Source organism: Perca flavescens, chromosome 11 (genome assembly GCF_004354835.1).
Source record: "Perca flavescens isolate YP-PL-M2 chromosome 11, PFLA_1.0, whole genome shotgun sequence".
Classification (NCBI taxonomy): Eukaryota; Metazoa; Chordata; class Actinopteri; order Perciformes; family Percidae; genus Perca; species Perca flavescens.
Genome location: NC_041341.1, coordinates 36,599,694 through 36,671,782, shown reverse-complemented (window position 1 = coordinate 36,671,782; position 72,089 = coordinate 36,599,694).

The window sequence follows — 72,089 nt, the reverse complement described above, 5'->3', positions numbered from 1 at the left end:
ACGCCGCATGAAACTGCTGTGACATCATCTTCAAGGCAACGCTCACTGAATCCTGTCATCGGCAACCAAACAGAGGAACGTCTGCACTTGGTCAATTGTACGCTGTAGTGTACGAGTAAGTCAATATCAACGACGTTCTGCTTCCGGGATTACTCCTGTGCCGCCAGAAATTCCGCTGGATGTCACCCTTTTCGGCCGGATGTCCGTTACCTTTCCTCTTTCTTTGTGTAGTAAATTTAAACTCCGGTGGATTTGTAAAGACTATGGTTAACTGCTCCTCAGATCACTGCAGGGTAAATCCAGACAGCTAGCTAGACTATTTGTCCAATCTGAGTTTTCTGTTGCACGACTAAAACTACTTTTGAACGTACACATGTTCCACCAAAACAAGTTCCTTCCAGAGGCTATTTTGCAGAGATACCGCGGCTCTGCTCGGCGCTTAGAGATTGTGATTGTGTGGTAGCTGTCTGGCAAAGCGAGACTATGTACAGTGTAATGTACAGCGCAGTTTTGCAGGATGTCATGTTTTAAAATCTGGCTCAAGTGAATAAAAACATTGTGTGTTGACGGTAGCTTGGCTATTTAAAAATGGAAGGTGAAGATTCATTCTGACCAATCAGAGGTCAGCAGTCTTTTAACTCCGCCTTCCAGTATCTGCTCAGCTCACTTGGACCTTGACCGAGTTGGTACCAAAAAAGAGTACCAGGTACTTTTAGTAACTTTTGAAAACTAAAATAGAGCGAGTGAGCTGTACCATGCAGTGGAAATGTGGCATAAGAGGTACGGAAACAGATAAAGAACTAAAATAAATAATAAGAGACTAAAGAAATAAGAGATGGCATTTTTTAATGTCATCTCTTATTGTAATGCAATTTTGTGTATAACTTTTTTTTTTAAAGCTATACACAAAATTGCATTACAATAAACTAGACTGTGAAGTGAATTGTTCAAACAATATTTGTGCAAAAGAAGTCTGGTAGTGCAATTAATGTGAGAACTACGTACTGTTGTATACACTGTGTTGTATACTGTGTCTGTATCGTATAAGAATATATGCAGAAGTTGATTTCTAAGTACAATATACATAATATGATAATGTTATATATTATTTTCTGTATTTAGTAACCTCAATAACAAAGTTTCGTTTCATTTTCTGTTTAGTTTCACTTTGGCCCCTTCTCTCTCTCACTCTCTCTTTCCAAGACAAGGCTGTGATTTGTGGTTTAGAAAGATCAGAAAGAGAGAGAGATCAGGGCCATATTTTCTGGAAAATAATCTTTGAATTTGCATCCTGTATACTTTCCCTAAACTGTTGGCGTGTTTACAACCTGTCTGACCATCTGGCTGTTTCTTTTTTCCAATCAGTGAATTTAGTGATGTGCAGTATTACCAGATCTAAAAAAAAAATATTTTGGTAAGTGCAATGTTAACATAGTTAATAGAAATGATAGGCAAAATTATGAAACTAAGACCCACATGCTAATAAGTTTGAATAATAGATTCTAAAACCCATTGCATCAAACTGCAGATTAGGAGAAACATGTACACATGTAATCATTGTTTACATACTATATTTTTAGAAAATTAGACATACAGTAATCTAAAGATATCTGTCTGTGTGTGTAAGTCAATGATTATGTGACTGTGATATTTACAGCATGCACATTTCATATCCCTTATGCAGTCCATTTTCCTCTCCTCCTGAAATATGATTTCTCATTTTAAGTGAAAAGTATAGTGTCTTCCTACAGTATACTTTAAGGGCCTCCCTAATGCTCTATAAAAGAGTCTGCAGCAGCCCATACAGGTTGTAACCTAATGATCAAGTTACTCTGGTTGCCTGCTAGCTAGGTAATGGTCTGGAACATTTTATGTCTTCACGTAAGTCACTCGGACGTGCGCTGTATATTAAATGTAAGCGGTGCCAATGAATAGCCACATCATGAACGTTGTGCAATGGTTCTGTTATTCTGCAGAAAAAAAGGAGATGGATAAAAGGTTATGATGCAAGAGAGGAGTAAAAACAGGCAGACTGTATCCTTTTTGTCTTTTCTCTAAGAGTTGCCATGAATAGCTGCAGTCTGCATCAATCATGAGGCCTAAACATCCATCTTGGAGCTCACACTTGGATCTATGACAGCTTGAGTGTGTGTGCCGTCCGCCTATGCATGTACTGGCAGTTGTTATGTATTATATGTATATGTGTTCACCCAGGTGTGTACAGAGCCATGTGCTGTACATCCAAGTACTCAAAGTCGACATTTTCCGGACTGGCACATCTGTCGTCGCCCTCGAAAAAGATGACATCGTCCTGTCACGCAGACTGCCGACTCTCCTCTGATAGTTAATACCTCATTGAAAGCCATTTGCTACCCTGTCCATAATTGTGGCTAATAATCCAATCACACTCTCGGTATCAGTGTGCCAAGCATCATTAAGATAAAATGAGGACATCAAGGAAGGAAAGAAGGCAGACTAATGACATTCACAAGAAAGTGGGCGTTTGGTCCAAGCTGGAGGTCCAGAGTATGACTTTTCATTTGATATTATTGAGATTTAATGACTATAAAATAGACACTAACACTTATTACTTAGACGCAGTGGACAACTTTCATTCTATGTCCTGAAAATAATGGTATTAGCTCTTATAGATCATTGTTTTGGATAGCTGACACTCGGACAATAAAGTGAGGAGTCTACCATCATGCCATGTAGAACAAATCAGAATATAATTCCTCATGGTCTCATATTGTAAAAAGCAGCTACAGTGTTGTGACAGTTATTCCCCGGCTGCGATGACGGTGCAGATATGCCAAGAGTGTAATCTTGCATTGCCAGAACTATCTCCACAGCGCTGTGGAGTAAAGTCTTGCTCCTCCACACATTCATGCTTGGATAGGAGAAAAAGACGCTCTAGGTTGTTTGCATTGATTTAAACCAATCACAATCATCTTGGGCGGCGTTAAGCTCCGGATGCAGCGACGGTGGCTCTGCAAAATAGGAACTTGTTTTGGTGGAACATTAGCACCCCGCAAAAGAAAATGCTAAATACATTAAATTAAGTTAACTGTTCACACAATATAGTAACGTGAACTATTTAAATTAGCTGGATACATGGTTAAACCTCATTAGCTCTTACCAGTGTATCTCCCTGTGTACTTCGTCCACAGCAATCCCACCAAGCAGTCCCAAAACGTCCCAGTTAGAGAGGAAAGGCCGTGTGAACACATGAGAGTGTTGGTAGACATCTCTTTGAGTAATCTGATGTCATTATGCAGCTGCAGCAGCCTGAGTAAAAGCTAAAAACATGCAAGGAGAAAAGAGTTGGCCTTGGAGAGTTTGTTTTGGCGGAGCTCATTCAAATGAACAAATATGAGACCATTACAAAGCTGCTTGGCACCTTGGTATTTTTGCTGCTGGTTGATATATGCATCCCTCCCTCCAAAGCAAACAGAGCATTTCAATTAGGACGGTGACAGTTGACCATGTTGCTATAGAGAAGACTTTGATGTGCGCCTTACAACATGTTCGGCAACTGTGTCAAAACACAGGCTGTCCCGACACCCCATAATATTCTTGACGACAGCGGAACAAATGTGCTTGGGATAAATTGAAGGCCAATTCACCACATGTATTTTTTTTTAAATTTCTGAGGCCCACTTGGGAAACTTGAACATCCTCCAGCTGGATTAGTATGGGCGCAACGCATCACCTTAAAAACAAATGGAGCCCAGCCCGAATACTAATTTGTCTTCCACGGGTGAAGGCAACAAAATAATGGTGCTTTATAGAATGCAGCAATGTTTGAATTCATGTTTTTTAGTGATTGGGTATCCAAGTCTTGCTTGGAGGAGAACATTTCAACTGTTTGCTTGTCAGTCTGGGGTGTGGAGCACACACAGCTTATCTGAATTACTCATGAGGTGGACGAGCAAGCAGAAGGTGACCCATTTCACTGTTCTAGTTCTGTGGCCTCCAAATTTCTTCTCACTCGTCACTAGGTGCGTTTCCATTGTTATTATGTGCATTTTTTTTAATTTCCATCCAGCTTCTGTAATCGTATTACTATTTAATCTAGTAATCTAGTTATTATTGCTTTTGAATTAGTAAACTAGACACAAACATTTTGGTATGCTTATTTGCTTTCTTGCCACGAGTTAGATGAGAAGATCGATAACATGCTCACATCTGTACACTAACGATATGATCATTATAACATAATTATAACTATGAAGCTAGAGCCAGCAGGTAATTAGCTTTGCATGAATGTAAATGGACTGCATCTATATAGCACTTTTCTAGTCTTAACAACTGCTCAAAGCTCTTAACATAGTACAGGTACTATTCACCTAGTATGGATCAACAACAGTTAATTTACTGCATAACAGTTGCTCCAGTGTATGTCCCTGGATTTGCAAAACTTTGTTCATTTCGGGAAACAACAGCCTTCGAGCTAGCAAGGTACACGCTGAACATGAATTTTAAACGTGCAACAAGACAGGCCTGCTTGGTTTTTTCGAGGAATGATTATAAAGATTTACAAAGAATAGGCTTAGGGCATTTCCTCTCTAACTGGGACGTTGTCGGAGCAATTGGTGGGATCGCTTTGGACCAAGTACACACGGAGATACACTGGTAAGATCTAATGAGGTTTAACCATGTATCAGCTAATTTATATAGTTCACGTTACTGTATTTTGTAAAGAGTTCACTTCATTTAATATTGTATGTGGTGTTTTCTTTTGCTGGGTGCAAATGTTCTACCACTGCTCATCAGGTAAACATTCACCCACGGATGGTGCAGTATCGGGAGCAATTCAGAGTTCACTTGGACATGAGTCAATGGGACTGCGGGGCAAGGGGATTGAACCTCTCACCTTCCGATTGGTAGACAACCGCTCTACCACCTGAGCCACAGCCGCCCCAACTGGAAAGAGGTTTAAACACTCAGTCTGGCTCAGTTTAGGAAGATGCCGGGCCAAGAATATGATACAGTATGAAACTCTCTGGAGAACTATAACTTCTCCTTTTAACATTTCTTAGTGTATGGATTAAACAAACAAAATACAACATGGCAATTAGTAAAATGTAGAGATGCCGGTTAGGCAGATTTTGTTTACCTTTGGACAGAGCCATGTTAGTCTTTATGCTTTAATGCCAATAAACGGATTAAAGTGTGTGTGTGTGTGTGTGTGTGTTTGGATTACAGGAAGATACTCTGCTGCATTAACTGACAGTCGATGCAAATACAATATTTAATGCAACTTTTCAGAGCAGTTGAACAAGTTGGCCGTAGGTGATGCTGAACTATCACCTTTAAATTATAGACTTATATGTGTATTACATGTGTTCTTATTTTTTGGGCTTTAATTGATAGGACAGTTGTAGACAGGAAAGGGGGGAGAGAGAGGGGGATGACATGCTGCAAAGAGCCGCGAGTTGGAATCGAACCCAGGCCGCTGCAGTAAGGACTGAGCCTTGGTTCATTGGGCGCATGCTCAACCAGGTGAGCAGGGAAACGTTAGACCATGATGCAGAGATATAACTGTTGTCCACTCTGGTATGATCCATGGCACACATAAAAGCACTCTTTTCTATTTCTATGGAACAATTTAATTGTTTTTTACACAACTCTCAAAAGGGAAAGCTGAAATAAAATATAAATAACGTCAAATAAAAAAGTCATAGTACCCTTCCCTAGTCAATAAAAAATGACTATTAACTCTCCTTTTCCGACCCCTCCCTCACTACTAATTTGAATACCAACCCTAAAGAGTGTGAGGCATAGTACAGAGAAAAGGAGGAAAGGGGGGAGAGTCAGTTGATAGTAAGAATAATTTTTTTTACAGAAGTTTGCACAGGCCAGAAGAAAAGCACTGGGTTAATACACTTTAATGTCACAAGAATAAAATATGAATTAGCAGCCAATCATATGACACATGTGTGTGCTTACCAGTACCTTCCAGCTGTGCTTGAAAGTTATTCTGACTTCAGGCAATTTCACCATGTAAGGAAACACTTTCAAAAAGCCCCCAAAACCAGGACACATTATTTAATAATTCATCCTATTACATTATTCATCAGCGGTAGATTTTCTTGAATGGATACTGTTGTCTTGTACTTTAACTACTGCTGTTCTCAAGTGATTTCATGTGGCACGCAAATCATTTTAGAGGAGAGCTAATGACCTAGGAGGGTGGGATGGAACTTTTTTTTTTTCTGAACTCTATCCAGGCTGAGATCCCAGCTGGTTCCCCTTCATCATCCCATAATCATAATTTTTATGGATGCTTTCTTTTAGGACTGGCTAATATCTACTTGGATGTGTCTTACATTATGATCACCCATCATCCAGTTTTTATCCCTTCTCCATTAGGGTAAATGTTTTATATGTCCTTGTCACTGCCAGTACATCTAAGGGACTGTCACTGCGGGCATTCTCAACTCACATCATTGTGTTTTTGAAAGGAAAGAGACAATGCGCTGTCTTGTACCGTCAGTCACAGTCATCAGAGGGTCGTGTTAAGTGCAGAGAATGACTTTTTTCTTATTCATCATCTGTCCAGGGGATGGGCCCCAACATCTCTCTTGTTGTGGTAACAGCTCTGTCTCGTGCAAGCTTGTGCAGACATTTTAGTTTAGGTCAATGAATTTTAAGTAGACTTAATTCTAGGATGCTTGCATTATGTAAAGTTCAAAGTAATCTGCAGTTGGAATACTTGTATATTCCCTTAAACTGAGACACACACAGACCCATTTTTGTCCTTTTTAGGGGGGGCAGGAGATCTTTATGAGGAGATAGCAGGTCAACAGAGGGTGCCACATAGAAGATTAATCTGAGATGCAGCTTAAGTTTTTCTAGTCATAAATCTGTAATAAACATTGTGTTTTTTGCCTATTCAATTTAGGGCTTAGACATTATGATTGAAGTATATGATGGTCATTCCCATGCTCAATTAGGTCAAATAAGTTTTTTCTGGTGTTGATACCATTTGTTAGACAGATTTTTCATTTTTTACCACTCAAGAATTTCTAAAAACGGTAAAAAAAAATCCTTCTGAAATACCACATAATGACACCAAGACCTTGGGATACACCATAGCAAAATCCATGCTGTGATTTGGTATCAAACCCTTTTGACAGATTTCTGCAAGAATTGCGTTTTTCAACGATTGGATGGCGAGCACTTCTGTTCTGGAAACTGCTCAGAAACTCCCTTCTCGTCAATGTACCTAGCAAAGCCATACATCCTCTGAATGTCCTCTGCCTCTAGTTTGTGAGTTTGTAAGTTTCATCAGACTGAATTTATCCTAGAGGTCACAACAGGTCATGTTATACAGGGCCACATGTTTTAAAAAATGGTCTCACTACAATTAAATGGCTGTTAGACTAGCGTCATCAAACATGAATACAATTGAGCTAATTTAATCCACAAGAGTCTCAGCTTTCCAGTCATACCATTTATGCAAGTCCAAGACTGTTTTATGGACCACAGTACGCTGAAATATTCAAATACATGTGAAGGGTCAAATGTTGTGTTGACCATCCGAATTGTGCTGCCTCTGCTGTTGCTGGGAATAAAATGTTATTGGTGTCCATTTCTGTGATTGGTGGTCCAGCTATAAATTTGTAAAGGGACAAATTGTTTTAACCTTTATTTATTAAGGGAAGGTTCACTGAGAGGCAGCCTCTCTTTTGCAAGAGCGCCCTGATCACATTCACAAAGTTCCACATTCATACCTGGAAGCTGCCCGGTACAACCACAGTCTGATCTGCTGGCCACTGAGCAGCTCCACTGGAGCAGTTGGGGTTAAGGGCCTTGCTCAAGGGCACCTCAGTGGTGGTAATGAGGGACTTTTCTTTCACTTTCCCCACCCAGAGGGATTCAATTCAAATTGACCAATCATATCTTCACTCTAAATGAGCATGCTTTGTTATCGCCAACTCTATGACAAGTGATGCCTGATGTGGGGGACACGCAACAGCCTAGCTAGCTAGTTGGTTGGTTCACGATGAAAGCCGCAAGTAATGTTACCGCTGGCGAGGAGGACCATATCTATGAAGAAGACATTGTGGCAAAGTTATTATACACGTCGTTTTCGAAAAGTTTAACGAAAAGAGTTAATCGGCAAAGTAAGACCTACACCAGAGCTTAATTTGGTGCAGAAAACCAAGGCTTTTGAGAGCCATTTCAACTCCAGCAACTACACATGAACTTCGTTTTCAAGTAGTGCAATCATCATAGGGTAGGCTTGGTTATTTATAATCTAACAGGCCGCCGTGCCAACTGATTTTATTCTGGCGGCCGCTGCCATTATGTTAAGTTATTTAAGATAATGGAAGCGTTGGCCAGAACATGATTGAAGTGTAAAAATACAAACATGACCGATAGCAGAGACTGAGTTTTTTATTTTTTACCACACAAAACTATATATTGAACACACAAGCAGATAACAGCCATCACAATTACAATTTCTCAAGATTGTTAACCAATTAAGAGCACTAGCCCCAAATTGCTCTTGTGAAAATTGATAATTATTAAATACGGCACGTATACAGTTTGTGTAATTTATTATCACTGTGTGCATAGAAAGCTGAATGCTGAAAGGTAACATCTGTGCTCAGCAGATTTATAAGTAAACAAGAAGAAAATCACAACAGAGGAAGACTGTATTTTAGCCCCCATTCTACACCTCCTTGGATAGACTTTCTCCGACCTGACAGACAAGAAGTATACTTATTTGGACGATTTGGCTGATGATAACAGTGTGTACAGACCGAGCAGTTCTATGGATGCTGTTAGGCATCTTGTCCTTAATGGCAATTCCCACAACCTCACTTTATGTCCAGATCCAACCTGTTTTTCTGAGTTGTAAATTACCAGCTGCCACCTGTAATATACGGCAATTTGCTCCCACATTATTGTAGGCCACCACAAGGTCAGTAGCACTGCCTGGGGTACCACTTACTATTCTTCTCTGAGCTCCTATCACACTGTGAATTATGCTGTGACTACTGCACATTATTGTGTCTGATGCTGTTATTCTGCTTTCAAGAAACAATGCAATTCAATTGGTCAATTGAACTGTAACATGTGCTGATGATTCAGTGGATGCCATATAGTCTTTAGAGGACTGGGTCTCTTGTGACATCGGTACTTAACTGAATGGGATGCACAGTAACAATTACTCTGACAATGCTTTATTTAGTCTGTACAGCACATTCAACACGTGGAACAGCTGGTGTGTGTTGTACTTCAGGGTGGTGCGACTTCATGAGGCCTTCTCAGATGTGTCCATTTAGGGTGCCTTACACTTCCTGAGAATATCATCATCTCAATGTCCACTGCAAACAAAAGATTCCCCTTATACCTTCAGAACTTGCCTAAGAATCTTCACATTTTTAGGTTTTCTTCAGTATTAAAGTAAACCAGTGATAGAAGTGGAACAACTGATAGCTAATTCAGCCTACTTTTAATCGTACCAATTTGACAAAATGTAAACAAAAATTAGAGCACGCTTGTGCCTAAAATAATAGTAAGAGAAAGAATTGTGGTAGGAGTAATACAATCTATTATTTACTCATTTTTTTAATGTTTTGACATCACTAAGGCTCAGAATGACACTCTATCCCCGCTCTAGACTATACCAGGTTGTAGGCAGAAGTAAACAAGCTGCCATTACTGTGGTGACATCTCACCTGCAAACTACATCAATAAGACTGGAATTTATGCAAAGGATTTTATTTTCTCATCGCTTTTGAAATGTGTCCGGGAGATCTCGTAGATCCTGCTATGTATTGACATGTAATTCAAAAATATTTTCATCATCATGGGATGAATCATGCAAGTTCAAGAAGCTGAACTGTACCTTGTACAATTTCATGTAAGAAATAAAAACTATTGATTGATTATTTAATTGAATAACAGGGTAACACTATTTGAAGGGATTGTGCATAACACTGACATGACACCGTTATAACCATGACATGACATCTGTCATGAACATAAAGAAGTCTTTAAGAATGTTTATGATGGTTGTCATGAAGTGTCATTAACTAAATTATGACACTTTTAATGCAAAGCTGGCATTGTTTGAGATGTTTTTGTTATGAACCCTTGACATTAACCTAACATAACATACAACATAACCTGTCATAAATATGTCATGGCAGGCCTGATTATCCAAACTTGAAGAAACTATTTAGCTTCCATGTGTTAGCATTACATTCAATTGTCATAGGTGGTTGGATTTGACATTGGCTGTAATGAGACCATTATTATTGTGCCATGAATAGCTTTCCTTGATCTCAAGTAGAGTGAGTCAATTTGGAATTGTCATAAAGATGTCATAAAGTTTGATTACACTGTCAAGTGATTTTACAACGGTGTTATGAATAATTCAGTTGACCTCAACCCCTTGACTTGTCATTAAAATGTCATTTTTGTACATTCTTTCCTTTGTACTCTTTCCTTTCCTTTATTTCTTGAATAGTTGTTCTTGTATTCTATCATATTTATTATTTCTTGTATATTCTGTATGTGTGCTGTATTTTGTTGTTGTAGCACTGAGATTTCCCAATTTGGGATCAATAATCTATCTAATCTAATCTAAATAAATAAGAAATAAATAAACACATGGTTTAGCTCGACCGGTACAGGATTTTGATAGTTCAAAAAATCCATTAATGATAAATCAGCCAAAGTAATTCATGATAGTGATATATCTGTAATAAACTGATATCGAATGATATTTTGCCCTAGCCAGCTAGTCAGTCTAATTTTATGCTTTAGCTTTTTCTAGGTGGGCACAGGAAATTGGATTTGTAATGTTGAAACCTAATATGTTGTAGTTTTGGTGCTGGTGCCTTTTAACACCATGCAGTCAAAGAGCCAGGGCGTACTTGTTTATCCCAGACCAGTCATATTCACTATCAACAGATTAGCAGGAATAAGGTAAGCCTGTTAGCATTTTGTCCTGTTAGTGTGAGTATATGTGGTAACACAAACCGGTCCCCGTTCTCTCGATTTGTCGACAGGCTGGAACAGGAGTGTCTATGATGAAGTGGAGTAAGCTTCTATGTGACCTGTCAGGAATGGGGTCCGGTCCAAATGGAGAAAAGGATCCTGTTTGATGTGTCCGCCGTAGGGGCATGACGCCTGACGGCCTGGGCCATAACTAGAACTCTTGTTTGTGTTTGTCAGGTTTTGATTCACCACCCAAGGAGAAATGACCCTGTGGGCGAGCTCCGGTTTCACAGGCAGAATTTAAACAACTTCTGCCTGAGAGATCTAGACACCCTCGCTGCAGTAGTGGCCAATTAGGATCAAGTGTCGGCCCGTTGACATGTGAAGGATGGAATGTGTGAGAGTTTGGTTAAACAAGGATAGGGAGGTAGTGTTGCTGATGACAGGCTTTGTCTCAGACACAGAAGAAGGATTTAAAACACATGGCCGGCCACTCTTCCACCAGAAGGAAAGCTTCACTTCCAGGCTGATTGGATAATGTCAGGCTTTCTCAGTCTTTCTGTTCTGTCTTATTTGTTCTTTCATTCTCCTTGCTTTTCATCCTCCTTTTTAATTTGTTGATTCACAGGCTGACACGCAGTGTTTTAATGTAACTCTGTACATTTACTCATGTACTAGTACACATTTGAGCTGCTTGTGCTTCACTTGAGTCTTTTCTTTTCATGCCACTTTCTATTCTACTCAGTTACATTTCAGAGAGAAATATTGTACTTTTTACTCCACTACATTCATCTGACAGCTTTAGTTACTAGTTACTTTACATATTAAAATTTGTGCACACAAAATACATGTAGTCTATAAAATATGGTGTTTTATTTAAACTAGCTAACAATATATAGACCTACAAGCAGCTGCAATGATTAGACCATTGAACACTTAGTTGTTTGACAGAACTGTTTGGATCGTTTCCAGTTTCTAATATGTGAGGATGTTCCTGCATTGAGTACTTTTACTTTGTACATTTTCCTGATGATACTTACATACTTTTACTTAAGTAACATTTTCAATGCAGGACTTTTACTTTAACAGTGTATTTCTACAGTGTGTTATTAGTACTTTTACTTATGTTAAAGATCTGAATACTTCTTCCACCTGCATATTGTACTGATGGGATGCTATTTTGGATAATGTCTCAGATTGTCTTTGACACAAGAAATTAACTTCACATTGACCCTGAACAAATATAGTTTGTCTCCACCAGCCAAACTCTTTATGATACCCAGACTGCATATGCTTTCTAATTGATGTATGTATTTGTACACCTTGGGGGGAAAAAAACCTGCCAGATCCCATCTTAAACCCCTGGACATGTTCCCAATCAGGCCCACGGTAACAAACACACTCTCATGAACGGGTTCATACGATATCTTACAAAAATGTATGCACACTGATACGTGTGATATCTTACAGAAATAGGTAACACATTCTCACTCCCATTGCATTGAAAAGCAATTTTGTCGTTTATTATTGACGCAAAAAGTCTCCTTTACCATCTTATTTAGAGGCACTTGATCGGGACTCTTGGCGTCTCTTTTTGGCGCCCTGGGTCGACACGTACGTTTAACTGACATGCGGCACAACAACCATCCAACCTCCCTACGCAGATTTTCGGACTTTCATACTACTCTCTACCGTTGTCGCTCTTAATACTACGTCAGTGGTCGAGCTACTACTCTGCCCGGCGCGTTCCATACAGAAACTAAATGCTGATTTTTGGGTCTGTATCTGATGCTGAGAGACACTGACCAAGCGCCAGTAGTTGACGAGTTGGGAGTGAGAACGGGTTGAAATAGGTGCCTGCTGGCTGGTCACATGACGCCGGCTACATTGTTCCATAAGATGTAGCCAAATCAGCACTTGGTAATTGAGTTTACAGGCCACATGAGGAATAGGGACTGTTGTGGAGGGCCGGACTAATAGGCTAAACTCAATTCTGCTCAATATTAATTTTATGTCAGGCGGCACATTCTCAAACGTCTCTTTTTTCTCTGGGTATATTAGCGCAGCAGAGTACATCAAACAATCTTTAATCAGAAAATGGCTTACTGTTTTTGCCGATTTTATGGGATATCACGAAGCTGGTCTTGTTGCTTTTGCAAAGCTTCAGAAGTCCATGCCGCTCTGCACCAGTCAAGTTGTATCTCTCTGCGTGTTTAGTATTGTAGTGGCAATTCAAATCATAATCCTTTAACGCAGCAATCTGTTCTCCGCAAACTAAGCACACGGCTTTCCCTTTGACTTACTTAGAAGTCCACGTTTGGTTAAAAACTCGGCACTCTGTATCGACCTTTCTTTCTTTCCCATGAACTGACATTTTTGAGGAATAACAGCTCATTCACGTCCATGCTACGTCTCCAGCTCAGTTCGCGGCTCGCCGACACATCCGTGGGTCCGACACATTGCAGTTCTTCAACTTCTTTTTAATTGCGACTTGCAACCAGAGAAAAAGAAGCTGCATACGTTTGCACAAAAAAAGATTGTCCAGGTCTGGTTTCTTCCTATGGGTCTGGTGAAGTTGTTCCGGGCGCGATTTTTTTTCTTCCTTTCGGTTTTCGTTAGTCAAAGTTTTATTTTTTACTCAGTAATGGATAGGATTTGTAATGTAGCGAAATACAATGCTTCACTCAAAACATAATCAAGTACATTTTAAAATACAGATTTTAAAAACTACTTGAAAAACACAAAATACACAACAAAACTACTCAATACAGTAACGTGAGTAAATGTATTTCGTTACTTTCCACCTCTGATAAATACACGTAATACATACGAATTACAGTGCATTCATTTTACAAACTTTTTGTATGAATGGTAAATGAGAACAGCCCATGCTAACATACCAGTCCCTGTAGGCTTCATGTCTCGTCTGTTTACATCAAAACATCATCAGAACTTCTGAAGCAGCCATCTTGAGCGCATCAACAAACGACCCTTCAAAAATGCAGATTTGAATGGGCATGCCCATTCCGCGCATATTAATCTTGCGATTGGCGCTTCGTTAATGGCGGCGTTTCATTATGTGGAGAACAACCCGCTGATGCTCTCGCTGGCCTCTCCTTCTTTGTCCCGGCATGTTTTTCCTCTGCGCTCACATTGGCAGCTGTATCTTTTAATGAGATCAGACTTCATTAAAGAGGGGCCCCTCACAACCTTCCCCAGGTCTTTTAACGCAAACGCTTCAATTAGCCGGAGCGGATGGCAGCATATGGGAGTTGGTAGGTGCAGAAAGGAGAAGAGACGGAGAAAAGAAGGGAGGAGGTGATCTAATGAAGCTGGAGTGCTTTGAAAAGTTTGTGTTGAAGAAATCTTTATTTTCATGTGTAAAACTGTTGTATAAGCAGAGTACATGTGCATTGCTAGTGTATCACTTCTTAAAAAACAATACAATAATAATAAAACTGTTATTATTATAGATCTATCTGTGTGTGTGTGTGTGTGTGTGTGTGTGTGTGTGTGTGTGTGTGTGTGTGTGTGTGTGATATGCAGACATGGCTTAGGGCTGCAAGTCCCCTCTTGGCAATTTCTTTAAAAAACATTAAAAAAAACTATTTTCAGTAATATTATAAAAAAAAGATCTTAAAAGTAAATGTTCTTCTATTTTTTTATTTTTTAATTGACCAGAGATAGAGGTCCACATTTGGTCAGTGTAGCCTGATAGTCCACTGTTGGTAATATAGACGTGTGTGTGTGTGTGTGTGTGTGTGTGTGTGTGTGTGTGTGTGTGTGTGTGTGCAGAAATTTACAGTAAAGCTCCCAAACAGAGTCAGTAGTCATGGGGAGGCAATTTTTGCTCTTTTGGCACATATATGAATGTTCTATGTCTGAAAGGTTGTCATGGCAACAACATGGGGAAAACGTCTGCCGTTTCACTATGGTGATAGATTTCATGAAGCTTCTGATATGTTCTGTGCATCTGTGCAAAGTAAACACAGTATGAAGCTCACACGCACAAATGTATCCTTTGTATTCAGATATGCAGTCTACTGTATAGCTTGATGCTCATAGCTCACACCTGCGACTTCGGGAAAATCAGTCCCAGAGCAGCGTGGGGAAGTCTGAATGTGTCTAGCTGTGGTTTGAAGTACATGATGACAAACACATCCACAAGGTGCTGCATTTTGAGTGACGTCAACAAAGAGCCATAGCTTGGAGATGAGTCTGAGGGAAATTTAGAAAGCCTGTGTTGCTCGTTTGAAAGAGGAGAGACAGCAGTTGATTTTGGCCCAAGGGACATTGTCCAAACACTGTTAGATCAGGGTTTGTCCATTTGAAGCTTTGCTGTTTGAACAAAACTGTGTTCCGTTTTTAATCCTTTTAATCTTTTCAAAGCTGTGGCTTTCCAAAATGACTTGGCAGCTTTTCTTCTTACAGTAGGGCCCACTTCAACATGACATTACTGGTGTAACTTGAAGGGAAACAATGCTGGATTTCAGTGTTTACAGTGGAGCTGCAACGATTAATCAAGTTGTCAACTGTTACATTAATTGCCAAATATTCTGGTAATCAATTGATTGGTTTGAGTCATTTGAAAAAAAGATTCTCTGCTTTTAGGTTGTGGAATGTGAATATGTTCTAGTTTCTTCTCTCCTCTGTGACCGTATATGGAATATCTTTGAGTTGTGGACAAAACAAGACATTTGATGACGTCATCTTGGGCTTTGGAAAAAACACATTATTTGACATTTTAGAGACCAAACAGATTAATGAATAATACAAATAAATGTTAGTGACAGCCCTAAGCTTAATTAAATAGGCTGCCAAATTGAGGGGGTGTGTTTGGTAAATTATACGGAGAGTGAGGCATGTCACGTGTGTGTACAGCAGTGCAGCTCGAGTTGACTGCCTCTACAAACTAGCTTGCAGGCGTCACACCATCTCCTGGGTGAAAGTCTTGTGTTTTCCCAGGGCCAGGAAATCCACTCCCCCACATGAATGAGCTTTGTTTAGGACGCAACCTCGTCCCAACGTGGATCAGAGCGCTCTCATACGACGACCGTCGAATGTGGCTCTTACAGCAATAAATATGTGGGAAACAGATTACAGTACATTACTTTTAGTTGCAATAAGTACGAATGGTTAATGGGAACTGGCTAATGCAATATGAACATTTGACTGGCCATTCCACATTTTACAGATCTGTGCGAAGCCAACATAACAACTGGAAATAATGCTTGGACACACAGGGAGAGACAGTTTAGAGAGAGAGAGAGAGAGAGAGAGAGAGAGAGAGAGAGAGAGAGAGAGAGAGAGAGAGAGGAGAGAAAGCAACTTTAGTCAGGCTTCAGTAATAGTTCAGAAAATGGAAACACTTTTCTGACGAGGTAAAGAATATTGAGGTAAATTAAAAGATGCACATAAGGTCACTTTATAGGAGCTGTCCATTCAGCACCACAGCAATACAAGACAAAAGAGCAGCAGCAACAGTTACTTTTCCTCAGTGTCCTCCAGATTGAGTTTGTAGTTTTCCTCGCTATTAATGGCTCACAGCAGGTCTCGTCCAGCGTGATATGATCTAAGTTGACAATTAAATACATATTAAGTTGGCCTATTAGAATTGTCTTTATATATATATAAAATCCCCTGACAGTAATTTACATTAGGCTGAGTGAACATTCCCTCTAACTTGCAGCATAATGCCAATGGGTTTTTAAAGCTTACTTTGTTGTATTCAATTTCAATTTAATTCTATTTATAGTGACATATTATAACTCAGGACACTTCACAGATAGAGTATGTATGTACCACACTCTAAATTTACAGAGACCTAACAATTCCCCCCCAGAGCAAAGCATTTGGTGAGACAGAGCTGAGGAAAAACTGCCTTTTGTCTGACAGATTAACTTTGCCATCAAATTAAAAAGCATGTGTGTCTTCAATCAAATCAAATGTACTGTTCTCTATCAAAGTGTCTGACTGATGGTGAACATAACCCCCTCTGGACACTGGGAGATTGTTAAGGAGGATGATTTTTATTGAAAGATCCTCTCCCATTTGTCTTTCCAAATCACAGATTCCAAGAAGCCTACATTTAATTTATTATTGAAGGAAACAGACATATCTAGAAAATATTGTTTTACTGCTGCATGTTGCCCAATGGGATAAGAATGAGGGGGTCTTGCAGGCATGCCCCCCCACGGGGAAAATTATGGCCATAATAGGCCAAATTTGGTGGCCTCTGTCACATGCTAATGCCACTATTCCATCATATACACCAATCTTAGTCATTGCATATTTTAATGATTTTGCCTGCTCTCTGAGGCACATGTAGCTTGCGGCCATAAACTGTAGCCTATATCTGAATGAGTCCATCAATCAACTGCAACCCTAGTAACGTGGTCTCTCGCCTACTTATGGCATCTTTGGTCAACTCGGAAAAACAAGCTCTATGCTCAGACGTGTTGTAAGTGCAGGGGGACAGAGGGCACTGACATGGAAAGTGTGGGGGACATGTCCCGTACCCTGTGTCCACTACGCCCCTCTGTCATTGGCAGTTGTATAGTGTGCAGCGCACAATCCAAAGTGTTAGGTATTAATGGAAAATGTTCAGTTATGACTTGAAAACAGTCTGCCTTAATTTAACTTAAATAAGTTAGTTAGGGCGTCAGAACTAATGTTGCTTGTTGTTAAACTGACATAAGGATCACTGATAGTGACTCGCCCCAGTGGTTTTTAATTAGCTTTTATTAGTTTTAGCTCATTGTCTTTTGCACTTATTAGTATTAATTCAAATTCCTAATAAGAATGGAGTGGACATAGCAAAGTGTTACATAGTGCAGGTAAGATTGTAGAAGCATGTTGACACTTTTCTCTCATTGATGGATGTGGAGCCACAGCAGATGTCCACAATGTCCACATCCTGCTGTGTTGCATTCCAGCTCAGAACCAAGTCCACTTGAAACAGTTCAGAAGTGTCCTTTCTTCAGCAGACACATTTAGAATTTATTGCTGCTCATTTCGATTTTGTATCAGATGTTTTTTGGTAGTTGTTTATTTACTTTTAAAAAGAAATTCCTGCATTTAAGGCCTTTATTCGTGGGTGAGAGAGGGGGAATGACACGCAGCAAAGGCCCGCAGGCCGGAACCGAACCAGCGGCTGCTGCATCAAGGACTGAGCCTCTGCATATAGGCGCGTGTCCATATATGTGTACAGTATAAGTAGCTGCTGGGTCAAATTTATTGGATGCAAAAGCACATAACAAAACACGTAACAACGGATTCTGATTCTAAAGTGAAAAGTGCCGTGGGTGAGATGCTCCGGACACAGAGCCTGTCACACACACACACACACACACACACACACACATACCAGAACATCTCCTTTAGCTGGAATGAAGTGTAACAGTAGCTAAGTGACAGATTTGACAGTGTAAGGTCATCATTGATTGTCAGGGGCTCACTGCGTCTCCATCATGTATCATCTTCATATCTGCAGGAAACAGACACCTTTAAGCACCCATTAAGTAGGATTTTGACTCCAGAGAGAAAATATTCTAAAACCCTCATATCGAAGTGATAAGTCAGTAACTGAATACCTTTCCATTTGACTGACACCAACAAGCTAAATTCACAGAAATTCAACCAATATATCGATTAGATGTGTTTATCTCGTGTAACACATTCACTCCTCTCATGATCAAGTAACACCGTTTCCTTAAAACATTTGGATGCATGACACACAACTAATTTTGCATATTCCTCTCTGATGCCTCTCTGACTTGATTGCATCACATATACATATTTGTATTAATAATTTACAGATTGTATGAGGGAAGGTATGAATCTTTCTTCCCTAAACTTTGCTTAGATTAAACAGAAATATAAACATCAGTACATCATGTGTTTACATCATGTTTTAGCAGATATACAGGTCCACTGCTATGCTATGCTATGCTATTCTATTCATTGAATGGGTCAAGTCACAGTAAAATAAATTTCTCATTTCATCTCATGTAGGATCATTCCGTTCTATTTATTGACGTACTCTGTGCTTTGTTTTTCTGTATGCCTTGTCTTTTTACTTGCTTTAATTTTTTATATGTATATAGTTTGTGTGTATTATGTATCCCTGTTTGTTTGTTGCATTGATTTTATTTTGTAGAGTAATTAGCATTTTCTTATTTTTCTATTTGTATTAGGGGAGGACTCTGAATAAGCCTTTGAGGCTTCCTTATTCTCCTGCACTGAAATAGTTTTTCTTAAATGTATGTACTTTGTATCTGTGTGCAAATAAACTCAAATAAACTAAAAGACAGAGGTCATATCATAAGTTGTGCTTAGTAAAAACTCTTGTCCTCTCCTCTGTAACTGTCCATTTTTTTCAGTCCTACAGCCAACACAGTATTCTGCACTTCCTGTCCCCTTGTGTGGCTCGGCACTCAAAGCCTATTCCATTACCATCACCAAGTCCAATTTATCCTTGAGTGAGATCAGGAGCAGAGCAGTCCTACTATCGCACGTGAGGAGCTCATCCTTGCATTTCTCCAACTGGTCCCTATCAAATATTAATATTTCTGTGAGTGCAGAGTAAATGTGGATTATAAAAAGAAAAGGGCAGCGGGACTTATGAAATGTGCTGGAGAGGAGGGCTCCGAGGAATACGCACACTAAACCAAACACCTCCAGGTCAGCACAAATATCTTGGTGGAAAATGAGAATTTCATTTGGGGCGTTTTTATGAAGCTCTACTTGTCCAAACTATATGTATATATATATATATATATATATATATATATATATATATATATATATATATATAAACACATCTTTCTCAAAACATCATGGGAAATGCGCAGTAGTAAATAAAGCTGACATCTGCCAGTTGAGAGTCAAAGATCAGCACTCAAGCTGAACTTGACTTTTTCTTCTTCTCGTTTTTATTGGTTTCTTGTCGTCATGACTATTTCATCTTCTTTAATGGGATGTCCAAGGTTGCGAGTGGTCAGTGAACACAGCCAACAAGTAAACATTTGGATAGAAAGCACAAAGTCACATTCATAAAACTTTAAGTGTCCCATTTAGAGTTTGCAATGGAACAAACAAATAAGAAAATGCAGCTCCATCAGTTTCTGGAAAAAAACAACTCAGCAGCAAACTTTGGGAAATGAGGGAGAGAGGAAAACATCAGGCGGATACACAGTGTCAGCGAAGCGCACAAAAGCATCCCGGAGTGATGGATGACAACTGGTGGACGGAAATCGATCCTGCTCAGAGAAATAATACAGAAATAACGAAAAATGAAGCTTAGCGTAAATTCAGCCAGGAAGATAATTTAATGTTACCCACTCTTTTTCATTCACCTCAAGCTTTGGATATACTCGGGATGCACGCAGACTTTTATGCTCAACGCATTGTTTGTTGCAGTATTCTCTGAAACACCAGGGGGCGTACAGACAAAATAATCTGTGAATAAGCAAGAAGTAGTAGAAGAAGAAGAAGAGAGCAGAGCTAGAGGAAAGCATGCTGCCTGGCAACTGTAGTAAGCACATTCATGATAAACACTGACGTACCGCCAAACATTGCATTTGTCTACTCTAATCATTAACATGACTCATTTATCTCCAAATCCAAATGACTGTCTGCTTGAAGCGTTGTTTTTAGCTTTGAAAAAATCTCTCTGGTTTTTCCACACTCTCCATCAGAATGCTTCTTCTTCTCCCAGTGTGGTGTCTCTCTCTGACCACACATTGAAGGCTGTTTGACTCCCTGTGGTCTGTACATGAAGAATCACACAGATGTTTGTAAAGGTTTATAGATGACGCATTTGCACAGGATAAGCGAAGCCTGCTTTAACTCAAATTTACTGACATGTAGCTATATCCCGAGAGTTGTCTACGAGCCAATGTCATGATTGCCGTTTTTTAAAATTTTTTATATATTTGATGATGTCATGATGGGGCACAGCCGGCAAAGACTTTTTCCCGTGTATTATTTTTTATTGTGCCTACATCAATAAATAATTGTTTACTCAAATTGAGCTCTCTCGTGATTAAAACTGAGAACCGTTGAAAGATAAATATGGTCATAAGATCCAAATGACTCGTACCTTTGTGTAAGCTTTTGAATCCCTATTACAACCAACCTTGATGCCTTCCCCGTGGGCTGCGGCGTTCGATTTCCCCCATGTCCACCTTGTGCACGAGGAGATAAGCGCAGTCCGCTCTTTTAACAAACGCAGCTCGAGCTGTTTCCACGTGGCTATCTGTGAGGCAGGTGTGCGGGGAAAGCTTTGACTCTGTAAGCCATATTCAAACACAGAGGGATTACATCTATTCTTCCAGCGCCAGAGAAAGCATCCCACTGAGCTCGGGGGCTTATTTAACACAGGTTCGACACATCTGTACGCAGCGGTACGGACAGAGATAAGCCAGGGGGTGGGGTGGGGGGATACTGAGCCGATCAGATATGGAAATGGGTGCGACGTGCTTAAGCAATACAGTGAAGAGACGAAGTGTGGCTGTGATTGGCAGGACGGTGGGAAGACGTGCGCTGTACAGGCGGGAGATAAAAGGAGAATGAAGCGACAGTAAAAAAGAAACACTGCTTGTGTATATAGCTGTGTATTCTTCTTGATTAACTCAGGGCATATAGACACATGAGACATTTTCACCTAGCAGTCGCTAGTTATCAGCTTAAAACCAAGATTCCATCAAAATGTATTAAAGAGGATATGTGCAGTAAGTCACTCAATGAAAACGCAAAGGTCGTTCTTTTAGCAGAATTATTCTGCATGTTTTTGTGAGAGTCACAAAAAGCTGGTGCCTTATATATTTTGTGTGTGTGTGAGATGAAAAAAACATGGCCCCACCACTATCCTGAAAAAAATAAATTGACAGTGTGCCCATATTATGAGAAAAATCACTTTTTCTGGGATTTTGGGTGTTATTTTGTGTCTCTGGTGCTTCCACACGCATACAAACTTTGGAAAAAAAAACTTCCATGGTGTTCTGAGTGAGATACGGTTTCTGAATGTCTTCTGCCTTCAGTCTCCGGGTGAGCTGGTCAAAATCTCCATGGCTTTCTATGTTACTAGCCAAAACGAGGTGGCTAACCGTAGCATGCTAGAGCTAGCATGCTAGCTCATTCTCAATGGCAAAACACTGCTACAACACACACTAGTTCACCATAATCTACAAAAGAACTACTTCCATGTCCCTGTTCTGCAGGTATTCCACGCAAAGTTGGAAGTGTGCCCTCGTTTAGAAGAAGTCTCCCGGCTAATTCTGCCTTGTACTGACTGAAGTTGGAAAAACAGCTAGCTAGCAGTTGTGATCCTTACCTAGCTACTGAGCATGTGCGCCTCCCAACAAAGATGGGATAGAAGTGTGATGCCTCACTCTGTAGCTAAAACAGAGACCTGAACACAGGGTGAGAAGAGGATCTGCAGCAATGTGCAATACAACAAAAATATGGTATTTTTTGAAAATTAAACCATGTAAAACTATTCTAGTACAACCTCAAAATACAATTATGAACCTGAACTGGGCATAATATGGGCACTTTAACAAAACTATTAGTGGACAGCTTGGGGTTCAGTGTTTTGCCTGGCATTGAATGATAGCGACTGATGAGGTGACTACTGTACCTTCAAGCCCCACTTTCACCAGCGTTATTCGCATGAATGTTTTAAGGGAACTTCAGATTACTCAGTTGATAAATGGATGGAAACATAGCTACTGTTACTGAGTCTGCTAAACCTGTCTGCTGATTTCTGACAGCAGGAGTTTTCTACCCGCAAGTTATTGTAAACAAACATTGTGAATGGGGTCTATGGCAACTTTAGAGCCTTTGATTATGTGCTCATTAGCAAATGCTACCATGCTAACACACATAACTAGGTGGTAAACATTACTTAAGAATTACATACTGTACCTAACTGCCATGAAGAGCATGTTAGCACAGCCACTACCACGCTGACCCACCTCGCCTTTATCCATCTAATATACATTTTCTTTACAATGAGACTCCGAGTTGCCAGCATGCAGACTCTTGCTTGTTTGTACCTGTAGAGAAAAAAACTTAACTCTATGAATTCAAGCCAAGCTGACTATTTGAGATTCAGCTTTTCCTCTTGTGTTTACCTCTCAGCTTTTTATTCATTACGGCCGCTGAGCTAACGATTACACCCTGACCTTTCTATTCACCAGTCGTTCAGTGCACTCTCAAGTCTGTGATTCACGGCGCCTTCATCTTCTCAAAAGGTGGAGCTAAGGCAGTCCAGAGAGTATATCTGTGTACATTCACGAAAAAGCATTTAACAGTGCGAAAGAGACAAACTGAGGGAAGAAAAAAAACAAAACAAATCCCAGCCGGCGAAACAGGAGCACCCAGAGGCATGAATCATTCCAGCTGACAGGGAGACAAAGGTCTGAAACATGTAATAACTCAACTCTTACTGTGAATCTGTCACTGCAGTTTGAATGTTGAATTTGATGTCAGTGTGTGTGTGTGTGTGTGTGTGTGTGTGTGTGTGTGTGTGTGTGTGTGTGTGTGTGTGTGTGTGTGTGTGTGTGCGCAGAGAGAGGGAGATGCTAAATTCTCCCACTTAGATGAAGGGCACCTCTGTGAATAGAATGATGGGTAGATTCGGCCCCTGTGGGAGGGAGGGGTATTTGTCAGCGATGACGTCCTGGTCAAAATAATTCCAAAAAGATGCATGCTGGAGGAGACAGGAGGGAGAGGGACAGAGAGGCAGGGCGAGAAAGTATACGAGACAAAGACAAAAAGAGGGAGCGAGAGAGCACACAAGGAGAAGAGGAACTGAGACAGGGAAAACAAAAACTTGGAGAGAGATTCTTACCTCAGGTTACTACCATCACGCTGTGCTGCTGCAGAGGTGCCCTGTTGTATTAACTGCATTATGGTATCAAGGAGAATATTCTATGCTCTGCCGATTGAGTGTTTACGTGTGTGTGTGTGTGTGTGTGTGTGTGTGTGTGTGTGTGTGTGTGTGTGTGAAAGAGAGAGTGTGTGTTCCTCGTCTGCAAATGTGCTTCAGGTTCAAACAGAATTCCCCTGTGGGAAAACAAATGTCTCCTAATCTCTATATGGATTCGTACACGAGTGCATGTGCTTGAGGGCGTCCTTGCACATGTCAGCACAAACTCCAGTATGTTAAAACACACACACACACACACACACACACACACACACACACACACACACACACACACACACACACACAACCCTTGACTCTGTTGGTGGAAGAAATATCCCCAAGGCCTGCACCAGTCAGGGAAGGCTGAATTCCTGATTGTGTCACTGATACAACACACTGTGACCCAGAGAGCAGAGAGCAACACCTGCACAGACGGCTCAGATTTGCAGGCCTGATTTGAGAGTCTGTATGTGTGTGTGTGTGTGTGTGTGTGTGTGTGTGTGTGTGTGTGTGTGTGTGTGTGTGTGTGTGTGTGTGTGTTTGTGTGTAGGAGGGTAGGAGGGCAAGGTACTTCATTTACACCTCTGGGTGTGCAATTCGGAGGTCGAGGGTGCAATAAAAGAAGAAGAGGGATTTTTTTATTCATGGAAGAAGATGGATGTGTCTAAAAAAAATTATGTCAATAATAATAATAATAATATTATTAATAACTTCATTTGTATAGCACCTTAAAAACAATAGTGTACAAAGTGCTTTGACAGAAGAAGAAAAAAGCACATACAAATCAATATACACAGCATTGTAATAGTGAAAATAAAAGATGGGGCACCTTTAATGGACAGGAAAACGACAATTGAATAAATAAAATAAAATGAACAGATGATTCATTCAAAAGACATTACATGAAAACCAAGTCAATGAAAATGTTTTTTAAGAATTGATTTAAAAGAAGTCACTGATTCAGCGAGCCTTATTTCCTCAGGCAGCCGAGGCGAGGCGCCCTGATGGAGACGATCACCTCTGGTTTTGACCCTCGACTCTGGAGCGGTCACAAGGGCCCCGCCCGAGGATCTAAGGCTGCGAACAGGCTCGTATGGAGTCAGCATGTCTGTGATACAGTCGGGGGCTAGACCCTGACAAGCTTTAAAAGTGATCAGTAAAATCTTAAAATCAATTCTAAGTCGGACAGGGAGCCAGTGAAGTGAAGCTAGGATTGGGTAATGTGATGTCGTCTGTTAAAAACAGTCCATCCATCCATCCATTGTCTGCTGCCTCTCCACAGCAGTGGAAGTAGCCCAGACACTGTTCTCCCTAGCTACTTCCTCCTGCTCCTCCAGGGAGATTCTGAGGCGCTCCAGGGGCAGATAGGCTATATAATACCTCCAGTGTGTTCTGGCTCTGCCCTAGGGTCTCTTCCCAGTTGGACGTACCTGAAATACCTTTAAAGAGAGGGAAACAGGGGGCATCCTGATCAGATTCCCAAACCGCCTTAACTGGCTCCTTTCAATGCAAATGAGCAGAGGGTCTCCCTCCAGGTGTCTTACCTCCTTATGTTGTCTTTAAACAGGCTTTTCTCATGAACAATTCTTACAAAAAACTATGTAAATTAATGCACTGTAATTTGAAAACATTTCACATATTTTTTTGCTGTATGCACCACAGTGCATACAAACCCAACCATCCCGTTCTTCTCTTCCTTAACCCAACCGTCCCGTTGTTGTCCCACGTGTCATGGAAACCTAAGCTCACCCACGACCTTTTCCTTAACTTAAGGGGCCGTGTTCATTTCACGGAATTCTGTGAGATCAAGTTGGTAATGTCCACTGAAACGATCGACAGCCTACGGTGCTCTGTACCCGGCTCACAGTCACTTTTTATCGGGTAAACTCTCAATGTGTGTAAGAGTGTGTAAAATGTAATGTAAGAGTAAAAATGTACATTGATATCAACATGGTGTAAGGCCTTTTCCTTAGAAAGTATGTGTACATACAATTGCATTATTTCTACACTCACTTTGCTTGTTTAATCAGAACACAAGTGTGAAATTGGGGACCTTTCTATTGTTCTATCCCCCTTTCCCTTTATCTTTCTCAATTTTTCTCCCCATCTCTTTCTCATTTTTTTTCTCTTTCCCCCTCTATCAGTTTTGTCTGTATTTGATATGGTCCTGTCATTAATTTATTCTTTATACTTTCTCCTCGGTAACGTTTTGTTTTTCAGTGAGACCCGGGACCAGATACAGAGAAATACGCTATCAACTTTTTTTCTTGAAATCTATAATGCTGTGGCCAAGCGTGGTTCTGTGTAATAAATATTATCTCGTGAAACACGAGAGAACAAAAGAAAAGCCTGATTTGCACTCCCACAGTGTGTCCACTGTAAATGGACATGGACACCTGCCTTTCTTCAGACCTGTCAAAGAAAAAAATAACAGCAGAGTGGCTATTTGTGAGACTAGTGGAGCTGATGCAGGGGTGACGGCTGGACTGCTGAGTGGGCCACAGCATTCAGATGGAACTGCCAATCAAGCCAGAGGGGACAGCCAATGGAGGTTAGCCTGAACATATAGAATCCAGATATAAGGCCACTTAAATGGCTTATTTGTGTGACATCCTGTTGTGTTCTTTAACTCCCCAACGTAGCGCAAGTACACTTAATGTTTTCCGTCAGATCGTTTCTAGATCTTTCCGACCACACTTGAAGGCAGCTTCATTTCACAAAGGAAGAGAGAGAAAAAAAAACAGAGGGACTGTGCTTTGTTGCTGCAGAAAACTGTCAGCTGTTGTTGAATCTGTGTTTTTTTGCCGCAGGCTAACACACCCGAATCTCCAACTCAACAGTCGGTGGTCGAGTTGCATTGTGGGTAATGCAGGCACCAGGTGTTGACAAGGAAGAATGCATGGAATAAGAAAAGGCCATGCCACTGGTTCGGCTGCATCTAGCTGAATTAGTGCAGTATGCAGTAAGTTTTGAAACCAGGTTTTCAGGGGCTTTAAAATGTGTCTGTGTCTGTGTGAAAGGCAGGACGCATAAAGATATGCCGGTATGTCAAGTTGAGTTCAGAAGAGAGAGAATGGGCGTGTCTTTGCACAGTGGCTTCAGACCTGCTACGGATGGGCCCCGACTGATCAAAGAACACCAGAGAAAGAAGCTGTGACTGCCCTTGCTTCTCGAACACTACAGTGAGGTACAGCATCTGCAAAGAAAATGGATTTTTGACACAGACGGGCCGAACTAGGCATGGGCCGGTTACCGGTTTCAAGGTATAGGCCTACAGCGGTTTTAAAAAGTCACAATTTCAAAACCACTTACATTTTGCGTCATAAAGTTCCTGCAGTATGAGCTGTTTTTTATGAGTGGCCAATGACAGAAACTGCAGTTTAGAAATCCCTGTCCCTGCCAGTGTGCAGTGTGTTTATTAAAATACATTGTGTTCAATGGAATAAAGTTATTTTTTACACAGACATTTCAAAGTTAAACATTTCAAAGCTGTAACTGAAATACCGTGAAACCCTGATATATTTTTGCTGAAGGTTGTCATACCATGCCTAGGCCGAACACTCATATGCAAACACATTCAAGCGTGAGCACATACAGTATGTGCACACACAAAATGATGTCTCCTTTCAGTCTTTCCTCGGCATGTCGAGAAACACCAGCACTGGCACTTCTGCTGTAATAAGCGATTTAGGTTCCATAACCACTAAACCAAATCTAAACACAGGCTTGCCAAAAGTGGAGTGAAGGCTCAATTTATTTTATTATAAATTATACGTGTCCAGCGATTACTGTTTGTGATAAATTATTTTGCTGTTCAGCCAAAGGCCTCCTGAGCTCAGGTTGCATTTAATAATTTCACTCTGTCTGTCAGCAGAGCAGCATCTTTTTTTTCCCCCTGACACACACAAGAAAAGCATCATAAATATTCTCTGTTTATGACTCCACAGCTAAATGCCTTTTTTGTTTTGGTCAGGTGCTTACTTGTATTATGTCTGCCTGTAAATGGCAACCATCTCTTATAAGGGTCATCACAGGTTTCATATGTGATAATCTATCCTCGCCTCTTTTCTGTAAGTTAATAGAAGCCAACAATGAAGTTTTTCACAACCTCAAACTGTCAAAGCATCAATATCTATCCCAAAAAAACAAATAGAACCACTTGAGCAAAAGAAAAAAAAGGTCAGGAGGAACATCTGTTTAACGTTTGCACCTTCTCTGACATCAGTCACTGTCAGGGGATTCAAACAATGATACCACTGTCAAAGAGAGAGACAGATAGGATGAAAGGCATGCATTCTGTCTGTCTGTCTGTCAGACACAAGACAACAAGGAAAAGGCAAAGTGAAAAAGAGGAAGTGATGGAAGAAGTATTTAGATAATTTACTTAAATGTCCCATGGCATGAACATTTCACTTTATGAGGTTTTTGACATTAATATGCGTTCCCCCAGCCTGCCTATGGTCCCCCAGTGGCTAGAAGTGGTGATAGGTGTAAACCGAGCCCTGGGGATCCTGCTCTGCCTTTGAGAAAATGAAAGCTCATAATGGCCAATCTGGAATCTTCCCTTTATGACATCATAAGGGGAAAGGTTACCTCCCCTTTCTCTGCTTTGCCCGCTGCCCACAGCTGCCCAGAGAATTTCGCTTGCCCATGAGGAAATAGAGATACAACCGTGGCCGCAAGCTGCTCAAGGCCACACCCCCAACCTCCACCTTGCCCCCCCCTCTCTCCTCCTCAATAGAGACACAGAAATGGCACATCCTAAGGAAAGCTCATTGTGGGACTGGCTCTAGTGGCTGTAATTCTGCACCAAGGCTGAATTTCGGAAAAGAGACTTCAGATACAGTATTAGGGGACCACTAAGGTCTATATAAAAGAGACTTCAGATACAGTATTAGGGGACCACTAAGGTCTATATAAAAGAGACTTCAGATACAGTATTAGGGACCACTAAGGTCTATATAAAAGAGACTTCAGATACAGTATTAGGGACCACTAAGGTCTATATAAAAGAGACTTCAGATACAGTATTAGGGACCACTAAGGTCTATATAAAAGAGACTTCAGATACAGTATTAGGGACCACTAAGGTCTATATAAAAGAGACTTCAGATACAGTATTAGGGGACCACTAAGGTCTATATAAAAGAGACTTCAGATACAGTATTAGGGACCACTAAGGTCTATATAAAAGAGACTTCAGATACAGTATTAGGGGACCACTAAGGTCTATATAAAAGAGACTTCAGATACAGTATTAGGGGACCACTAAGGTCTATATAAAAGAGAGTTCAGATACAGTATTAGGGGACCACTAAGGTCTATATAAAAGAGAGTTCAGATACAGTATTAGGGGACCACTAAGGTCTATATAAAAGAGACTTCAGATACAGTATTAGGGACCACTAAGGTCTATATAAAAGAGACTTCAGATACAGTATTAGGGGACCATTAAGGTCTATATAAAAGAGACTTCAGATACAGTATTAGGGGACCACTAAGGCCTATATAAAAGAGACTTCAGATACAGTATTAGGGGACCACTAAGGCCTATATAAAAGAGACTTCAGATACAGTATTAGGGGACCACTAAGGCCTATATAAAAGAGACTTCAGATACAGTATTAGGGGACCACTAAGGCCTATATAAAAGAGACTTCAGATACAGTATTAGGGGACCACTAATGTCTATATAAAAGAGACTTCAGATACAGTATTAGGGACCACTAAGGTCTATATAAAAGAGACTTCAGATACAGTATTAGGGGACCACTAAGGTCTATATAAAAGAGAGTTCAGATACAGTATTAGGGGACCACTAAGGTCTATATAAAAGAGACTTCAGATACAGTATTAGGGGACAACTAAGGTCTATATAAAAGAGACTTCAGATACAGTATTAGGGGACCACTAAGGCCTATATAAAAGAGACTTCAGATACAGTATTAGGGGACCACTAAGGCCTATATCAAAGCATCCAAAAAGCAGCATGTCATAGGACCTTTAAGTAAAAGGACTAATACCACACTGTAAAAACGGGAAACAATCCAAAGAGTTCTGTCAATCAACTAAGTGTTTAATGTGTAAAACCATTATAGCTGCTTGTAGGCCTATATCTTGTTTGGTAGTTTAATTATAATTGAACATCAGATTTTATAAACTACATGTGTTTTGTTTGCAACAATCTTAATTTGTTAAGTAACTAAAGCTGTACCAGATGAATGAAGTGGAGTAAAAAGTACAACATTTCTCTCTGAAATGTAGCGGAGTAGAAGTAGAAAGTGGCATGAAAAGAAAACAATCAAGTAGTACCTCAACATTTGTACTTAAGTACAGTACTTGAGTAAATGTACTTAGTTACAGGGAAGTTTTTCCTCGCCACTGTCGCACTAAATGCTTGCTCTTGGGGTAATTACTGGAATTGTTGGGTCTTTGTAAATTACAGAATGTGGTCTTGACCTACTCTATCTGTAAAGTGTCTTGAAATAACTCTTGTTATGATTTGATACTATAAATAAAATTGAATTGAATTGAATTACATTCCACCACTGAGGAAGACAGATAACTGGTTACCATCAGTCTCAGTCTTAATGCTGAGCATCCCTTGCGGCTGTTTATCTGCTGCTGTTTACACGGAGACTTAGGTTTTAGAGACACACCACTGACACTCTATCTCAAGGTGAGTCATTAAGATTCCAGTAAAGCTGAGAGCAGCAGATGTGCATAGAAAATCTACAAATACAACCACAGTCAAATTATACACGCTGCTTAGAGAGGAAGATTTGTAAATGACTTGTAAATGTTTGCCAGGTTAAGAAGCCTGCCCTTCTTTGGGGATTGAGTTGTGCTCAGCTCAGTGGTGGAATGTAACTATATACATTTACTCAAGGATTGTACTTAAGTACAAACTTGAGGTACTGTAAGTGTACTTTAGTTGACTCATTTCTTTTAATGCCACTTTCTACTTCTACTCTGCTACATTTCAGAGAGAAATATTGAACTTTTTACTCCACTACATTCATCTGTTACAGCTTTAGTTACTAGTTACTTTACAAAATTAAGACTTTCCCACACAAAACACATGTAGTTTATAAAATCTGATGTTTTATTATAAATGAAACTAGCCAACAATATAACGGCCTACAAGTCCAGCTGAAATGATTAGACCATTAAACACACAACTGTTTGGAGCCTTTACACTTTCTATAATGGGAGGTTGTTCTGCATTGAGTACTTTTATTTTTCATACTTCAAGTACATTTCCTGACTGACTTGCGTACTTTCACTTAAGTGACATTTTCAATGCAGGACTTTTACTTGTAAAAGAGTATTTTTACACTGTGGTATTAGTACTTTTACTTAAGTAAAGGATCAGAATAATTCTTTCACTACTGGCTCAGCTACTGTTATGCTTCAACAATTCACTTAAAGACCCTGATAACCTATTTCCTCAGTTAACTAGTGATGGGATTCTACATGAAAACACCTCTTTATGCCAAAGTTTTGTCAAACAGTTTGGGTTATCACCTGAGACATTTCTTTATTTCTTTGTTCTATGGTGCTTTTCCAACCCGTTCTCACTCCCAACTTGTAAAATACTGACACTTGGTCAATGTCTCTCAGCGTCAGATAGCGGCGCAGCTCGACCACAGCGCTGTAACAGTAGTGAGTAGTTTGAAAGGCAGAAAAACGTACCTTTTATAAACCCACCTACGATCTTTCCCTGAACCTAACTGTCCCAAACCAAATACAGGTCATTTTGTAAAACACCCGTAAACTCTGAGGAAAAAAAAAATATTTTATCACATTAGATTCCTGATTCAGCATGATTTCTAATCTTCTTCATCAGCACAGTATTGTCATGGTTTGCTTGACAATGGCATCTCCCCGTCTGGCAGTATATACAAACAGCCCCACAGCTGTCATCAGATTCAAATATTGCCAAATTCTGATTGGTACACTGAAGTATGTGACATCATGTTTTCCGACTGAGCCCCATCCACTTCAAACCACTGAGAAACCAAAACTGTTTTCACTTTGGCAGAACATTATGTGAAGCAGCGTTGCTCAGAGTAAGAAGCTGATTGAGAAAATATGTTTTCTGGGCCTTTCCAGTGGTGTCTCCAGGCCAGTGATTGATTAATAAAAACGGATGTTATGTGTCATCTCCTACAACTTCAGTCAGTGCAGCTACTGTTTTGGGTGAGCTGATGTCTAATGAGTCCTCAGTTTTAAGGATTTCTGAAATTTCTGTGCTTACTCTTTAGATTATTTTGGCCAAATGTCTTGCCGTTCATACAGCTGCTTCTGTAAAAGATACAACTATCCATAATATCCTAAAGTTGAACTTTATTTGTCTGGAAACTAAATGGTCAATCTAAAAAAGCAAATGAAAAGTCACCCAAGGTGTCTGCATACCTCAAGCCTATGAAAAAAAGGGCTCACAATGTCTTAAGGTTCATATTTAGTAATGCAGAGTCAACACACGATTTGGACTTCCAAGTAATACAACCACAGAGTCCTCCATTGCCTGCGGGATGCACACAGTTGTGTCCCTGGGGAATAAAGTTGAGGTTTATTGGTGTTGTTGCAAAATTACATTTGAAATTGCTTTTTTTGTTCTGTTTTTTCCTGCTAGAATGGAGGGGGGTGTGATGGTGAAAGCGAGGCTGCAGCGAAGTTTAGGTGATGGAAGACTCAGATCTTTTTATTGTTTTTCCCTCCCCCGCTCTCTCTACACAGCTTCTGTCTGCGGTATCACTTCAGATCTCAGTAGGGGTTGCCAAAAATCCCCCAATGTCTGAAAAAGCTATTCAGACATTACTGTACATCTTACATTTCTGTTGAGTATAGCAAGATAATATGTTTCAGGTTCTAGGTGACCATGATCATTAGTTACCAATAGTGTTAGATGGATCTATAGAGCCAAAAGTCTTCTTGTGATTTAACTTCTTAATCACACCTGGTCCACAGAAAGGTCATTGATATAACAGCATACCGAGCAACCAAGCAGTGTTCAGACCATACATTTAAATTCTAGTAATTATATGCTCTTGCCTCAGGGTACCTGAACAATAGTCTTCAAATTAAAGCATAAAGTTGCCTTCTATTTCTGTCTCTGCACACAACCATCAGTTTTCTTGGCCTATCTTTGGCCTGAATCATGAAGGGAAATGTCTTTGGGCTCAACCTTTCCAGTATCACAAAGCTGGACCAATCAAAACACAACCAGTCACCTTGGTATGCTTGCTTTGCTGCCTGGCCCCGAAGCAGGTTCAAAACGTGATCTACTGCCCAATCAGCTCACTGGAAAAACTATGGGCCTTTTCACACCTGAAAGTCCGAACCAAGGTTAATGTTTTTGCTATATTGTACACATTTGATCCGGTTAGTTTTGGTTTCACACTGCAGTTATGCAAGCGCACAAAATAACTGTACAAGCCATAAGTACATCCTGTCATCATCACATACGTGAGCGCGTGAAAAAAAGAAAAGAAATGCATGCAATACATGGCGGCCAGCTGGTAACAAACAATCTCGTTTTACGGTTAAACCGTAAACTAAACGTTTTCTGAAAACCTTTTAGGCGAGAAATAGGCAATGCAGTAACAGATTTGTGGTTTAAATTTGATTAGCATTGTCTAGTTTTATCGTTTCATCTGAGGTTTGTCAGCCTCCATTTGTGCGATATAGGAAACAGTATGGCGCTCACTTCCTGTTCACAAACTCTCGTTTTGCAGCTGAGAGAGATCTGAGTGCCGGCAAGATGGAGAGAAGTTTAACATAGTTCATTTACACATACTACCCGCATTGTTATGATACCAAGCTGGTTGAAAATCAAAGTATCCCTTTATAGATCTCTTGTGTTGATTCATCACTTAGTCATCCGTGCATATCCAAGGGACACACTTTTCATCAACCCTGTATGCATAATACTGTACATAACAAGGTGAAAATGTTTCCATGCACCGTTTTTCAATTTCATCAGTGCCAAGAAAATTACCTCACACATACACACACACACACACACACACACACACTATAAGCTACCCCCTCAGGGTTATCAGATGCCAGCACCGTCCTCATGCTACAGCACATGCAGTAACATGTCCCATTTTCCTCAGACTTCTTTGTTCTTTTCTTTCTTTGGAAATCAGGACAATACAGTGGCTAAGCATTTAGATTAAATTCCTCTTTCAGCCTCCACGTAAAAACCAGTAGAGTTCAAATGCTATAGAATAGCTAGTAAGTGGATGTTTTATTTCAGTTAGATCATTTTGTCACCTATTTCCAAAAAAGGTCGGTTGATTCTGACAAGAAAGACTGATCAAAGTATCAAGCAGACCCCCTCTTGTCTGGTCTGCTTGCTTTACGACTGAATGCACATCAACAGTGCCATTGACGTGTTTGTTATTGATGCACTGATCCATCTCATCTACATCTCATAGAGACCGTGATTGTGGCAGCTTTCTCCAAAACACTCAAGCACAATTAGATAGATGTATGACAGATTACAATCCTGCCGCTTGCTAAGGAAGGAAAGGGATGGGGCTGGGTGAATAACTAAATTATGATTGCTTTTTATTTGTGTTTGGAGTGGTTGTGTTGATTTGTAAAGGTTTTCTAGTGTGTGTGTGTGTGTGTGTGTGTGTGTGTGGTTGTTTGGGGGTAAAACACATCATCATCTGTAAATAGAGTTGAAGTTCCACAGCGATCAATCTTGCATCTCAGTGTAGGCATTTGCATTGTGTCATGCCAACCCGTTCTCACTCCCAACTCGTCGAATACGGACGCTTGGTCAGTGTCTCTCAGCATCAGATACAGATGCAAAAATCCCCCTTTAGCATCTGTATGGAACCTCACCTACCATCTTTTCCTAAACCTAACTGTTCCTTTCTTGTGCCACATGTCAGGTAAACGAGTGTGCCGACCCAGAGCGTCAAAAAGTGACGCAAAAGGACTAAACGCTAAAGGAGACTTTTTGCATCAGCCAAAAGCACTTTTATGCGGTGAGAGTGAGAATGTTTAGGTCATTCTCTATGGTTCTGGCTTTAAGGCAAGTGTAAGGACTTGTTTAGTCAGACCAACCACTACTATACCATCACAGTTGAAATCGGAGCTCTGAACCAAGTTCCTGAACTGTTGGCTAACATCCTGATAAACATTTCCACCCAGAAACAAAGCTTTATGCTTTACACACTGTGGTAGATTCTGCAATTTATAATTGTTTCTGCAAAATAAGCAGTTTCAGAATAAAACACACACAAAAACAAACCCGGCACATCATAGCGGGTTTGATTTCAACATCCATTTGAATTTTCCCCCTCTGTTTGAGCAGTGATCTAAACAGATATACTCCTCTCTCAGACTGTCTCTGCTACAACTCCCCACTGAACCTCTCACATAATTGAGACTTTACCACATCAGAAAACAGTAAATGAAGCCACAGATGCAAAGAGATTGAAAATATCAATACTTGGCAGAAATACTAAAGATTTGTCCAGAAACAAAGATGTTGGCTCTCACTGAGTCATACCTAACAGAATACAATAACATCATAATACATGTTTGGGCCTCCTGAGGACTAGATTTACATGTTCCACCAGATGTCCTTCTTTTTGGCTGGATGTCCGTCCCCTTCCTCTTCCTTTGTGTTGGCGTTCTAACCTCCGGTGGATTTGTGAGGACTATGGTTAACTGCTCCTCAGATCTCTGCAGGGTAAATCCAGACAGCTAGCTAGACTATCTGTCCAATCGGAGTTTTCTGTTGCACGACTAAAACTACTTTTGAACGTACACATGTTCCACCAAAACAAGTTCCTTCTCGAGACTGCAGAGACAACGTGGCTACGTCCAGTGTTTAGCGCCGCCTAAAACCATTGTGATTGGTTTAAAGAAATGCCAATAAACTAGAGCATGTTTTCCTCCCATCCAGGAATGCTGTATGGACGAGCCAGACCTTCCTTGCTGCGATGTGGAGGAAGGTCTGGCAATGGAAAACTGTCCAGCACGTGATGTCCCTCCCCTTCCACTATCTCCACTGTCTATTTTGCAAGGGCACCATTGCTGCATCAGGGGCTTAGGGCCCATCAGGACGATTGTGATTGGTTAAAGATGTTCAACTGTAGTCCTAGTTACCTAGCATGCATGTCTTTATGGTGGGAAGAAACCAGAGCACGCAAAGGAAACCCACGCAAACACAGGGAGAACATGCAAACTCCACACAGAAAGGAACGACCTGGATTCAAACCCAGAACCTTCTTGCTGTGAAGTAGCAGTGCAAACCACTGAACCACCGTGATCATAGGTGCTATAGCCAGACAATTCTATTATTCTATTGACCTAACCTAACCTAAAGACTTAACTGATGTTTCACCATTCCTGTTACACTCACATCTTATTTCAGGGTGAGATATTAAAGCTATAGTGCGTAATTTCTGTCTCCCCCATGAGGAATTACTGTTAAGTGATCCTTTCTCACTGCTACACTACTGAAAGAGACAGGGGCCAACGAGCATTCTGAAGTTTAGCCAAAACGGTTCAAAAAAAAAGGTTCAGCGTTTATAAATTAAAAATAATGCTTCCAAACAGTTCTGACGCAATTAAAAGAACAGTGCAAAGCTAGACAACATTGGTAAACACAACAGAAACCTGCTAACATGCACACTCTTTGGAGCATTGCTATTTTAAATTGTAGATTTCCTGTGATTGCATCATTCACTTTTCCAGCACGTCTGGATGCTTTATGGATGCTGACATCTCAATGTCAACAGCTCAAACAAGATGTGGGACGTAAAGAGTAAGAGTTACAATAGTGATAAAGCACAAACATGCATATTGTAGCTATAAGCTATAGCTACATTATGTCCATTTATTCCAGAAAGCTTTGATTTTAGACATAATTGATTTCCTATAAACCATTTGTCCGGTCTGTCACAGGATGGACTCAAATGCACAAAACTCAGTACACAAGATGTATTGTACAAAGTACAATAAATATCCAAGAACAGGCAAAGTTAAAAGGACTAGTCTGTGGTATCCAAAATATATTGTAACAAAGGCAGAGTCAAAAAACAGGCAAGGATCTTAACTTATAGAAACACAAGGAGGGAATGCTAGAACGCTGTCACTGGGGCACAAAACGATGTGGCAACTAACGCTAGTGAGATATTATAATAAAAGATAATATATACTGTACAATACAATACAAGACATGACTCTAATAATGACTTTAATAACGGCTTTCATAGACAGCTCCAGATCTGATCAGGCCTGTAGTCAAGACCACTTTTATCAAGTCCAAGACTAGACTAGTCGAGAACGAGTCAAGACCCAGTCCAAATGACCGAGACAGTAACAATAAGAATCCTCTTCAAGACCACTTACTCACCTGTTCATTATGTATGTGATGTGAGACAGCAGATCTTCCATTTTAAGATGATCATTTTGTATTATTATTGGTAATGATCAAAAAGCAAGTGCAGAGTAACAACACTGGAGGATCAAATAAGGCCATATTATTTACTTTAAGTAGAGCATATTTCACTGAAGTCACATAAAGCTGAAGTACAGCTTCACATTTTAGATGTTGAGTCTTTTTATTCTGGTGTAACAAGACCATTCTGGACTGCCGATAGAAATGTAACAAATAACAGCAACACAGGTGTCAATAAAAAAACTGACATGTTCCCATTCTTGAACTTATTAATTTTCCTGAAGAATTCATAGTACAAAGTGCTCGCCAACATTGTGTCTGTGGCCTAAATGAAAATGATTGATGCCTCCGCGTGTGCGCTCTGCGCTGAGGCATGTGACACAGCCAGGCGTATCCCAGGCAACCATTCTCGATGCCCATTCTAGATGGATTCGAATGAAACCAAAACCCTTGTTTTGAACAAGCACGCTTCATCAATGGTTTGATTTTGGAGGTGGAAGTTACTTTAGAAAATAAGCCATAATAATAAGACCAACTGGAATATTTGGCAATATCAGTGGCTGAGTCCGAGACAAGGCCGAGTGCAAAATACCAACGAGCCCAAGACAATAGAAAGAACGTCTTGAGTCTGGAATTGAGTTCAAAAGTAGACTCGAGTACTACAACATTGGATTTGATATCCTCACCACAACACTGTCCTAATCCATATGAAGTGGTGGAAAAAGTATTTAGATCCTTTACTTAAGTAAAAGTAATAATACTACAATGTAAAAATACTCTATTACAAGTGAAGGCCTGCATTGAAATTACTACTTAAGTCAAAGTATGTAAGTATCTTCTGGAAAATGTACTTAAAGTATTAAAAGTAAAAGTACTCAATGCAGAAATATCCTCCCATTTTACAAACTGTAAAGGATCTAAACAGTTGTGTGTTTAATGGTCTGATCATTTCAGCTGGACTTGTTGGCTGTTATATTGTTGGCTAGTTTACTTTATAATAAAACATCAGATTTTATAAACTACATGTGTTTTCTGTGCAGGAATCCTAATGTATAAAGTAACTAGTAACGAAAGCTGTAACAGATGAATGTAGTGGAGTAACTAAAGTAACTAGTAACTAAAGCTGTAACAGATGAATGTAGCGGAGTAACTAAAGTAACTAGTAACTAAAGCTGTAACAGATGAATGTAGTGGAGTAACTAAAGTAACTAGTAACTAAAGCTGTAACAGATGAATGTAGTGGAGTAACTAAAGTAACTAGTAACTAAAGCTGTAACAGATGAATGTAGCGGAGTAACTAAAGTAACTAGTAACTAAAGCTGTAACAGATGAATGTAGCGGAGTAACTAAAGTAACTAGTAACTAAAGCTGTAACAGATGAATGTAGTGGAGTAAAAAGTACAATATTTCTCTCTGAAATGTAGGAGTAGAAGTAGAAAGTGGCATGAAAAGAAAAGACTCTGTAATGCATATGGATAATGTAATGATGTTATAGCCTTTATCAAAATGTATTAGGAGTGCAAGCAGAAAAAGCCTCTATATTTATTTGTAATGCCCCTAAACGCTGGGTTCCAAATGTGAAGTGTTTCTCGAAGGCATTACATATTTATGACTAAATAACCAACAATCAATAAAAATAAAAAGTCATCCTTAATTATTACGTGTTAAGAATTTAAAGCAAAAAAAACCTACATCAAATCAGCTCATCAGGACTGTGTGGGTGTAGATTTGAACATACTGTATATTCTTTCTCAAACTGAGCCCCACTCCCCGCAAACCAGTGAGAATAGCACAAAAGCACAAAAACACACAAAAACAGGAAAGTATGCATGTTAAAGAAGCAAAACTGCCAAACTGGCAGAACATTTAGTTGTCTTGCTTATAAAAATTAAGTGTTGAGAAAATTGGTTTTCAGGGCAATGAATTTATGTTAAATAGTCATGAAAATTAACAATTTTTTAGCAACTCAAGCATTGTTCCCCTTTCACACTGGGAGAGAAAAATCGTGGTGCCAGCCATGATTAGAACCCTCTTGAAATAAACAATAAGCAAATGTTGTGATTAGAGATGCACCGATTGACCAGACAGTGACCGGAATTGGCAGATTTTCATGTGCTCGGCCATGACCGGCGACCGGCAGGTCAGTCTGACATGCCAATTTTATGCCGGTCAAATGCACTTGGGCGCTGCATGATTAACATCGCACAATATCAGCGCACTGCCGCTCAATCAGCTGTTTATGAAATGTTATAAAGTCATAATTATACACGGCTCTGCAGAGCCGTCTGCTCTACTGATCTCAGCCGCTCTCTCTCTCCCCTCTGAGGCTGAATAAGTGGAACATGAAAATCACGGGTCCCGTGAAATATGACAGCTACAGTTTATTGGAAAATAACATTGGGCACACTGACTTTGATGAATTTACTGTTGATCAGAACCCAGATGAGACAAAAAGCTAACATTAGCGAAAGCTGCGGTGACTGTCCCTCTGCCTCTGACGTCCGGCTGCGTGTGGTTGTAGTTGCATGGGCACTGTCCGGTGCTGAAGTCTTTTACCTTTGCAAGTAAATTATATTTTGTGGTCACTTGTGGAATTTGGCCAAATTCAATTAAAAACTACTTTTATATTATATCTGTTTTTATTGAAGAAAAAAGAAGTCTCTGCAAAGAAGACTCTGAAGTCATGAAAATTTCCAATTTTCTTAGCCTTCCACGCATTGGGCAAGCTCCCACTTAGCACCAGGAGAGAAACATCCTGGCACAAGCCATGATCAGAGCCCTGGAGAAAATGAAATGATGCATCTCAAAGGGCTTATCCTGTAAACAATAAGATTTCTTATTAAATATAACTAATTAGTAAGACATTACTCAGTTCATGAAAGCTTTTACATTTTCTGAATTTAACATATTGTAGTGTGTCTCTGAGGGAAAGTAATCCTCTGGATTAGAGAACGTGGAAAGTTTCTCAACATTTTAAACTTAAACTTTCTTTCTCATCTTTTAGTTTATGTTAATGTGGGATTCAGCCTGTTCCTGGGACATGCATTGGATTTTCAACTTATAGGTACAAGCTTTTGTTCCAATCACTTGAAATCAAAAAGTATTCTTTATAGCTATTGTAGTAATTTTAAATTGTAGTAAAATGATGAATTGCTCGGCCCTGTAAATGCAGTGTAAGAGGTAGCTTCTTAACACCGGAGGAACGTTTCATTACACAGGCCATCTGTGCACTAGTTTATAAATAGAAAAGTGCGACACTGATTCAGCTTCTACCATCTTTCAGACTCAGGCTGGATCTCAGTTCCCATAAATTGCATCCACGATTCCTTCACTTGCTTCCCTTCCTTGTGTCTTAGTCCGTCCCAGCGAGGAAGCATGGGAGACACGGAGGAAATCATGTGAGGAGAGAGGAAACGAGGAAATGTGTTATAGAGGGATGAGACGTCCTTTCCTCTGAAGTGTCACGTGAATTTGTCAGCTGTATGGGCAAAGTTAGCAACTCCTTCAGCTGCACGGCTTCCAGGAAGGCTGCTCTTGTGTGTCCTCGCTAATAGCTCTTCGGTGATCAATCCTCCATCCTCCATCCTTGCTCCTTCACGAAGGAAATCCAGAACAACGTCCGGTTTAAGCGAGGAATGAGGAGCTATCAAATAAGGGTAAGTGGGATTAGGGCTGGGTATCGTTTAAAATGTTTCGATACTGGTAACGATACAAATACCGTGACTCAGATACCTGTTCCTGAACGATATTCTTTTTTAAACCAGTTTTATAAAATCCATTTTCACAAGAAGAAATTGCAACATTAAGATTCAAATCCTTTATTAATCCCACAATGGGGAAATTAACACTTTTGAAGCAGCAAGGGATTAGAGGAAAAGTAGAAGACACAGATAAAGACACAATAATAAATATAATCAAAGAGAATAACTACACATTACGGCACAAATCTTTTTATTAAAGTTTCAGCTCCTACTACGTAAGCCCCGTCTCTGTGCATGACGTAGAGTTTGTGTAATGTAAGACAGCCAATCACAAACATTATTAGATGGTGGTAGAAGAATGCTGCATGCTAATTGGCCCCCTGTCCATCTTCTCCATCTTCGTCCGCTTATCCGGTGTCGGGTCACGGGGGAGCAGCTCCAGCAGGGGACCCCAAACTTCCCTTTCCCGAGCAACATTAACCAGCTCCGACTGGGGGATACCGAGGCGTTTCCAGGCCAGGTTGGAGATATAATCCCTCCACCTAGTCCTGGGTCTTCCCCGAGGCCTCCTCCCAGCTGGACGTGCCAGGAACACCTCCCTAGGGAGGCGCCCAGGGGGCATCCTTACCAGATGCCCGAACCACCTCAAATGGCTCCTTTCGACGCGAAGGAGCAGGGACTCTACTCCGAGCTCCTCACGGATGACTGAGCTTCTCACCCTATCTCTAAGGGAGACGCCAGCCACCCTCCTGAGGAAACCCATTTCGGCCGCTTGTACCCTGGATCTCGTTCTTTTGGTCATGACCCAGCCTTCATGACCATAGGTGAGGGTAGGAATGAAAACTGACCGGTAGATTGAGAGCTTTGCCTTCTGGCTCAGCTCTCTTTTTGTCACAACGGTGCGATAGATTGAATGTAATACCGCACCTGCTGCGCCGATTCTCCGACCAATCTCCCGCTCCACTGTCCCCTCACTGGCGAACAAAACCCCAAGGTACTTGAACTCCTTCACTTGGGGTAAGGACTCATTTCCTACCTGGAGAAGGCATTCCATCGGTTTCCTGCTGAGAACCATGGCCTCCGATTTAGAGGTGCTGATCCTCATCCCAACCGCTTCACACTCGGCTGCGAACCGATCCAGTGAGTGCTGAAGGTCACAGGCCGATGATGCCATCAGCACCACACCATCTGCAAAGAGCAGCGATGAGATCCCCAGCCCACCAAACTGCAACCCCTCCCCACCCCGACTATGCCTCGATATCCTGTCCTTAAATATTACAAACAGGATTGGTGACAAAGCGCAGCCCTGGCGGAGGCCAACCCTCACCTGAAACGAGTCCGACTTACTACCGAGAACCCGGACACAGCTCTCACTTTGGTCGTACAGAGATTGGATGGCCCTGAGTAGAGACCCCCTCACCCCATACTCCCGCAGCACCTCCCACAGTATCTCCCGGGGGACCCGGTCATACGCCTTCTCCAAATCCACAAAACACATGTAGACCGGTTGGGCATACTCCCAGGATCCCTCCAGGATCCTTGCGAGAGTGAAGAGCTGGTCCGTTGTTCCACGACCAGGACGGAATCCGCATTGTTCCTCCTCAACCCGAGGTTTGACTATCGGCCGAACCCTCCTTTCCGGCACCTTGGAGTAGACTTTACCAGGGAGGCTGAGAAGTGTGATACCCCTGTAATTGGCACACACCCTCTGGTCCCCCTTTTTAAAAAGGGGAACCACCACCCCAGTCTGCCACTCCTTTGGCACTGTTCCAGACTTCCACGCAATGTTGAAGAGTCGTGTCAACCAGGACAGCCCCTCCACACCCAGAGCCTTGAGCATTTCTGGACGGATCTCATCAATCCCCGGGTCTTTGCCACTGTGGCGTTGTTTGACTACATCAGTGACTTCCGCCTGGGAAATCGACGACAATCCCCCGTTATCCTCCAGCTCTGCCTCTAACATAGAGGGCGTATTAGTCGGATTCATGAGTTCCTCAAAGTGCTCCTTCCACCGCCCTATTACCTCCTCAGTTGAGGTCAACAGTGTCCCATCCTTACTGTACACAGCTTGGATGGTTCCCCCTTCCCCTCCTGAGGTGGCGAACAGTTTTCCAGAAGCACTTTGGTGCCGACCGAAAGTCCTTCTCCATGTCTTCTCCAAACTTCTCCCACACCCGCTGCTTTGCCTCTTTCACGGCAGAGGCTGCAGCCCTTCGGACCCTTCGGTACCCTGCAACTGCCTCCGGAGTCCTCTGGGAAAACATATCCCGGAAAGACTCCTTCTTCAGTCGGACGGCTTTCCTGACCACCGGTGTCCACCAAGGTGTTTGTGGGTTACCGCCCCTTGAGGCACCTAAGACCCTAAGACCACAGCTCCTCGCCGCAGCTTCAGCAATGGAAACTTTGAACATTGTCCACTCGGGTTCAATGCCCCCAGCCTCCACAGGGATGCACGAAAAGCTCCGCCGGAGGTGTGAGTTGAAAGTCTGTCGGACAGGGGCCTCCTCCAGACGTTCCCAATTTACCCGCACTACACGTTTGGGCTTACCAGGTCTGTCCAGAGTCTTCCCCCACCCCCTGACCCAACTCACCACCAGATGGTGATCGTGTTGACAGCTCTGCCCCTCTCTTCACCCGAGTGTCCAAAACATACGGCCTCAGATCAGATGAAACAATTATAAAATCGATCATTGACCTTTGGCCTAGGGTGCTCTGGTACCAGGTACACTTATGAGCATCCCTATGTTCGAACATGGTGTTCGTTATAGACAATCCATGACTAGCACAGAAGTCCAACAACAAACAACCACTCTGGTTTAGATCAGGGAGGCCGTTCCTCCCAATCACGCCTCTCCAGGTGTCTCCATCATTGCTCACGTGCGCGTTGAAGTCCCCCAGCAGAACAATGGAGTCCCCCACTGGAGCCCCATGCAGGACTCCAGTCAAGGTCTCCAAGAAGGCCGAATACTCCGAACTCCTGTTTGGTGCATATGCACAAACAACAGTCAGAGTTTTCCCCCCCACAACCCGCAGACGTAGGGAGGCGACCCTCTCGTCCACCGGGGTAAACTCCAACGTAGTGGCGCTCAGTTGGGGGCTTGTGAGTATCCCCACACCCGCCCGGCGCCTCACACCCTGGGCAACTCCGGAGAAGAAAAGAGTCCAACCCCTATCCAGGAGTATGGTTCCAGAACCAAGACTGTGTGTAGAGGTAAGCCCCACCAGATCTAACCGGTAGCGCTCCACCTCCCCCACCAGTTCCGGCTCCTTCCCCCACAGAGAGGTGATGTTCCACGTCCCCAGAGCCAGTGTCTGCTGCCCGGGTCTGGTCCGTCGAGGCCCCTGACCTTCACTGCCACCCATGTGGCAGCGCACCCGACCCCAGCGGTTCCTCCCACAGGTGGTGGGCCCATGGGCTGGAGAGATGCCCAGCCGGGCTCCGTGGCAAACCCGGCCACCAGGCGCTCGCCGACGAGCCCACCCTCTGGGCCTGGCTCCAGACAGGGGCCCCGGGCTTCCTCGGGCAGGGTCACTCCATCTCTACCTCGTGTATTCATTGGGGTTTTTGTCAAAAAAAATAATCCTTAGGTATTGAAATTGGGTATTGGATGACAAAGCATTTTTCGATATTTTGATACGAAATAGACTTCCATATTGACCTTCCAACACCTCCATCTAAGTAAGTGGAATTTCTTCGAAAGTTTGCAACTGACTGACTTCCTATGGAAATACATCCCTCTGTCTCTGTCTTCCTTGTTTGTCACACACAAGCATACTCACGTGCCCCCCCCCCCACACACACACACACACACACACACACACACACACACACACACACACCTCATTTCCTCTGCTCTTGTTATCCATGCATGTGAGTCAAACTACCGGTTAAGCCTCCTTGTTAAAAAGATACAAATCAGCATAATTGAGAACAGATGGTGTGGAAGTATGTGTGTGCGGAGGGGGGCACATTACAGGACATTTGTACCTGAATGAGGCCTGTGTTACGAGGTGAAGTGGGCACTCCATGGAGCCAGCTGGCAGCTAATGATAAGGCACCCTGAGCTGTTCCTAGCTGCGGTTTTCTATTGAACAGCCTTTGCATTGGGGCACAGGTGGAGAAGAAGCCTGAGAGCTTTACTAGACATGATGACAAGAAGCTGCGTTGTCACAGAACCCTGCCTGTGAAGAAACACATTGACATTGTGAACAGTAATAGGGGAAATAACTAGCTGCCTTTTTGGAGCGTACTGAATGCTGACTGTATTCGGCTGCCATCATGAATGTAAAGCTGCAAATACTCAGCGAGCCCAGGCATCCATAACCATTACCATAACCTGTGAGCCATGTACAAAGCTGAGAGTCAAATGAGGCGGACTGGTTGCAATGTGCTTTGCAATTTATACGCTCATTCTGGACTGGCTGCCCACTGCCATCTCAGTCCCACAGGCCTCTCTGAGTGTGAAATAGTCGACTGAAGAACACACTTCTGAGTATTTAGCAATTAAAACCACTGATTTATTTGGACATGGACTCTTACCTTCAGCCTTGAGCAATTCCTCAGACTGTCAGAGGGAATTCATGAGGCAATCAAAGAACATAAAAAAAATCATATTTATCTTCAACTGAAGCCCATTTCAAAGTTTTTCTTTTGCAATTGAATGTACAGCGCTTGATTATTATTTCCCTCCTCTTGTCTTCCTCTGGTGTGGTAAAAGGAAAGGCTTATTTAGCCTGAGATGAAAGGATGAGGTAAGACCATGATACTTCAGAGGGCTCACCATGTGATGTGCTGTTTGAAGCGGATGCACATGGTCCATTTCAAAGACATCTGGAGACCGAATGGCCAGTGGCACCGCGTTACCATGGCAGCATCATCCACTCTTTATCCAAGCAACCTCTGGGTACAAAATAATATAATAAGAAAGCTAAAGTAGATCCAGTATTGGATTGGGAGACAGATGGTGAAATTATGGTTTTCAGAACTGGTATGGTTGACCCTGTGGCTTTGTTTTCCCTACGAGTTTGTTACAATAAAAACCTAGAAAAGCCACAATCAATAGTAATAGTGCTGCATTTAAGGGATAGTTTGGATGAGTTTAAGTGTGGTTGTATGAGCTACTCTCCATAGTCAGTGTGTAAGCTACAGTAGATTTAGGTCAGCTGAACAGATTTTAGACACCTAAAAGTGACAGTTTAAGTGTATGCTATATGAATGGATGGATGAATATATATATTTTTTTTATAATTGTCATGCATAAAAAATATGCCCAGCCCAAACAGGCTTAAGACACTATTAAATACAACAAAAGGAGCAGATACCTAAGTAGCAACATAAATGACATATTATATTAAACAAATAAACCGTCTTTTTTTCCCATGCTATAAAGACAAAGGTTGCCAACTCAATTTAAACAACCACTCCATTTTGTCACCATCAGTACACCAAAACATTGCTGCATTTTGAACATTTAGTATGATGGATGTTCATTAGGACAATACAAAAGAAAATTGGATTCATTCTAAACTTCTCCTAATTCAAACAACCTTTTGTCTTCTTGGGTGTTTTTAAATCTACCAACTTGAAGAGCTGTATTTGGAATATTGTCACTGTTCACCTTGCCATCAGACAGGCCTTTCCTTTGGTACTACATTTTCCCAAATGTAGAACTTCCCCATGCCGGTATAACCGTGCCGCACACTGTATTACACTGCAGATCAGCTGTTTTGGTACAAATTCTGTAGGTTTATGGAATAAACAAATATAAAATAATTAAAATGAGTGATTATGACAGTGATGAGGAAATGCTGTTCACCATGGAGACAAGGACACCTTCATTACCTAGAGTATACAGAAGAACTTTCGCAGAGGGAGACTGAATGGGTGTAGGAATACAGATGTTCTATGGTTGAGAAAATGTAGTGCCAAAGGAAATAGGCTTTAACTTTTTTACAGTGGGAGGAAGTGGAGACATTTGTTCATTTTTATATACAGTCTGTGTTGTTACGCCGTAGAAAGTCTTGCATAGCCAGACCTTCCTCCACGGTCTGGCTAGTCCACACAGCATTCCAGGATGGGAGAAAAACGTGCTCTGGTTTATTGGCATTTCTTTAAACCAGGGGTGTCAAACTCACTTCCGCCAAGGGTCAGTCTGGAAAATAAGAATCACATCAAGGGCCTGACATTTAAAGTTAATTACATGCTTTTCATATTATGCTCATTTTCAGGTTCATAATTGTATTTAGAGGTTGTACCAGAATAGGTTTATGTGGTTTAATTTTCACAAAACACCATATTTGTTTTGTACTGCACATTGCTGCAGCTCTTCCTTTCACCCTGTGTGTTGAGCTCTCTGTTTTAGCTACAGAGTGAGGCATCTCATTTCTGTTCCATCTTTGTTGGGAGTCACAGATGCGCAGTAAGTGTACGGCTAGCCAGTCAGAAGCAGAGTATGAGGGCGTGCAATGCTAGCAGCTAGGCGAGCATTATAACGTGTGTTCCAAAGTGACCATGTTTGTCTCTGAAGTAAAGGCTGGACTACAATAGAGCTGTTTGGAGCAGTTTGTGAACAGTGTTTTCTCTGGAAGATGGTAAGTCCCTTTGGGGGGGACTTTTTCACTTTGTAAACCTATAACATGCACAAAAAGATATATACCACAATAAAGGAAAGCCAAAAAGCATAATATGCTCATATAATATATTATACTTTAAGAGAAAAGCGAAATATATCTTTGACTGTATTTTTGCATGACTTATAACGTCTCCTCACTTACAGTTTGGTCAACATAAAGTCCTAAAAAAGTTCCGTAGCCATCATAGAAATAAAGCACAAAAAAACGACGAACAAAGTGTCACAAAAACATTGAACGAAGCGCCAAAAACGTTGAAGAACGACAGATGAAGAGAATGGCAGGTTGTTAGTGGTACTGAAATGTTAGGACCACACCAGCATCTGACCACACACAAGTGACATTTGCCTCTATCTACAGTAACTCCAAACTGATGTTAACAGCGCACTTTTACCCGGTGAATGGTTGTCTGGTGGCTCGTTCAACGAGCAGGACAAGATGTGTGTACTTGTTCGTATGCCAGATTACAATTGGAATATATATTTAAATTTAGAACATTCATTGACAGCCCTAATGCTGTAGCACATGGGTCTTCCTATGCTAAAAGAGAGACCGAGTAGAGAACACCAACTACATACAGTATACTGTATAAAATTGGGCCGAAAGGTTGAAAATAAATGAATATTGTTTATACATCATGTTTTAAGGTTAAACATACAGTACATGTGGAAAACACAGTGACTCCTTAAGCTTAACTCTATGGCTACCATAGTCGCTACCTTGCCTATAGTATGCTTATATTCAATGTGTAAATTAATTATTTTTTTCACAAATTGGCCAATTTATCTTTGCTTTTAATATTAAAATTGATATTAATGTATGTTTTAAAAAATATTTTAATTTAAAAAAGAGAAACTTTCAAAAAAAGATTTTTTTTTAACATAACTTGGCGGCCCCCCTGCACTAACTCTGAGGATGCCCTAGGCGTCACGGACCCCTGTTTAAGATCTCTGCTGTAGTATATAAAAAATGCTATTTTATTTCAGTTTATTTTAAATTGAAATGCAAGTGTCTTCCTTCATAATGCAGACGTACTTGTCCTTGGGGCTGCTGTATCAGGAAATAAATATGACTTGTGCAGTATAAAAACATGAGACCGACATTTCCTCCCACCCTCTGTCTTCATTCCTCTATTGGAGTATCTATTTCCAACCTAATCTTCTCTGACACTTCCACTCTCCCACACTGTCAAAGTCTTTTTTATTCACACATTCTGACAGCACTTTATCTGACCAATGGTGACTGCCCACAATACCCAAATCAAATCAGTACATGCAACTGCTACTTTTAAAATGATTGTGATCCCCGTCGTTCTGTCTTTCAGAGCTGCTATTGTGCAGCCCACCACCTCCCATCACCATAATTTCCTCCATGATGTTCCAGGAGATCCAACTGAGAGTTTCCATCAACCGCCTGCTGGCTTTACTCCACCACCACTACCACCAGGATCTGGACTCCAAGGGAATCCTGTACTATCTATCTGCATGGATATTATGCATAAAGGGAAACTGCACCAATTTTACACATCAAAGTGTGTTTACAGGGCTTGGGGAGTACTTCTGCATATGTAATAAAAAAGTAGTATAGAGGCTTTTTGTTGTACCAAAAGGAAGCTGTGCAAAAACAAATAAATTGTATCAGTTTTGTCTGAAAACTACACGTTTGAAGTTTGGAAGTTTGGAGTTGGAAAGAAGTGACCTTAACAGAACTCTGTGACTCGATCCTCAATTCTGCTTGAGGCTAGCTGCTCAAGGCTACATTAGCCGCTTACTAGCATAGCACACCCAAATGTCTGATTGAGCTTGCATTGTGGGTAATGTAGGCACCAGGGTTTTGACAGGGAAGAAGAATGTGTGGGGGAAACAAAGACTGCCAATCCCTTATGGGTTGTCTACCCCTAATAGATAATGTTTGTCCTTGTTTGGTCCTTATTAAGTTAAGAAATTAAAATCTTTCATTTTTCCATAATTTTTATATCTTCTCATTGTTTTTTCAAGTTTGAGTAGGTGTTCTGGTATATTTATTTTATCTGTCCTGTTATTCTGTGTGGATGTTGTGTGTCTTATACATTACCTGCTGCTGTAACAGCAGTAATTCCCCAATTTGGGATTAATAAAGTCTATCTATCTATCTATCTATCTATCTATCTATCTATCTATCTATCTATCTATCTATCTATCTATCTATCATCAACGTTCAAAGTGATGGGCCACTTAATTTTCATTTGACATTGTAAATAAATACACTGTTATACGCCGAATTAGTTGAAATATGTGTGGTTGTGATCGTTAAATTGATGCACTAGACAAATCAAGTAGTAGTCATTACTAAAAGTCATTAGTAAACATTAATTATTTTTTTCTGGAGTCATGTTGTCTTAAATAAGTAGTTAAGTTAAATCTGCAACAAAACAGAACACATAGAAAGCATTAGGCTACTTATCACTACTAAAGAAATATTTTGTTTATATTATATAAATTTCTTTGCCTTCAATCAACATAACATTGACATTTTCCTATGTTTTGAGCTGTGTGGGAAGTTTCACTCAGAAGACAGAGTAACTGATTTCCAAGCTATGTGTATGACATTAAACACACTGGCACTGCCCAGAGGCCATCAGTTCCCCCCCCTTCACCTGTTAGGTTATTTGCTCTTTTATTAGCAGGTGTTTCTTAGAAATGTATAATGTGTGAAAACAAATGATGTTGATCTAAAACTAGGATTCCAAATATTAGCTGTAACTAAGATTTCTCACTGATACCTAACCCCCAGGGTGAAATGTCAAGAAATAAATTCAGGCTACCATGAATTCAGAGTTTTCGAACTCATTTTATAATGTGCATCAAGTTGGATGGAGAGTGCTCGGTGTTTACTCCTGACTGGGTGAGAATATGGTGAAACCATGGATCCTGGCTCCTGAAATAAATGACAAATCTCTGTTTTTGGAATGGACACATTTCTTCTGTCCAACTCAATGTGTGGTAAGCAAACCATACGCTCATTTGGATTTTTTAGACCTACACACAGTAGAAATACAGCAAAGGCCTGCCGTCTGCTCAGGCTCCGGGAATGAAAGGATGCTCAGGTTCAAAACTACATGGCATGTCATCAACTCTTCCTATGTGATGGACGGAGAACTTACTAGCAAACATTTTTATCACAGATGCACACAAAACACACATACTCAATAAACTATGCATCAGCTCAGTACAGAGAAGAACATCTCTGTTACCGAGGAAACCTGAACAGCTTGACACAGACATGTCTTGGCATCCCTTCAGGAGCAGATGTTATTTATGTTGCCTTTGCAATCCTGTCTAAGAATGCATACACATTCAGACTGATATCTTACCAACATAAAATATAAGCCATCACTCACACGTCATACTCAGGAGACAGTAAACCTCTGCAGTAAAGACGTTATTCCTTTACTTAAAGTGCAAACTTTGTTTCAAGGAGACTCTGTTCTTGATATTGTAATTAGCTTGCGCCATCAAACTGGTGAATATTGCTCAGGTATTTCCTCATACACTTAAAAATCACTGCACACCAGTGCTTCAAGCTTGGAAAGACATCTACAAATGCAAGGTAAAATATATATCTATGATGCGATGGGAAAAATTAAGCATTTTTACAAAGAATACCTTGACTGAAAGAAAACGGATTTCCTTAAGATGTATACCATGATAAAAAGAAGGTATAAAGAGGAAGGAATAAAGATCACAAGAGTAAAACGAGCCCTGAGGAACTAATGTAATCCACAATTGGATCAAGCCACGTGCTGCTATTCACTGGGCGTAACGGCGGCGCCCTGCTTAGACAGAGAGAGGAAGATGTGGAGAGTTCAAAAGAGGAGTAAATAAAGTGAAATAAAAGCTGAGAAATACACTGAGACAAAGTAAAGCGCCCAGAGCAGAAAACAATCTCATGAGCTCTGTTCCGCCGAGGACCACATACTGCATGAGGTCAAAGCTTTCATTCTGTCCTTTCATTTTGGAAGGCAAAAAAACGGACCACCTACTATGACTTTTTGCCGCTTGAGATATTAGTTCTTGCCTGGTGTGATTTTTTTTTCCATCTTGTTTTGAGAAGATCGACACATCTTGGCTCATAACAAAGACAAAGGAAAGTGAAACAACAAACAGTGAACGTTGCTGAGAGCAACAAACACATCGGCAATCCGTCAGAGACACAAACACATGCCTTGACATGAGCAGTGAGGCTGTGTCCCTGGTGTCAGCCTCAAGTGTTTGCTACTTTGACAGTTGTCATCGTTGAGATTCAACGTAGTTGACACTACAGAGGCCAATGCAAGGTAAGGCAAAACAGGTGTGATGATAAACCATTATTTTTACCAGTACAGAAACTGAAGTTGTTGTATTACAGGGAGCAGTGATGGAATGCAACTAAGTACATTTACTCAGATACTGTACTTCAGTCCAAATGTTGAGGTACTTGTACTTTACTTGAGTCTTTTCTTTTCATGCCACTTTCTACTTCTACTCTAGTTACTAGTTACTTTACACATTAAGATTTCTGCACACAAAACACATGTAGTTTATAAAATCTGATGTTTTATTATAAATGAAACTAGTCAACAATATAACGGCCTACAAGTCCAGCTGAAATGATTAGACCATTAAACACACAACTGGTTGGATCCTTTACACTTTCTATAATGAGCGGATTTTTGACAGAGAGTTATGTGTTGGACTGTCTTCGCAGGGAGCAGTGATTGTGTGGAAATCACTGCCCCTGGCCAAGAAATAGTCCTGCACATAACCCCTCTAAAACCCCAAACTGTAATTGTTAGGGGTGTAACGCATAGACTGTAAAAACTGACGCATCTCCACTTCCTCCCACTGTTCAAAATTGAAGCCAAAATATCGCAGATACGGGCGCTGCCATCTTGTAATTTTGGAGCCAGAGTCTGTGCAGTAGTGATCGGGCATTGGAGCCACAGTATCAAAGTCCCGCCCATACACCCGCCCAACCAGTCACGAGTCAATCCCAGCTGTCAATCATGAAGTTTCACCCCGTTTTTATAGCATCAAATAACTAATAAAAACCAAACTGATCAGAAAAATTAACACTTGAAGAAACATCAACGTGATCAGAAGTACCTAAAATGATAGAAACCATCTTCGGGAAGAATGTATTTGACTTTTTAATTTGGCCTATGTCCCGTCCACTAACATGGAGGGGCGGGGTTTATGAGCTATACTGCAGCTAGCCACCAGGGGGCGATCCAGATGTTTTTAGAATCACTTATACACTCTATGCATGAACCCCTGGTGTCATGGTACACGGGTCGCTATGTACCTTGGTTTTGGGGTCATGGTTTGTTATGTTTTTGGTACAACAAATTCTTTTTTGTAGAAATTTTCTTTTTTTCATTTATTTTGAAAGTTTTGTACACTTATCGACACATTCAAGTGATGCCGTAGTTAATTACATTTTGGTGTATCCACAGACATACCCATCTGAACAATGTTGGCATACAAATTGAAACAAATTGTTGTCCATTGAGCTTGACTAAGCCGGCTAAACGGGCTAATGATGACAACAGCTGATAGACAACAGCTAGTGCGCTGCCAAAGCTTTCCGAGGAAAACTCGTGCTCCAGAATTTCTGCATGTGCAAGTAGTAGATATAGTATAGATACTACTACTACTACTACTATAGAGAAACCATTTTCAAGTCTTTATGTCACAGGGCGTACTGAACCCATGTTCTAAATACAATTATTGCAGATAGAAACAATGTCCAAACCTACAAAAATAGATGTAAAAAGCTGCAATTAGATTATGAGCAATACGGGACAAGAAAGACTGTTATAGACTTGAGATCTGATTAGCGTTCACATACACAGACTCAGTTCTTGTGTTCAGGCAGGAGAGCCACTGCTGGCAAACAGAAACTTAAAGTGCACCATCACATCAGTTTTTACAGGTTACAGCAGGCACAAAATCAATAGCATTAACCTGTTTGCAGTAAAAACCGTGAGAGTAATAAGGCTTCATTTCCTGTTTGTGGCTATTTCACAGAAGGACTCCGCCCCCTCTCAGAGGACTCTGCATGCCTGTTAGCTCAGCGGCCTCAGTACAAACACCAAGGGCTTGCAAATGGCTAGATTGACCCAAGGTCAGTGAATTAGACTTCAGCTCTGGCAGCCCAGCCCCTTAAGGGCCCACACCATTATATAAATCTGTCTGCCTTCAAAACCAATTCGAGCACATCAATAGTGTGCTACTGTGGAGACCAGACGTGGCCATGAGGGCCGATCAATGCTCATATATTCATTCTGTAGATACTCTCTTTGTCTCTCCAAAGGGTTGAAAGCAGTATTTACCAGGCGCAGGATTTTTGGTGAAGCAAGTATAATTTAGCGGTAAGGCTAGTGATGGGGATTAACATTAAAATGACAAAAAGCACAGACTGACTTTGAGAGAGCTAACTGGGGACAAACACAAAGAATATCTGGCAGCCAAATGAATACAATACCTTTTTTTTTTTACAAACACATGGGTGGCAAGTGGGGGACATCAAAGCTCTGAGGATCTTTGTCGAGAATGCTGATAGAAGTTCATAGGCAGTAGGTGATTTGTACAGATTTTAAGAAGTTTTGTTTGTTAGCGCGGAAAGGATTATTGCTGTTTTTCCCTTTATCTCGCATGTTTAACTTTTTTTCTGTAGTTGACGAGAGTCTGCCCACAAGAGGGATGGCCTTATTCAGCCCTGATATTCTCTTTGACTGATACATGAGTCATTTCAGGAAAATTTTTAATTTCCATCTCCATTAGAATAGAACACATCGGCACAGCAAAGCAAAGCAACAGCCAGCAGACATCCAATAGTTTCACTGTTGATGTTTTTCCTTCATGGTACACACTTCTTCATTTAAGAGATTTAACAGAGTGCAAAGTGTAAGCCACAGGTTACATTGTTTCTTACTGATGCAGTGTAGGAACAACCAGTCTCATGGCAGTTTGTGAAATGGTCACATTATTTAATCTATTGATACGTGTTCACGGGGACGTTTTTTGTCATATTTTTTGCATGGTGGCCAGCACGAAAATTTAAACTAATATATTTAAATGGGAAGCATTTGTCGTGGTCACTATGGTAGCGAGTAGTATGAAATGCCGAAAATCTGCGTAAGGAGGTTGGTTGGGGGGGTGGATGGGTCGATCAATTCAGGACTTTCACCCCGGAGACCGGAGATCGCGTCCTGCGTGTGGCGTTTGGTTTCCCCGTTAACCGTCCCGTTATTGTTGCGTGTTCCCTGCGGCCGTCTCCCAGAGTGTGAGGCGTCCTTTCTCCTTTGTTTTTTTCCTAAACCCAACCTCCACCATCCCGTTATTGTTGCGCGTCACCCGTGGCCGTCTCCCAGCGCGTGAGCCATCCTCCCCCGGGGTGTGGCGTTTGCTTTCCCCGTTAATCTCCGTATAGACCATTTTGTGCTGGCCACCACAGAAAAAAACAAAAAAACAAAACGTCCCCGTGAACACATATCAATAGATTAAAAATAACGTGACCATTGCATGAACTGCCGTGAGACCGTGTTGGTAGGAAAGGGAGGCATGTACATATTACTAGCCTACTACAAGTATTACTGATTATGTTGGCAGGCACCACATGGGTCGGCACCGTACATCCATGATCGGCACAAAATAAAGTACTTGCCCTGGATGAAGGGAAGGCTGATGCACATCGGCAGAGAGGACGGTCAGAAATATTAATTTCTCCTCTGTTGTTGTTCAGCACTTGTACATGTAGGATGTGACGGTTGGTCTTTGTGCTATTTGTCCCGCCCCTCCCCCACTGTGAATGAACAGCTAGGTAAAAAGCGAAAGTGACGAGCGCAGCATTTTACAAGTTGTGTGAATTTGCCCATTGCAAAGCATTACAAACGTATGGTGGCCTCAGGAAAAAAGCTTTGATGGACACATAAGTGGAAAGGAAAGGAATATATTAAAAATGAAATGTCATCATAGTTTCAAATAACAAAGTCGGCCCATTTCAATGCATGTCTTCATTGCAAAATAAGAAGAACTAACAAGAATGTCTTTGAATAGAGAGACAATGGTGCTGCGATCTTCATAATATTGAGAATTGTTTGTAACATATCATTGGCTTTTTTTTTCAAGGGTGTTATTGAATGAGTTGTTAAGAGGAGCATTTCTGCAGCGTGGTGAATATGAATTTGAGTGACTCAGCCTCGTCTCTTCACATGGCTGGTCTCAGAATTGGTTCTTTTATCTGCTCTCATTCCGTCTGTGATGACCTCGGACAACCGTAATTTCATTCTCCATTACCCCATCCATGCAGCAGCACTGAGGGCCGCTGTCCTCTCACTTCCTGCCTCAAATCACTGGCCTTTTGATGTCCTTCTGTGTGATGTTTATCGCGCAATAACACTGTCCAATGAAGGCTTGACCGCCACTCAAAGCTTTATGCAACATTTGAAACCTTGACAATGTAAACTCAGAGAATAAACTGTCAAGAAGTCAGCCTCGGAATAAATGTCACTATTACCACCGAGAGCGTTAGACGAAAAACAACAAAGGCCACATATTGCCGTCACATGCAATTCAGTCATATGTAACCTTGTCTGAGACCAGACACATCCCGGCTCAAGGCTAAACAAAGGAGGTGAGACCACACAAGTTGTAAAATGTGTTTATTTTGCTCAACCAAAAGGGAAATTAACGTGACGATTAAACTAAATACACAACAAAACCAAACAGGGTGGAAGCCAGAGAGAGAGAGAGAGAGAGAGAGACTGGCTGACTGCCACCAAAGTTTTGAAGCAAACCAGGTGAGCGGATTTTCCAATCCGTTCTCACTCCCAACTCGTAAAATACTGGCGCTCGGTCGGTGTCTCTCAGTGTCAGAAACAGACGCAAAAATGACCTTTGAGCATATGGAACGCAGCGGGCAAAGCAGCAGCTCGACCGCAACGCTGTAAGATGACGTAGTATAAAGAGAGACGGTAGTGAGTAGTATGAAATACCTAAAATCCACATAAGGAGGATGGTTGGGGTGGTGGATGGGTTAAACAACACAGGACTTTCAGCCAGGAGACATTGGTTCGTGTCCCATTTTTGTTCCGCGTGTCACTAAAACTTACATTTTGTAACCACACCCACAATTTGTCCCGTTCTTGTGACGCATGTCAGTTAAACGTACCCAGAGCGTCAAAAAGTGATGCCAAGAGTCCTGACCAAGGGTTGCTTTTTGACGCAATTGGAGTGAGAATGTGTTGGATTTTCCCTGATGACCCAACTCTGCCCACCAGAGTCCCGGAGGGTGAGGCCTGTTCAGCAAGGTTTTTTTCATAGACTGTAAAAATAATGGACGTACCTTCCGGGTGTGAAAAGTAAATCCAATGCAATAATGCCTTAAACCGGCGTTCTATCTAATTTCCTGCAGGGGGTGACTCCACTGGCTCCCAAAGAAGTCCGTTTCAATAGAAGTCTATGAAAAATTTACCCTAGTTCCCACTTGATTTATTACCTTAGTAAACATTTTCATAATTCATAGTTTATGATCTGAATCACTACTTTCAAGTCTTAGATACAATACAGCATGATGTTCATTTTGTGAATTATGGTCCCATTTATTTGAAAATAGACGATAAAGCAGGGGATGCTTTAGGGGCGTGGCTCCACACAGACCTGTCAGTCATGATAGAGGCTTAGCAATGCTAACAATGGCACTGTAGACATTAAAATAGACCTGAACTTGTTTTTGGTTGTTGTCCATGTTTTCATCTTAAACTTTGACCCTCTCACTGTGTGTTTTCACTTCATCAAACTGGAACATGGTCACCCTACAATGTCTTGTTCAGCGTTATGCCAACCAAGCTAGCTATCTAAAGCTAGTGTTAACTGGTAACTTAAGGGAAAGTTTGCCAATTTGCTCTGTACAGCGTACACACAGATGAATGGCGGCAGCACCCGGAGGTCTACATTTACCCTCCGGTAAATCTCCACCGGATAACTCGCTTCAGAAGGGTTGAAAAGCTTTTAGCGTTTAGCTTAGCACAGTGCCATTGCAACCATAAACAACACTGACTTGGCCGCATCATCTTCCCCAGCTCCATGCGTTTTAAATGCATGTACAGCCCAGAATGAAAACTATTCGCTCTTCTGTCACTGGCTGTAACTGGCCAACACCTATTCAATTCTACTGCTCTTTTTGAATAAGAGAAACACTGGACATAAAGATGTGGGGCACAGTGTGAGCCATCATCTCCATGGGGCCGCCGACAGCCTTGGTTCCACACTGCCATGCTCCATGTGAGGTGCTGTTCACATTGAGAAGGTGATATGCTTCGTGTGACTGCCCGACTTTTCCCTTCATTTCCTCACCTAACAGCCTGCCCCTGCTGCGCTGCACAGACCCCATGCTAACAGGCTCCATCGTATATACTCTGAACCACCTAAAAACAGCAGCATCCGAGCATCTCTAGGAAATTAAAAAAAATTTAAACAGCAGCACTCTGTGTATGTGTGTGTTTATGACAGAGAGAGAGAGAGAGAGAGAGAGAGAGAGAGAGAGAGAGAGAGAGAGAAAGAAACATTGTTGAAGCCAAGACGGCTTTATGCAGAAAATAAGTGGTTAGAATGAGGTTGCAGACAGATTTATAGCTGAATCAATAAGTATAAAAACATAATGAATGTAGATGCTGCCAGGGGTTTGAATGCTCACTGACTGGTTTGTCCATTATAAAGTGGATGCGAATCATTACCTATTATCCTTCTCAGTCAGCAGATCTTCAACCAATGGAGATTTTCAGTCATGATAAGGGCATTCCATGGCTTTTTGTCCATCTCACAGAACACATTAAAACTAAAGATTTACAAATTGTCACTGTCAGGCAGAAAATTTGTATTTCCATATTTTGTTGATTTTCTTGTAATGTAATGCTATTGGTCACCCTTTATGTCTGTCACTGGGTTTAACAAATATTTTAAAAGTGATAAATAGCCTAATCAAATCTTTTCAAAGTACCCCTTTTTCAAAAGAGAAAAAGGTCCAAGGCACTTTACTTGTGACATTTAAAATTTTTTTTTATTTAAATGGCCATACATTAAAAATAGAACTGGGCAGCAAACCACGCGTATCGGCACAAAATGGACTTCTTCAGGTTTTTTTTTGCCAAAAAACAACGGTTTTGGAAATACAAATTTTTCATCTGTTCGCATCAGAGGAAAACATCAGATCTGTGTGGAGCGATGAGGAGACTGTAACCTTCCTCACATTAATGCATGAAACAAACAGAAATGCTACATTTCCATTAAGTTTTCCAACGGATTGTGTTTGTCTGAGGTTTGACTTGAATTACGTCATCTTGTTGTGCCGGCAATGGTGAAATGGCACCTGACCGGGGAATTAGCACCAACAACTGTTTTTGACCTTGATGAACCAACTCCTAATATTCACATATCAGTAGTGGATGGACATGTGCATTTATTAGCATTTTCTTTTGGAATTTGTGCAAAATTTGGATCGAAACCTTTTTTTTAAACTCAAAATATATTTAAAAAATGAGGCAAAACATAAACAATATTGGTAATTATTCAACATACAAATGAGTCCTGCCATTTCTAACCCCTTCCAAAACGATATACAAATGTAAACCTACCCTTCACCAATGCAGCCCTCAAACAATATCAGTCATGAACATAGTTTCTTTCATTCAATTTTCACTGTACTTTCATCTACAGCACAGGCAACATGCAATGTTAACAATGTAGAACAGGGGTGTCAAACTCAACTCCTCCAAGGGCCACACTGGAAAATGAGAATCACATCAAGGGCCAGACAGACATGTGCAGTTTATTCACATAGTGACATTGAGTATTTTTCCACTGGCGTCCATATTTCATCATATTCTGTCACATTATTTTTTTTAAACTTGACTAATGTTTTTCTTGAGTCTTGTGTCTTATCCTGTAATTATCAGGTGAAGACATCAGGAAGAGTTTAACTTCAAACTCCGTTTATGTCCACTGTTATTGGCTCATCTTATTGACTTCATCCTAAAAACAGTATGACAGACAACTGCCAATAATCCATGAAGGGATCCTGTAATTGAGTGACAGTTCGCTCCTCTGAGTCTTTGACAGCCCACAAATGGCAGCATAAATCTCCACTGCCCGCTGTAATTCAGTGCCCTTCAATCCGCATGCCAGTTGTGCCTTCTCTGTCTCTTCCTCCACTCTCCTCTAGTGCTGTCTGTCCAAGCAAACTTAATAACTATGACTTAAAATGCTACCGAGCTGACAGGCCTTGAAAAGGCGCTGTCGGCCTTGCTGACACATAGCTCCCTTTGATCCCCTGCCGTCAAAACCAACACTTTGTGTCATAAAAATCTGCCTCAATGAACTTTTCAAAAAATCTTTTTTTCTTCCTCTTGATCATAGACACACACTCCCTATTCGTACTCTCTGCATTGTATTATTTCCTCCCTTTCCTACCCTGGTTCTTTTTCTTCTCCTCTTTGCTCACTATTGGTTTCTCTTGTCTGTGTCTCTTGATTTGGCTTAATGACGACATCTGACACAGTATAGTAATCAACTGAAATGTTTCCCCCCCACGGGGGGCCAGACTGTGCCAGACTTTACGACAGGCGAATAAGTACCCAGAGCGGGGGGAACCGTACTCTGAATATCTGTCACCTGACTGTCGACAACAGATTCTGTGAAGCAGAGTCCGTTCATCCGCATGCTGCCTGAAAGTAAGTTGGTGTTTCTTATGTAACAGAGTGAAAAGGTAAACCGTGCTGTTCTGTAAGTGATACTGAAGAAACACGTGACAGCCAAATCCATTAGCAATCGGACTGTATGACATCTGGGAATCTTTCTCTGCTTGTTGACATCAGCACAGACTTTCACTGTTTATGACTTATTCATTTTACATGGTGGTAGAATACTGTTGGAATGGAAAATATGCTACTTTATGGGAGATGTCTAATGCTGCTATTTATATATATTCTTCAGACCAAGCAGCCCTTAGCAAGCATCCACCTTGCTGAACAGTCAGTCAGCACTCTCCTGCAGGCGCTGCAGCTGGCTGACCTCTGACCTCCCTATGGATGGAAGCAGCGCTCCGTACAGTATGCATTTACAAGTTAAGCTATTACTGCAGTGCAGGGTTGATGTCAGTTCAGTTTGTGTGATATTTCACAGTTACTCTTTCTACTTTCTGAGGCAATATTACTCATCTACACTGACTCAGACTATTGCATATAATGTACCTAATCTTCTTTTGTTTCTAAAGGGCCCGACTATTTTATATCAATGAACGTCCGTTACATTCAAGCCATTGCCAAATCAGTTGAGAAAAAGCTAATTAAGCCTATCAGCTCCACAAAACTCTCAACTGTATTTCTCAGTATGGCTTAAGTTTACAAAATGGAGTAGTCCGGCGACATTGGCACGCAGAAGCTCGAGTGATGCGTTTTACGTCACCGCTGAGAAAGGAAAACAGCAGTGTTTAGCTTTGGAGACGAAGAGGACTTTTCTTTTTCTGTTTCAGTCAGTGATTGTACTGCTAAGAAAAGACCTACACGTTCAGCACAAGGACTCACAACCTGATTCGGAGGGCGTGTGCACAGCTGCTAGCTTAGCTGTTAGCTTAGCTGTTAGCTTAGCTGCTGGCGTTCCACCTAAAATATCTGAGTACACCTGCAAATTTAAGTTGGGCTGAACAGTTTCCATTTATATCTACTAGTCACCAAGATAGTGACCATGATTGCATACACAACTAGCATACAACAACACACACACATGAACTGAGAAGCAAATATAGACACACTTTTTAATGTTATCTTCATTAATTGAGGGTGACTATAAATGTATGTTTTTTATGTATCACAGTGTAAAACCGCAGCTTTTCTGGGAGACTGACACAAAGCCGAAACAAACACAGTGATGTATTTGATGTGCAGATTTGTGATGAATTAAAACAAGACTAACCTTTTTCAATGAATAAATAACACAATCTTCTAAAAAAAAAAAAAAAAAAACGTCCCTTTCTCAGGACTTCATGTAGTTATTGAAATTGATGCAGCCAAAACTCTTGCCAAACTTCATTTTGATTTAAATTGACAGGATAACCTCGCAATAAAGTAATAAAATACGTTTGATGGCACTTTGATGCCATCCTGATGACACTCTGTACTTTTGCACTCTATTTTTAATTAATTAGCCCATCTCATACTCTTTCCAAATTCTCTTTGAAATCAAAAAGAGAGCATTTTTATTTCCATCATCTGCCATCAAGCAGGTCATTTAGGTACTTCTGTAATGTGATTGATGCCTCTTCCTGGTGACAGGGTAGCCTATAGATGCATGAAAGATATTGTATTAACTTTTTTAGACAGCAGCTTTAGACCATATTCTGCTCTCAGTGTGTGCTTGTAAGTATATCATGTATGCATTACACTGTAAAAATAAAAATTCTAATTTAATGAAAAATAACTCAAAATGTTTTTTTTTCAAATTGTGTACAAAAATCTGTAATTATGGACATTATATGTAAATTAACAATCCAACTGTTATTTTTAAGTACCATGCCAAAACAAATGTGTAAAATGACAGTGTTTGCTCCAAAACCTAAATGAATATGACTGTAAATGTATTGTTTTTGACATTTATTTGAATTAGGGTGTTTTACATTCAAGTTACGGTTTGTGTTTGACCACCGCTGCTGCCAGTCACTTGACTGTTTTTTTTTTTAAATAGTTTTTTTAACATTGTAACCTGTCTGTAATTCTTTAATATATGTGTGCATCTGTGTGTATATATGGGTCAAATTTGATGTGAGTGTACATGTGTGCAATTTGGCAAACACATGCAGAACAGTAGGTTCCATGTCTTGTTCCTAGGAAGGCGAAATTCATCTCAGAAGTAGGCTACATCTCTTTACAGCACCTCCATTGCCAAGGGGGAAGTAATGCTGCTGATTTAGCTCATTTCACATTACACCATACATGACCAAGCAGACCTAATTTATTTCCCCTCCATTTTTTCCCCCACTCTAGTTCTCCCTCTCTGTTCACTTACTCTCTTTCTGCTCCAGTATTTCCCTCTTCTTCTGGATTGGGGGAGATTTTACAACTTTGCATTTAATGCATCACTGACTAGGATGTGAACGAAATGTTTGGGCTGTTTTTCTTCTGGCTGCTGGTGTCAGCTCTGCACATGTCTTCCCTAACTGCCCCGACTGCTTTGGCCACTAAACTGCCACAGTCACGCGTGTCCAAATGCTTAGTAAGGATGGCAGCAATTAAAGTAGTAGTAGTAGTTGTCGTGAGACGCTCAGTAGTAAATTCACTGAAGAATTCTACTTGAGTTGTCGCCTCTCCCTCCACTGCTCCCTCTGTTTCTCTGTTTCTGAGTGCTCTGTGAGGCAACTAATTAGACAGCAGACTGGACACTGACCTCCACTTCCTCCCCTCTTTCCCTTCTTCCATCTCTCTTTCTTACCCACTTCACTTTAGTTTTCATGTCTGCACTGGTACATCATATGTGGGACTTTATACCGTCATGGTGGCATCTGTCTCTGTCTGTCTGTTTAAAAAAAAAAAATCCTGTGAACACAATTATTCCTGAGATAAAAATCAAGATAGGAGCGTGACACTTACACCTAGGGTTGGGTACCGAATTTGAAACTTTTTTAGGTACCGACCAAATTCCGTCGGTACTACAGAGGAACGATTCACGTTAAATAAAAAAGTGCCACATTTTGGTCCCTGAGAGGGTGTAAGCGTGAGCTTTCCTGTCCTCTCTGCATGCTGACGGAGAGCTCAAGCGGCAAGCGGTTGCAAGTGTCGTTACACTTTTCAAAACTTCACACAGACAGCGTTCGCTGCGATAAAATAAAATGGCGAACCGAAAGCGCCAGCGGTGACTTAAACAAACACTCTTCCTCTGACACAGGAATGGACAACAGGGTTCTCTATGCCCTGCTGACTAACTGACAGGCTGGAGGTTGTAAGGCAACTTTATTTCTAAAGCACATTTCAGCAACAAGGCAATTCAAAGTGATTTACATGAAACAGTTAAGAGCAGTTAAAAAGAGACAGAAAATAAAAACAGCTAAAATAGAATAAGATACAAATACAAGAATAAAAGTTTCAGTGCAGTGTAAGATATGAATAATTATTTGATTTGATAGGTTGTAGTGATGGGTTTGGGAGGGGAGAAGGGGCGGGGGGTATTGTGTGTGGAGTGTCAAATTTTCTAAACAAATAGTAAATTAAATAGGATAAATAGGTTTGGAATTATTTTTACAGAGGGAAAGTACCGGAAAGACTCGAATTATAGGTACCGGTATCAGTTCCCTACTTACACCACATATCTGGTTTTGTGCAGATGTTGAATATTAGGTCATCCGTGGGCCAGGTCTCTAGTTATGCTTGCGACGTGGCTAGAGCATAGACTGACTCGTCTTCACTTCCTCCCACTGTACAAAGTGGAGCCAAATATCATGGATACGGGCGCTGCCATCTTCTTATTTTGGAGCCAAAGTCTGTGCAGTAGTGATCAGGTGGTAGAGCTGCAGTGGCAAAGTCCCGTCCAACCAATCACAAGTCAACCACAGCTGTCAATCATGAAGTTTCACCCCATTTTTATAGCATTAAATAACTAATACAAACCAAACTGATCAGAAAAAATTAACACTTGAACAAACATCAGCCTGAAATGTATTTGATACGTGTGGTGATTTTTTTATTTTGGCCCATGTCCCATCCATTAACAGGAAGGGGGCGGGTTTATGACCTATACTGCAACCAGCCACCAGGATCCAGATGTTTTGGCTTCACTTATACAGTCTATGCATCAACCTCTGGGCTAAAGGGATGACAATGTTGGTCTGTCGATTCACAACTTTGTTTCAAACTGAATATCTAAAAAACTATTGGATGGATTTCTACCCTCATTCATCATCTCCTCAGGATGTACCATAATAGCTTTGGTGGTACCATGACTTTTCATCAGGTCATAATGTATTCCATTGTAATACTTTACTTTGTAATACTACATAAAAAAAATACCTGCAAGCCTTATGACATTCCCATCAACCTCAGCTGTGCTTTGTGTTTGGTGCTAGTTAGCATATTAACACTCTAAACTAATATGGTTAACATATGTATTTATTTCACAGTCATTTTTTAACATATATCAGCATATAAAATGTGGACTTTTGAAAACCACTGTAAAATCTTACAAAAGCGAGCAAATGTGGTGGTTTAGATTGTATAAAAAACACCACTTTTCATTAAAGTAAGCTACCAGCGTTAACTTTGGAGTGTGACTCTCTTTGCACAATGGATACAAACTTGAATTTGCAAGTGGCATTCTCTTCATGATGATGATCAAATAACTCTCACACAATTAAACGTGTTCTGCTGGCAACACAGGTATTAAACAGCATGTTGCATGATACAAAGAAATATCTTTTGATGTTGAACTGTAAAAAAGAAAGAGTCCATCTCATTTAAGTCACATGTCTAGTCAGATAGTTAACATTGACTTAGAATGTTCAAATAATAAGAAAAATTACTATCTCCAAATATTGATTTAGTATCACAAAAGTATCTCAAGTATCTCAAAAATAATGAGACACTTTAAAATATTGACTTAGTATCTCAAAATATTGACTTAGTATCTCCAACTAGTAACATATTATCTCCAACTATTGAATTAGTATCTCAATATATTGACTTAGTATCTAAATATATTTACTTAGTATCTCAATATATTGTCTTAATATCTCAAAATATTGACTTAGTATCTCAATATTTTGAATTAATATCTCAAAATATTGACTTAGTATCTCAATATATTGACTTAGTATCTCCAACTAGTAACATATTATCTCCAACTATTGAATTAGTATCTCAATATATTGACTTAGTATCTAAATATATTTACTTAGTATCTCAATATATTGTCTTAATATCTCAAAATATTGACTTAGTATCTCAATATTTTGAATTAATATCTCAAAATATTGACTTAGTTTCTCAATATCTTGACCTAATATCTAAAAATATTGACTTAGTATCTCAATATATTCACTTAGTAACTCAGAAAATTGACTAAGAATCTCAAAGTAATTAGAAATGTTAAAATATTGACTTAGAATTGCAATATATTGTCTTAGAATCTTAATATATTGACGTAATATATTAAAATGTTCACGTAGTATCACAATATTTTGACTTTGTAACTCAGAATATTAACTTAGATTCTCAAAGTAATGAGAAACTATAAAATATTGACATAGAATCTCAATATATGGACTTAGTATCTCAATATATTGACTTGATATCTCAAAATGTTGACTTAGTATCTCACATGTGGTTAAACAACCTACCGTCTAATACTGATGACTAAGTAGGTTGACTTCTCTCAAAGAAAGACCACTCTTTACTGTAAAATTATCTGTTTTGTCGCTGCTGCTCCCATAAAAATGCAGTATTCTTAATAAAGTCTGGCATTTGGGCTTTTTGACTGATATCAGTCTGTGACAAGTCAGTTTTTTTTGTTATGTGCTATTAAATAAATGAAATGATCACTAGCTGACATGGGTACAGCCTCATGAGGCTGGTTTAGATGTATTTTGCTGGGTCCATACTCCATGTTATTGGGTCACCAGAGACATCAGACCTGGCCTAGACTTCCTGTCTCACATTATAGCAGCAGCAGTCTGCTGGGCCTCCGAGACCGAGCATCCAACCAGCCGTTCTATCCATGCTGCGTTTGACAAATGCACAGAGAGCAACCATCAGACCTCTTCTGAAACTGAATGACAGATAACCTCCCCTTCCTCTCTCTATTTCATTCTCTGTGTCCTCTGTCCTTCCCTTAGCCCTTCTTGATCTTTTTGTCTCTCTTCTCCCTTTTAACAACCTCTCTCTTCTGTTCGCTCATCTCTCTTTTTTGTTTTTTGCTCTGCTTTTATCTCTCTGCCCCTCTTCTCTTCTCAATTTCATATTCCCCATTTCCCAAAATCTATCTCTCATTCTGTCCATCACATCCTGTCATCTCTGCTAAAAGCACAGAATGGACAATGGCTTAAACTCCCCCCCCTCGCTAACAGACCCCGGGCGGGGCAGGCTGAGACCAGGCCCTGAGCGGGCATTAGTGTCAAGGTGACAATGCGGAGCGGGCGCTTAGCGGTACAATTTGGAAAGCTGACAGGATTCACAGCTTTAGTTCAGCCGGGGCAGAGCACGGAGAGGACACAGAGAAGAAGTGAGGGCAGACTGGGTCGGGGATGACGACATCCTTCAAAAACCTTCAAAAATCTCAGCCTCACCGACACATACGGAACAACACAGTATGGTCTTTAAAAAAGAAGAAAGCTCCAAAGTGAAAAATCGTTGTTTGTGCCGCTACACATTGGTGGTTACCAAGCTCTATTTTTAATGTAGTAACAATTTCAAAATGAAATAGCCATCTAAAGGCTTTATAACTTGGTTATAACATGCCTTTGACCTTTTTGGTCTCTGTTAAATCGTTGTGTTCCTTTCCAAAGAGCACCTTTATGATTTCTTTGAACTAGTGAGCACTCCACACCTTTTATCTTCTAAACAATATGCAGTGGTGAAATGTAACTATATACAGTTTACTCAAGTACTGTACTGAAGTACAAATTTGTACATTTGACTTTTCTTTTCATGCCACTTTCTACTTCTACTCCGCTGCATTTCAGAGAGAAATATTGTACTTTTTACTCCACTACATTCATCTGTTACAGTTTTAGTTACTAGTTCCATTACATTAAGATTTCTGCACACAAAACACATGTAGTTTATAAAATCTGATGTTTTATTATAAATGAAACTAGCCAACAATATAATGACCTACAAGTCCAGCTGAAATGATTAGACCATTAAACACACAACTGGATCCTTTACACTTTCTACAATGGGAGGATTTTTCTGCTTTGAGTACTTTTACTTTTAATACTTTTAGTACATTTTCCTGATGATACCTACATGCTTTCAGTTAAATAACATTTTCAATGCAGGACTTTTACTTGTAACAGAGTATTTTTACAATGTGGTATTAGTACTTTTACTTAAGTAAAGGATTTCAATTCTTTTTCCACATCTGACAATATGTTTTTACTGGCAGCAGATGTACTGTGATTGTCATTCTTTGTATTTTAATTGTGACTATTCTTATATGTAGGCATCAGAGCTGTAATAATCCAATAAAAGAGCGCAGCATGCTCCATAAACCTGCAGAGCCTTCTCAGTTGAATCATAAATCTTTTTGTAATCACTTGTGGTGCCATGACAACGGTGCACTGGAGACCTGGAGCACAACTAAAGGGGAGACCGAGACACAACGTACCAGAGAAGGTTTGTTGTCCTCAAGTCGGTCATAAGATTGTGGGAACAGCTTGATAAAGTACATTGTTAAAACATTAGTTTTGTTACTAGATGTTGAGTCTGGCTCCCTCTGTAAGACAGAGCCTGACCCACGCCTCACCATATGACCCTTAGCATTTCAGTTGACATTATGGTTGCGTGGAGCACATACTAACGTCTGGAGAGAGGGAAAAAAGGACTTCATTAAATTACTACAAACCAAATAGTCTTTATCGACAACGTTTCACTTCCGCGATTGTTCCGTTGCCGCCAGAAATTCCACCGGATGTCCGTCCCCTTCCTCTTCCTCTGTGTTGGCGTTCTAACCTCCGGTGGATTTGTGAGGACTATGGTTAACTGCTCCTCAGATCTCTGCAGGGTAAATCCAGACAGCTAGCTAGACAGGAGCACATACTAAAGTTTGGAGAGAGAAAAAAATCAAATCTATTAAATTACTACAAACTAGTGCCGTCAAGTGATTTACATTTTGAAATACATTGATCCCATGATTGTCCATCGTTAACTAGCAATTAATCACAAATTATGTTTTAACTGTTCTGAAAGTACTTGAAAAGGGATATTCCTTACATGTCATTTTAGCTGACGCTGTTATCCAAAGCAACTTATAATTGCTACATATGTCAGGGGCTGCACGCCTCTGGAGCTCCTAGGGGTTAAGTGTCTTGCTCAGGGACATGTTGGTTGATGTATCACAGTGGGAATCAAACCCAGTTCTCCCACACCAAAGGCACGTGTCATATCCACTACGCCATCACCACCCTTTAAAGTTTTTAATGCTCAAGTGGTATTTGAGACTTGACGTAATCCGAGAGAACCATCTGGAAGGGCTTTGAAACTAAACTTGTCATTCAAAAGACCCTTTTCTTTATCCATTTCTGCTCAAGGAGTTTCTGCCAGCCAACTAGTCCCGTTCATGGATGTATTATAAGAGCAGTGGTGCTGCGCAGGAGAACAGAGGGGGTCAGAGCAGCGCTGTTTAGTGTTTAATAACCGAGGATCTGTGGACTGCGTGCATGAGAATGAATGACAATAGAAATATATTTAAATATATTTACAAGCCGCTAAGATGGTCTGAAAAGTTGCTAAATCTAGTGATAAAGTTGCCAAGTCTGCAACACTGTCCACAACGTTACTGCTGCAGCTTCCTGATTTCAAAATCGTACATACTTACAGAGAGAAATCACAGAACGTGTGTGGGTTAATCGCACGTTAAAAGGAATTAACGTTAACATGTTATTATCATATTCATTTTGATTGTGCTACAAACCAAATGACTCAGTGTAAACCTTAGGCTAAGGCCCCTGGGTGTCTGCAGCAGTCGCCTGCTTCTCCTTGCTAGCACCACTCCATTTGAACAAACTCTAGTTAAGCTTTTTCAGATAGCTAATATCCAGTAGGGGTGGGAATCTCTAGGCATCTCACAATTCAATTATGATTCAGAGGGCTTATCGATGCATCTTAATGTTTCACAATTCTTTATTTCTACATGATTTATTTTTTTTCTCACTGTGTAACTGTTTTTAAAACATAGCGTATGTGTGATAAGCCGTAGTTCAAATAAACAGATGAATTTACTTATGTTTTAGTTAATTTACACAACTTGCATTAGGGCTGTAATTGCAAATAATATATTCAACCTTATCCATTTTTAAAACTAAGTTAAAGACTTATCCACAGCTTTAAATGAGTCTTCTTTTATGGTATTTTTTTTTTTTAAATGTGTCTGTATTTTCATTTATCTAATTGTATTCTTCCGTTTGTTGCTGTTGTTTTGCCTGTAAAGCACTTTGAATGACCTCTGTGTATGCAGCCAGCATTGGTGTATGATAAGGTGCGATACAAATATACTTTCCTCGCCTTGCCTTTAAGATTTTCCTCACAAAGAAGTCAGGAAAGATGTGTTATCCTTTCTCAGATCCAGGGTAAAAGGACATAGGGTGTTGTACTGAATGCTGTACACATTGTAAACCCCTCTAAGGAAACAATATTCTTAGTCAATATGCAAATAAACTTGACCTGATTCATATTCCAGCGTGTACTCTTGCACTGTGATGTATTGGTAGCAGTATGGAGACATCAGCTCAACAGCAGGTAGCATCAGCACACTACAATGATGAGATTTCAAACGCTACACACAACTGCATGCCTGCACCAAGTCCATTTTCGTTTGGCCCTTGGAACACATGTAGGGAGACTCTTAGATGTCACAGTTTTCATTTTGTATCTTCCACTACAGCGCTGAGCACGTTCACGGAATATGTCTGTGAACTTTCACTACAAAAACCAAAGTAAAGAACACGCATTTCTGGGGTTTCTAAAGGTGACTACACTGCCTTAATCTCCTCATCAGCCCTCCTCTGTTACTCTATCTGTGGAGAAGATAGAAATCACTGCCGTACGCAGGGGATGTTCCATATGATCACTGACAGAGCAAATAGGCAGAAAAGCCATTTCAGCCAAGAAATGAGAAGGCAGCGACTTGTGGAGGTCCTCTCAAAATGATACTTATCTGCCAATCAGAGAGGAGATCTGAGATAAGCGGATCGCAGGTGAAGAGATACAAGGAAGTATAAGCTGTTCGGCGAGAGGTGGGGGTGAGAAGGTGAAGGAGAGAGTGATGGGGAGAGACACAAGGCAGAGAAAGAGAGAGTGCAGTGTTCAGATTGCAGGAAAGCAAGGTAAGATGTGGAGTAGGTTATAGATTGTTGTTGAAAAAGCACACGTGGGTCATGAAAGAGAAGCCGGGTGTGCGGGGAGAGAAAGGTAGTGTGACTCAGACAAATAGAAAATAGGGGGAGAGAGAGAGAGAGAGAGAGAGAGAGAGAGAGAGAGAGAGAGGGCGGGGAAGAACATCACATTGTAGTTGGGGAAGATACCAATTTCGCCTCAAAGTGAACATTAGATGGAAATATCATCTCCATAGTGGTAATTTACTCTCCCCTGCTCAAAATGTGCTCTTCAAAATGACAAAGGCCAGGAGAGAAAAGGATGATGGCCGTATGTACAGTTGAGAGAGAAGAACAAGCCCAAAATCCTCCTATGAAATATTACACAGCCCTAAAATAACATTAAATACATGAATTACACATTATTAAATAACTAATCACGCTAATACATACAGTCAAATATATTATAAAACCAAAAGTTACGATGCATTTTGATATTTTTTAAACACTTTTCTTTTTATTTATTTTATTTCATGGTGTAACTTTACCTGACAGTGGAGGTGTCATTGGTGTCGGCCCCCTCACCTCTCAGCCAATCACATTTGCCCTCAGCCCTAGCAGGTTGACTAACTCCTAGCACACTAACTAGATCCATTTGGCTACAGTAACCAAAGAGAAAGGCTGGCTGTGTGAAATCCAACCCAGTCTCACTTCAGTTCGTGATGGCATTACGAAATTAAATCTATTAGAACGTGATACCATTACGTAATTGTGAAGATTTACGTGTTGGGGTCACGTTTTTTATACTAATGTATTTCAATGAGAAGCATCCTTTCTGCAACTCGGCTGCAGCAGAGAAGCTGGATACAGCTTTGATATTATTGGTATTTTTAGCCCAATAACCGCTGTTTTAATCAACATTTATTCACCAGATCTTATCACGGTTTATATGTATTTCTTTTAATGTTATTATTTCGGTCTATTTCTTATTTTTATTTTTAGAACTATAACGCTACATCTTTCAACATGTATTTAGCTGTTATCATGGTATGCATTTCTTTATTTTGATAATATTATTTCGGTCTTATTACCGGTGAAATATTACAGTAAATAAGACAGAACAGTAAGCTACGATATGAGCCGAGCTGGGCGCATTCAAAGCCGATGTCCCACGATGCAATGCGGGCATTCATTCACAGATAATCAGACGGCGATCAGCGGGTCTATAACGCCAGTATCACTTCAATGTACGTAAGGGATCATGTAGAGCGTTGTTATAGCGACTACAACAACGACGGGGTGATCAGGACCCCGACGCCAATCTTCTTCTAGCGGA